The sequence below is a fragment of the Salvelinus alpinus genome, chromosome 23 (genome assembly GCF_045679555.1).
Source record: "Salvelinus alpinus chromosome 23, SLU_Salpinus.1, whole genome shotgun sequence".
In the NCBI taxonomy this organism is placed as follows: Eukaryota; Metazoa; Chordata; class Actinopteri; order Salmoniformes; family Salmonidae; genus Salvelinus; species Salvelinus alpinus.
In genome coordinates, this window is record NC_092108.1 from 32824820 (window position 1) to 32896908 (window position 72089).

Here is a 72089-nt window from a genome sequence, read left to right on the forward strand (position 1 = left end):
GATTTCCACTTCATCAAAGCATTTTGGTCTGCATGTTTCTGTATGGTGTACTATGCACTTTGTATCACTGTGTATATCCCTGAGAGCACAGTAGTAGAGAGCTGTGTCTGCCAGGGTTAGCTTTGTTATCACCAGTTCAGTTGATTTCTGGGACGTTGTGGATGTATATCTCTTATCAGGGATATTGTCAGTTGTACTTGATCTGGCACCTTTATACAGTAGAAACTGAGGAGCCTGGTGAGGATAATGCCGGTACCAGTAAAGCCAAGGATATGCACTGCTTGTGTCATATGAGCAGCTCAGAGTCACAAGTTCTCCCTCTGTTCTGATCACTTCATTATTTACAGGATTAATGTGATCCCCAGCAATCTCTAACAAAGTGGAAAAGCTACTTGCTGTAGAACCTGGGGTGGAAATGTATTAACAGTAATTATATCTTAACAAAATAAAAGGGAAAAAAACATATAATTATTCATCATAACATGATATTAAACATGATATTAAATATTGTTTACCTGAGGCTAGAATGAGAACCAGTATCAGAGAGTTCTCCATGTGGAACATAGAAATACCAGATCAGATCTCTGCCTTGGTTACTGGTTTCTGTTGCTGCAGTGCTTGCTGCTGAGAGTTTTCTGCAGAGAGAAAGGGGATGTACATTACCCAGACAGGAAAAAGCCGGTTTATAGGCTCTTATTATTGTGTTGTGAATAGCATTAAAATGAACTGTGTATATGCATGTGTCAGATCATGTTTTTGTACAGTGTTTCTGGGTTTCCTGTCACTGTGGGCCTCAGAGCACAATAGTACAGAGCAGAGTCTGTTACCTCAGCAGAGGAGATCTCCAGATCCACGTGGTCGGTATGAACCTGAGCTGACATACGAGGAGGGACAGGTTTCTGGACATATCCTGATTTAGTGATGAGAATCAGGAACTCTGGTTTAGACCTGGGATACTGACTATACCACTGTAGATTGTCTACAGAGCCAGTGTAGCTGCAGGATAGTGTGATGGTATCACCCTCCACACCAACCACCATAGGCCTAGTGGGATTAATGTAATCTTCAAAACTACCACCTGTCAGAAATGAAAAATGTGTTGCTGTTTTAATAGCTTTTTTGACAACTATCAAATATATTCTGGAGTTGGAATTAAAATGATGAAAATGAATCAAATAAAATAAAGTTTTATTGGTCACATATACATGGTTAGCAGATGTTAGCAGATGTTAATGAGAGTGTGCTTGTGAATACTTGTGAATACATCACTGACCCAAAAATACATCACAATTATGAAAGCAGCAATATAGCTGATAGATACAGTATAGAAAAGTTTCTAACACAAAACAGGCAGAGTTGAATATCTCTCTCTGTAGCAATCTTTCAGTCTTGATGATTGGAGGAAATGTTGTATCTCCAGCTACTGCCAAAGACAGGGGGTGGTGAACAACCACATTTCTTTATGTGTGTGCCATGCAATCCTTGTTCAATCGTAGGATTGGTGCATTCATTCATTTTTAACAATACTACTTCATTCATATTATACTACATTATGAATAAAAACAGTTTAGAATCAATACAGTGCAATTGTTGCTGTTTATTGTATTTCATTTAACTTTGTTATTTTGTTAGGTTAATTTCTTATACTTTTTGTTACTTATTATTTTTTTAAAGGTTTGGGAATGCTTTTAACTTATGTCTTATGATATCCTGTACACTTTTTATAAAGCTGCTTTTGAGTGTTCAGAGATAAAAGACTGTAGTTCTTCTGACTGTCATGGAAGTGACTAGAGTCTTCAGAGGTGTAAGGATAATTAGGACTATACAACTAGGGTATTTGATACAGTAGTACTCCATTCATGTAATCCTGTTGGGGCTAGGGGGCAGTATTTTCACATTCGGATTAAAAGCGTGCCCAGGGAAAACTGCCTGCTACTCAGGAACAGAAGCTAATATATGCGTATTATTAGTATATTTGCATAGAAAACACTCTGATGTTTCTAAAACTGTTTGAATGATGTCTGTGAGTATAACAGAACTCATATGGCGGGTGAAAACATGAGAAAAATCCAACCAGGAAGTGGGAAATCTGAGGTTTGTAGTTTTTCAAGTCATTGCCTTTCCAATATACAGTGTCTATGGGGTGATATTGCACTTCCTAAGGCTTCCACTAGATCTCAACAGTCTTTAGAACCTTGTTTCAGGCTACTACTATGAAGGGCGAGCGAACAAGAGCTGTTTGAGTAAGGTGTCTGGCAGAAGGCCATGAGCTCAGTCAGGCGAGCGCCCGTGAGAGTTAGCTGCGGTCCTTTTCCTTTCTAAAGACAAAGGAATTTTCCGGTTGGAATATTATTGAAGATTTATGATAAAAGCATCCTAAAGATTGATTCTATACATCGTTTGACATGTTTCTACAAACTGTAATGAATCTTTTTGACTTTTCGTCTGGCCTGCGCATCGTGAATTTGGATTTGCGAACTAAACGCGCAAACAAAAAGGATGTATTTGCACATAAATGATGGACTTTATCGAACAAAACAAATATTTATTGTGGAACTGGGATTCCTGAGAGTGCATTCTGATGAAGATCGTCAAAGGTAAGTGAATATTTATAACGCTATTTTTGACTTTTACTGACTCCACAACATGGCGGGTATCTGTATGGCTTGTTTTTGTGTCTGAGCGCTATACTCAGATTATTGCATGGTGTGCTTTTTCCGTAAAACTTTTTTGAAATCTGACACAGCGATTGCATTAAGGAGAAGTATTTAGCGGAACCCCTAGCCGTAAGAAGTTATCCTCTTGACGCTAGGGGTCAGATTATTATAATTTAAAAAAAATAATGTTCCCAAGGTAAACAGACTATTTCTCAGGTCCAGATCGTAGAATATCCATATAATTTACAGATTAGGATAGAAAACACTCCAAAGTTTCCAAAACTGTCAAAATATTGTCTGTGAGTATAACAAAACTGATTCTGCAGGCGAAAACCTGAGAAAATCTAACCCGGAAGTGATATATATATATATTTTTTCTCTGTGTTTCCTGGCCCGTCTTTCTTCCATTTAAAGGGGTATCAACCAGATTCCTTTTACAATGGCTTCCTCAGGCTGTGACCAGGCTTTATGCATAGTTTCAGGCTTTTATTTAGAAAAATGAGCAAGATTTTTCAAAAGTAGTCAGGTGTCCTCAGATTAGTTCCTGCGCGCGAGAGGCTAGCGCTCCATTTCCTTTTTCTCTCTTATTGATTAGGTTACGGTCCGGTTGAAATATTATCGATTATGTTTGATAAAAACAACCTGAGGATTGATTATAAAAAACATTTGACATGTTTCTACGACCATTACGGATACTTTTTGGAATTTTCGTCGAACGGAATGAGGCTTTGGTTTTCTGAACATAAAGCGCAACCCAAATGGCGTTTTATTGTTATAAAAGTAATATTTATCGAACAAAAATAACATTTGTTGTGTAACTGGGAGTCTCGTGAGTGCAAACATCTGAAGATGATCAAAGGTAAGCGATTAATTTTATTGCTTTTTTGACTTTCGTGACCAAGCTAACCAAGTTTAACCTCTAATTCCTCCCAAACCCGGATCCGGGAGCACCCCCCACAGTAAAAAAGCTGACTAGCATAGCCTAGCATAGCGTCACAAGTAAATACTAGCATCTAAATATCATTAAATCACAAGTCCAAGACACCAGATGAAAGATACACATCTTGTGAATCCAGCCATCATTTCTGATTTTTAAAATGTTTTACAGGGAAGACACAATATGTAAATCTATTAGCTAACCACGTTAGCAAAAGACACCACTTTTTTTACTCCACCAGTTTTTTACTCCATCAGTACCTATCACTAATTCGACTAAATAAAAATATATATAGCCACTAACCAAGAAACAACTTCATAAGATGACAGTCTGATAACATATTTATGGTATAGCATATGTTTTTTTTGAAAAATGTGCATTTTTCAGGTATAAATCACAGTTCAACATTGCAGCTGCAATCTGAAATAGTGCCGAAGCTGCCAGAATAATTACAGAGACCAACGTCAAATAACTAATTACTCATCTTAAAACATTTCTGAAAAATACACAGCGTACAGCAAATGCAAGCCCAACATCTTGTGAATCCAGCCAATATGTCAGATTATTTAAGTGTTTTACAGCGAAAACACAATATAGCATTATATGAGCTTACCACAATAGCCAGAATCACAACCGCATTTACCAGCAGTAAATGTTAGCGATCGTAACAACCCAGCAAAAGATATCTAATTTTACTAACCTTGATATACTTCATCAGATGACAGTCCTGTAACATCATATTACATAATGCATATAGCTTTTGTTCGAAAATGTGCATATTTAGCAGCACACATCGTGGTTATGCAATGTAATCAGTAAAAACATGGCATGCATTCTGGCGGCGCCATCTTGGAAAGGCACCTAATCTAATCAATAAATAATCGAAAACTTGACTAAAAAAATACAGGTTGGACAGCAATTGAAAGATGCATTAGTTATTAATGCAACCGCTGTGTTAGATTTTTAAAATTAACGTTACTAGACATACAGTGTGCGTTACAGCCAGACCAGTGCCGCAATAATGGCCGAAAAATACTTTTACATTTTTCCACAGAACAACGAATTAACATCATAAATAGTTCTTACTATTAGTTGAGCTTCCATCAGAATCTTGGGCAAGGTGTCCTTTGTCCAAAAGAATCGTTGCTTTGTTGTAAAACGTCCTCTTCAACTTCGGAATTAGCAGCTAACAATAGCTACGTGGCACACACATGTCCAAATCCTCAAAACGCAATACTACGAAAATTCCGAAAATAGCAATATACTCGCATAAACTGATATAAATCGGTTTAAAATAACTTCGTTATGATGTTTCTAACACCTATATCGAATTAAATCACAGACGGATATATCTTAGGCCGATAACGAGAGCTTTTGAGCATGCCATTCTGATGTCCTCTCTTGCGTCTTGACGAGCGTCGAAAAGAACGGACCTTCCACTCCATGGCCTTTTATAAAGTCTGAGAAATATGTAGAGACTCCATTCCACTTCTCATTGGTTACTGACATCCAGGGGAAGGCGGGTGCAGTTCATTTCGACCCATAGGACACATACAGAGCTTTAAACTGATCCGAGATCAGAGCCTAGTTTTCAGACCTTCGCAGTTCCTGTCATGATTTTCGCTGCAGAAAGACTTCTGGTTCACCCACAGACATAATTCAAACGGTTTTAGAAACTAGAGATTGTTTTCTATCCAATAGTAATAATAATATGCATATTGTACGAGCAAGAATTGAGTACGAGGCAGTTTAATTTGGGAACGCAAAATGTCGAAGTTGAAACAGCACCCCCTGTATTCTCAAGAGGTTAAGAACAAGTTCTTAATTACAATGACGGCCAAGAAACAGTGGGTTAATAACTCCGTTGTTTGTGGGTGAGTCCCAGAAAGAGGGCCAATTATCTACAAAATTAATATTTTGGGAGGGTCAGTAAACAGTTTTCAAGCAGTGATTGACTGGTGAGACTGCTGTGGAGCTCATCACTCCCCCTAACTGGAACAATTACTTGATGCTGACTCATCTTTCTGGCTAATTTACACGCTGGAGCTATGTTGCGCTTGGTGACCTCTAATTGTTTCATCCTAACATTGTTGGTGCCGACGTGGATAGCAATATACCTAAACTTTCTACACTTGCCAGTTTTAGCCTCAGCCAGCACCATCTTCAGATGAGCCTTTATGTCGGTAGCCCTGCCTCCTGGTAAACAGTGTATGATTCTTTTTCAATCTAATCTTGCGGGTAATGGAGTCGCCAATGACTGGGGTTTTACATTTTTCTGAGCTAATAGTGGGAGGCTTCAGCAGCTCAGACTCCGTAACGGATGTAGGAGAGACCTGAGAAGGCACGGCCTTTGACTCCGACTTGTTGCTTAACTTGTCAATATGGGGGCGCTGTTTTCACTTTGTAAAAATTCGTTCCCAAATTAAACTGCCTCATACTCAATTCTTGCTCGTACAATATGCATATTATTATTACTATTGGATAGAAAACACTCTCTAGTTTCTAAAACCCTTTGAATTATATCTGTGAGTAAAACAGAACTCAAGTTGGAGCATACTTCCTGACAGGAACTGAGAAATCTGAAATCAGGCACTCTGTTCCAGGGTCAGTTTATTAATTTGCGTGTATTCTATTGGTCGACATGCACTGCATACGCCTTCCCCTAGATGTCAGCAAGCAGTGAGAATTGGAATGGTGTTGCTAGGTAGATCTGAGGCCGTATAAATGGGCTTGGCACGAGGGGTGCACCCTTTTCAACGTTCGTCATGGCGCAAAGCAGACCTCAGGATGGCATTCTGAAAAGCTCACGTTATCGGCGTTAGATATATCCGGCTCTGATTTTATTCGATATAGGTGTTAGAAACATCATAACGTAGTTATTTTAACCTTTTCTCAATATAGGGGGTGCTGTTTCAACATTAGCATTTATCGTCTCCAAATTAAACTGCCTCATACTCAATTCTTGCTCGTACAATATGCATATTATAGTTATTATTGGATAGAAAACACTCTCTAGTTTCTATAGCCGTTTGAATTATGTCTCTGAGTGAAACAGAACTCATTCTACAGCACTTTTCCTGATATGGAGTGAGATTTCAGACATTTTGGCCTCTGGTCCCAGGTCAGTTTTAACGTCCCTGTAAATCCTATGAGGATACAAACACTGCCCATGCCTTCCTCTAGATGTCAGTAAGAGGTGACAATTTGAATGGAGTCGATTGCGCAATCAAGGCCAGTATAAAACAGAAAAGACCGGATGTACCGTTCTTTTCCTGCTGCGCCTCACGCAAGATGGACGTCGGACTCTCTCTCTTTCCAAGCGTTGGTTTAGCCACTTATATATCGCCGGTCATGTTTTTACTCGTTATAGGTGTTAAAAACATCATAAGGTAGTTAATTTAAACCGTTTTATAGCAATTTATATCCGTTTAGTGCGATTTTGAGGCATTGCTTTGTGATGCACATTGAAGCACCGGGCACGTTTCGGGGTCCCGGTCGAACGTTAGTGGGCATTTCGACGGACAAGAGGACAGCTTTCGACCAAAAGAAGATTAGACCCAAGAAAGGATACATTGCCCAAGATACTGATGGAAGAACAGCTCACAGTAAGAACTATTTATGATGATAAATCGTTGTTCTGTCGAAAAATGTTATACGCATATTCCGCCATTTTTTTTGGTATAGCTTCGCTTGGCGAACCCTGTATTGCACAGTAAGGATATTTTTAGAAATGTAATTCAGCGATTGCATTAAGAACTAATTTGTCTTTCGATTGCTGTCCACCCTATATTTTTTAGTCAAGTTTACGATTAGTTATTCATTACGCCAGATCACTGTCCAAAATGGAGCCCGACATTTTCAGGCTAGTTTTGCTAGTATTGTCATGTTATAACCACGTTTTTTTGTGGCTAAATATGCACATTTTCGAACAAACTCTATATGTATGTTGTAATATGATGTTACAGGGGTGTCATCGGAAGAATTCTGAGAAGGTTAGTGAAAAAATTTATACATTTTGGCGATGATTACGTTATCTCTCTCTTTGGCTTGTATCAATGCTCGGGTAACGTTTGCACATGTGGTATGCTAATATAACGATTTATTGTGTTTTCGCTGTAAAACACTTAGAACATCTGAAATATTGTCTGAATTCACAAGATCTGTGTCTTTCCAATGCTATGCTTTGTCTATTTTTAAGAAATGTTTTATGATGAGTAAATTGGTAATACACGTTGCTCTCTGTATTTATTCTAGTCGAGTTGTGATGGTGGGTGCAATTGTAAACTATGATTTCTACCTGAAATATGCACATTTTTCTAACAAAAACTATCCTATACAATAAATATGTTATCAGACTGTCATCTGATGAGGTTTTTTCTTGGTTAGTGGCTATCAATATCTTTATTTGGCCGAATTGGTGATAGCTACTGGTGGAGAGAAAAAATGGTGGACAAAGAAAATGGTGTCTTTTGCTAACGTGGTTAGCTAATAGATTTACATATTGTGTCTTCCCTGTAAAACATTTTAAAAATCAGAAATGATTGCTGGATTCACAAGAAGTGGATCTTTCATCTGGTATCTTGGACTTGTGATTGAATGATATTTAGATGCTACTATTTACTTGTGACGCTATGCTAGCTATGCTATTCAGCTTTTTTACTGGTGGGGGGTGGGGGGTGCTCCCGGATCCGGGTTTCTGACTCGGTAGAAGTTAAACCGAGTTATATCAGTTTATATGAGTATATTGCGATTTTCGGTATTTTATTTGTTCTGCGTTATGGTGAGTTGGGCATGTCTGGGCCACATAGCTAATGTTTGCTGCTAATTACACGGTTGAAGACGACATTCTACAGCCGAGCAACGATTATTATGGACAAAGGACAACTTGCCCAAGATTCTGATGGAAGCTCAACAAATAGTAAGAAGTCTTTATGCTGTTAATTCGTATTTATGTTGAAAAATGTTAAACAATAATTCCGCCATTAATTTCGGCATGGTCTCGCTGTAACGCACGCTGTATGTCGTAGTAACGTTAATTTAAAAAATCTAACACAGCGGTCGCATTAAGAACTAATGTATCTTTCATTTGCTGTCCAACCTGTATTTTTTTGTCAAGATTATGATTAGTAATTGATTAGATTAGGTGCCTCTCCCAAGATTTCTCCCGACATTTTGTTGGCAGCTTGGCTACTATTCTCATTGTATAACCACGATTTGTGCCGCTAAATATGCACATTTTCAAACAAACAATATATGTATTGTGTAATATGATGTTATAGGACTGTCATCTGAAGAAGTTTGAGAAGGTTAGTGAAAAAATAAATATATTTTGCTGGTTTATTCGTTATCGCTATTGTTGGATTGAATCAATGCTGCTGTGTGGTTGGCTATTGTGGTAAGCTAATATAATGCTAAATTGTGTTTTCGCTGTAAAAAACTTAAAGAATCTGAAATATTGGCTGGATTCACAAGATCTTTGTCTTTCATTTGCTGTACGCTGTGTATTTTTCATAAATGTTTTATGATGAGTATTTCGGTAATTCACGTTGCTCTCTGTAGTTAGTTAATCCGAGCACGGGTAGCATTCCAGAGAGACATCAGGGATTGCAACGTGCTCTGCTTCACGGAAACATGGCTAACTCAAGGGACGCTAACGGAGTCGGTGCAGCCAGCTGGTTTCTTCATGCATCGCGCCGACAGAAACAAACATCTTTCCGGTAAGAAGAGGGGCGGGGGGGTATGCCTTATGATTAACGAGAAGTGGTGTGATCATCATAACAACACACAAGAACTCAAGTCGTTCTGTTCACCTGATCTAGAACTCCTCACAATCAAATGTCGACCGCATTATCTACCAAGGGAATTCTCGTCAATCATAATCACAGCCGTATACATTCCCCCCCAAGCAGACACATCGATGGCCCTGAACGAACTTTATCTGACTCTTTGTAAACTGGAAACCACACACCCTGAGGCTGCATTCATCGTAGCTGGGGATTTTAACAAGGCTAATCTAAAAACAAAACTCCCTAAATTCTATCAGCATATCGATTGTGCTACCAGGGCTGGAAAAACACTAGACCATTGTTATACTAATTTCCGCGACGCTTATAAGGCCCTCCCCCGCCCCCCTTTCGGAAAAGCTGACCACGACTCCATTTTGTTGATTCCAGCCTACAAACAGAAACTCAAACAACAAGCTCCCGCGCTCAGGTCTGTTCAACCCTGGTCCGACCAATCTGAATCCACGCTTCAAGACTGCTTCGATCACGCGGATTGGAATATGTTCCGCATCGCGTCCAACAACAATATTGACGAATATGCTGATTCGGTGAGCGAGTTCATTAGGAAGTGCATTGACGATGTCGTACCCACAGCAACGATAAAAACATTCCCAAACCAGAAACCGTGGATTGACGGCAGCATTCGCGTGAAACTGAAAGCGCGAACCACTGCTTTTAACCAGGGCAAGGTGACCGGAAGCATGACCGAATACAAACAGTGTAGCTATTCTCTCCGCAAGGCAATCAAACAGGCTAAGTCTCAGTACAGAGACAAAATCGAGTCGCAATTCAACAGCTCAGACACAAGAGGTATGTGGCAGGGTCTACAGTCAATCACGGATTACAAAAAGAAAACCAGCCCCGTCGAGGACCAGGATGTCTTGCTCCCAGACAGGCTAAACAACTTTTTTGCCCGCTTTGAGGACAATACAGTGCCACTGACACGGCCCCCTACCAAAACCTGCGGGCTCTCCTTCACTGCAGCCGAGGTGAGTAAAACATTTAAACGTGTTAACCCTCGCAAGGCTGCAGGCCCAGACGGCATTCCCAGCCGCGTCCTCAGAGCATGCGCAGACCAGCTGGCTGGTGTGTTTACGGACATATTCAATCAATCCTTATCCCAGTCTGCTGTTCCCACATGCTTCAAGAGGGCCACCATTGTTCCTGTTCCCAAGAAAGCTAAGGTAACTGAGCTAAACGACTACCGCCCCGTAGCACTCACTTCCGTCATCATGAAGTGCTTTGAGAGACTAGTCAAGGACCATATCACCTCCACCCTACCGGACACCCTAGACCCACTCCAATTTGCTTACCGACCCAATAGGTCCACAGACGACGCAATCGCAACCACACTGCACACTGCCCTAACCCATCTGGACAAGAGGAATACCCATGTGAGAATGCTGTTCATCGATTACAGCTCAGCATTTAACACCATAGTACCCTCCAAACTCGTCATCAAGCTCGAGACCCTGGGTCTCGACCCCGCCCTGTGCAACTGGGTCCTGGACTTCCTGACGGGCCGCCCCCAGGTGGTGAGGGTAGGTAACAACATCTCCACCCCGCTGATCCTCAACACTGGGGCCCCACAAGGGTGCGTTCTGAGCCCTCTCCTGTACTCCCTGTTCACCCACAACTGCGTGGCCATGCACGCCTCCAACTCAATCATCAAGTTTGCGGATGACACTACAGTGGTAGGCTTGATTACCAACAACGACGAGACGGCCTACAGGGAGGAGGTGAGGGCCCTCGGAGTGTGGTGTCAGGAAAATAACCTCACACTCAACGTCAACAAAACAAAGGAGATGATTGTGGACTTCAGGAAACAGCAGAGGGAGCACCCCCCTATCCACATCGACGGGTCAGTAGTGGAGAAGGTGGAAAGTTTTAAGTTCCTCGGTGTACACATCACGGACAAACTGAATTGGTCCACCCACACAGACAGCGTTGTGAAGAAGGCGCAGCAGCGCCTCTTCAACCTCAGGAGGCTGAAGAAATTCGGCTTGTCACCAAAAGCACTCACAAACTTCTACAGATGCACAATCGAGAGCATCCTGTCGGGCTGTATCACCGCCTGGTACGGCAACTGCTCCGCCCACAACCGTAAGGCTCTCCAGAGGGTAGTGAGGTCTGCAGAACGCATCACCAGGGGCAAACTACCTGCCCTCCAGGACACCTACACCACCCGATGTCACAGGAAGGCCATAAAGATCATCAAGGACAACAACCACCCAAGCCACTGCCTGTTCACCCCGCTATCATCCAGAAGGCGAGGTCAGTACAGGTGCATCAAAGCAGGGACCGAGAGACTGAAAAACAGCTTCTATCTCAAGGCCATCAGACTGTTAACCTTTTGTCAATAGGGGGAGCTGTTAGCATTATTTTTTTTTTTACATTTCCAAATTAAACTGCCTCGTACTCAATTCTTGATCGTACAATATGCATATTATTGTTATTATTGGATAGAAAACAGTCTATAGTTTCTATAGGAGTTGAAATTTTGTCTCTGAGTGGTACAGAACAATTTCTACAGCACTTTTCATGACAGGGTTCAGATTTCAGAAATTTTTACCTCTGATCTGGGGTCTGTTTATAAGGCCACAGTGAATGCTATGAAGAAACCGACACTGCCTACGTCTTCCTCTGGGTGTCTGTACGTCATCACGTTTTCAATGAAATCGATGGGACGTTCACAGCCATTATAAATGACCAAAATGTACAGAGACCGCCCTTTCTCAACGTGCGCCTCAAGCGTGAAGGCCATCGGACCTGTCTCGTTCCAAGTCGTTTTCTAACCAGCAATATTTCTCCGGTCATGTTTTCAGTCGTTATAGTTGTTAAAAACATCATAATGTAGTGAATTTTAACCGTTTTATATCAATTTATATCCGTTTAGTGCGATTTTGAGGAATTTCTTTGTCGTGCACTCTGAAAGTTTGGACACGCTTTAGGGTGTCGGTCGTTGGTGATGGACATTTCGAAGGACAGAGGACATCTATCGACCAAAAGACGTTTATAACATAGAAAGGATACATTGCCCAAGAATATGATGGAAGATCAGCTCAAAGTAAGCAATATTTAATATGATAAACCGTGTTTCTGTCGAAATATTTTAAACGCATATATCGCCATTTTGTTTGGTATAGCTTCACTTGGCCAACCCTGTATTGAAAAGTAAGGATAATTTTAAAAATGTAAATCAGCGGTTGCATTAAGAACTAATTTGTCTTTCGATTCCTGTCAACCCTGTATTTTTTAGTCAAGTATATGATTAGCTTTTAATTAAACTAGATCACTCTGATAGATGACGTCAGACATATTGAGGCTTGATTTCCTAGTATTTTCATTGTGTAACCACGGTTTTGTATGGCTAAATATGCACCTTTTCGAACAAACTGTATATGTATATTGTAAAATGATGTTACAGGAGTGTCATCGGAAGAATTCTGAGAAGGTTAGTGAAAAAATTAATATCTTTTGGCGGTGATTACGTTATAGCGCTCTTTGGCTGGAATCGATGCTCTGGTAACGTTTGCACATGTAGTATGCTAACTTATCGATTTATTGTGTTTTCGCTGAAAAACGCTTAGAAAATCTGAAATATGGTCTGAAATCACAAGAACTGGGTCTTTCCATTGCTATGCTTTGTCTATTTTTATGAAATGTTTTATGATGAGTAAATTGGTCATACACGTTGCTCTATCTAGTAATTCTAGTGGATTTGTGATGGTCGGTGCAATTGTAAACTGTGATTTCTACCTGAAATATGCACTTTTTTCTAACAAAAACTATCCTATACCATGAATATGTTATCAGACTGTCATCTGATGGTTTTTTTTATAGGTTATTGGCTATCAATATCTTAGTTGAGCCGAATTGGTGATAGCACCTGAAGGAGTAAGAAACTGATGGAGTTAGAATAGTGGTGTATTTTGCTAACGTGTTTAGCTAATAGATTTACATATTTTGTCTTCCCTGTAAAACATTTTAAAAATCTGAAATGGTGGCTTTATTCACAAGATCTGTATCTTTCATCTGGTGTCTTGGACTTGTGATTTAATGATATTTAGATGCTACTATCTACTTCTGAAGCTATGCTATCTATGCTAATCAGTGTGTGGGGGGTGGGGGGTGCTCCCGGATCCGGGTTTCTGAGGCAGTAAAAGTTAAACAGCCACCACTAACATTTAGCGGCCGCTGCCAACATACTGACTCAACTCCAGCCACTTTAAAAATGGGAATTGATGGAAATTATGTAAAAATGTACCACTAGCCACTTTAAGCAATGCCACTTAATACAATGTTTACATACCCTACATTACCCATCTCATATGTATATACTGTACTCTATATCATCTACTGCATCTTGCCATCTTTATGCAATACATGTACCACTAGCCACTTTAAACTATGCCACTTTATGTTTACATACCCTACAGTACTCATCTCATACGTATATACCGTACTCTATACCATCTACTGCATCTGCCATGCCGTTCTGTACCACCACTCATTCATATATCCTTATGTACATATTCTTTATCCCTTTACACTTGTGTGTGTGTGTAAGGTAGTAGTGTGGAATTGTTAGGTTAGATTACTGTTGGTTATTACTGCATTGTCGGAACTAGAAGCACAAGCATTTCGCTACACTCGCATTAACATCTGCTAACCATGTGTATGTGACTAATAAAATTTGATTTGATTTGATTTGATTTATTCTAGTTGCTTTGGTGAGAGTTGTGATGGTGGCTGCAATGTAAAACTATGATTTATACCTGAAATATGCATATTCTTCAAACAAAACATATGTTATACAATAAATATGTTATCAGACTGTCATCTGATGAAGTTGTTTCTTGGTTAGTGACTATTTATATCTTTATTTGGTCGAATTTGTGATAGCTACCTATGCAGGAAAAAAATGGTGGGAAAAAAGTTGTGTCTTTTGCTATGGTGGTTAGCTAATAGAAATACATATTGTGTCTTCCCTGTAAAACATTTTAAAAATCAGAAATGATGGCTGGATTCACAAGATGTGTATCTTTCATTTGGTATCTTGGACTTGTGATTTCATGAACATTTTATTATATGATATCCCTGTGGCTTTAGGCTAGGCTATGCTAGTCAGCTTTTTTGATGGGGGGGGATCCCGGATCCGGGTTTGTGACTCGTGTGGAAAACCGGTTGAAAGCTTCTGTCGGCTCAATGAGTGACACCGGTTGATCACACTGTTGGGACTGTGTGGGGGGATTAACACTACTATATGCACTTACTTTTGGCACATATGCTGTTTCATTCTTTCGTACACTGAAACTGCCCTTGCCTAATGATTGCGTCTGAAGCAATCCACAAGATGATTGTTCTGCTGCATTTTATGAGTACAGCGACTGCAATTAGAGGGCATAAAGTCAGTTCTACAGGACCTCCACCAGACAAAAAGCTATGTAGTAACATTATGTCCAGATAAACCTTCTGGGGTGAAAAAAGTTGAATAAAAGATGTAGAGTGAGGACGAGCAGAGTCTGTCACTTCAGCAGAGGAGATCTCCAGATCCACACTGCCGGTATGAACCTGAGCTGACATGCGAGAAGGGACAGTTTTCTGGACATACCCTGATTTGGTGATGAAACTCTGGTTTAGACCTGGGATACTAACGATACCACTGTAGATTGTTTTCAGAGCCTGTGTAGCTGCAGGATAGTGTGATGGTATCACCCTTCACACCACCTACCATAGACCTAGTGGGATTAATGTAATCTTCAAAACTACCATCTGTCAGAAAAGGAAAAACATGTGACTATTTTTGATAGCTTTTTTTGACAACTATCAAATATACACTGGAAATCTCTTTAAATCGGCGTATTCCTCCAAAGTTCAGGTGTCCTGAGTCTGCACAACTCTGCTAGGACCTAGGATCAAGAGAGACTCAAGTGTTTTAGTACTATATCTCTTGACACAATGATGAAAATAATCATGGCCTCTAAACCTTCAAGCTGCATACTGGACCCTATTCCAACTAAACTACTGAACGAGCTGCTTCCTGTGCTTGTCCCTCCTATGTTGAACATAATAAACGGCTCTCTATCCACCAGATGTGTACCAAACTCCCTAAAAGTGGCAGTAATAAAGCCTCTCTTGAAAAAGCCAAACCTTGACCCAGAAAATATTAAAAACTTCGGCCGATATCGATTCTTCCATTCCTCTCAAAAATTTTAGAAAAAGCTGTTGCGCAGCAACTCATTGCCTTCCTGAAGACAAACAATGTATACGAAATGCTTCAGTCTGGTTTTAGACCCCATCATAGCACTGAGACTTGTGACGGTGGTAAATGACCCTTTAATGGCGTCAGACCGAGGCTCTGCATCTGTCTTCGTGCTCCTAGACCTTAGTGCTGCTTTTGATACCATCGATCACCACATTCTTTTGGAGAGATTGGAAACCCAAATTGGTCTACACGGACAAGTTCTGGCCTGGTTTAGATCTTATCTGTCGGAAAGATATCAGTTTGTCTCTGTGAATGGTTTGTCCTCTGACAAATCAACTGTACATTTCGGTGTTCCTCAAGGTTCCGTTTTAGGACCACTATTGTTTTCACTATATATTTTACCTCTTGGGGATGTCATTCGAAAACATAATGTTAACTTTCACTGCTATGCGGATGACACACAGCTGTACATTTCAATGAAACATGGTGAAGCCCCAAAATTGCCCTCGTTAGAAGCCTGTGTTTCAGACGTAAGGAATTGGATGGCTGCAAACGTTCTACTTTTAAACTCGGACAAAACAGAGATGCTTGTTCTAGGTCCCAAGAAACAAAGAGATCTTCTGTTGAATCTGACATTTAATCTTGATGGTTGTACACTCGTCTCAAATAAAACTGTGAAGGACCACGGCGTTACTCTTGACACTGATCTCTTTTTTGACAAACATATCAAGACTGTTTCAAGGACAGCTTTTTTCCATCTACGTAACATTGCAAAAATCAGAAACTTCCTGTCCAAAGATTATGCTGAAAAATTAATCCATGCTTTTGTTACTTCTAGGTTAGTCTACTGCAATGCTCTACTTTCCGGCTACCCGGATAAAGCACTAAATAAACTTCAGTTAGTGCTAAATATGGCTGCTAGAATCCTGACTAGAATCCAACATTTTTATCATATTGCTCCAGTGCTAGCCTCCCTACACTGGCTTCCTGTTAAGGCAAGGGCTGAATTCAAGGTTTTACTGCTAACCTACAAAGCATTACATGGGCTTGTTCCTACCTATCTTTCTGATTTGGTCCTGCCGTACATAGCTACACGTACGCTACGGTCACAAGACGTAGGCCTCCTAATTGTCCCTAGAATTTCTAAGCAAACAGCTGGAGGCAGGGCTTTCTCCTATAGAGCTCCATTTTTATGGAATGGTCTGCCTACCCATGTGAGAGACGCAGACTCGGTCTCAACCTTTAAGTCTTTACTGAAGACTCATCTCTTCAGTGGGTCACATGATTGAGTGTAGTCTGGCCCAGGAGTGTGAAGGTGAATGGAAAGGCTCTGGAGCAATGAACCGCCCTTGCTGTCTCTGCCTGGCCGGTTCCCCTCTCTCCACTGGGATTCTCTGCCTCTAACCCTATTACAGGGGCTGAGTCACTGGCTTACTGGTGCTCTTTCATGCCGTCCCTAGGAGGAGTGCGTCACTTGAGTGGGTTGAGTCACTGACGTGATCTTCCTGTCTGGGTTGGCGCTCCCCCTTGGGTTGTGTCGTGGCGGAGATCTTTGTGGGCTATACTCGGCCTTGTCTCAGGATGGTAAGTTGGTGGTTGAAGATATCCCTCTAGTGGTGTGGGGTCTGTGCTTTGGCAAAGTGGGTGAGGTTATATCCTTCCTGTTTGGCCCTGTCCGGGGGTATCATCGGATGGGGCCACAGTGTCTCCTGACCCCTCTTGTCTCAGCCTTCAGTATTTATGCTGCAGTAGTTTGTGTCGGGGGCCTAGGGTTAGTTTGTCATATCTGGAGTACTTCTCCTGTCTAATCCGGTGTCCTGTGTGAATTTAAGTATGCTCTCTCTAATTCTCTCTTTCTCTCTTTCTTTCTCTCTCTCGGAGGACCTGCGCCCTAAGACCATGCCTCAGGACTACCTGGCATGATGACTCCTTGCTGTTCCCAGTCCACCTGGCCGTGCTGCTGCTCCAGTTTCAACTGTTCTGCCTGCGGCTATGGAACCCTGACCTGTTCACCGGACGTGCTACCTGTCCCAGACCTGCTGTTTTCAACTCTCTAGAGACAGCAGGAGCGGTAGAGATACTCTAAAATAATCGGCTATGAGAAGCCAACTGACATTTACTCCTGAGGTGCTGACTTGCTGCCACCTCGACAACTACTGTGATTATTATTATTTGACCATGCTGGTCATCTATGAACATTTGAACATCTTGGCCATGTTCTGTTATAATCTCCACCCGGCACAGCCAGAAGAGGACTGGCCACCCCTCATATCCTGGTTCCGCTCTAGGTTTCTAGAAGCCACCGTGCTTCTACACCTGCATTGCCTGCTGTTTGGGGTTTTAGGCTGGGTTTCTGTACTGCACTTTGAGATATCAGCTGATGTAAGAAGGGCTATATAAATAAATGTTATTTTATTTTGATTTGGAGTTAAAATGGTCAAATTGAATACAGCACTCACAAACAAGGACTTACAGGCAGAGTTGAATATCTCTCTCTATAGCAGTCTTTCAGTCTTGCTGATTGGAGAAAATGTTGTAGCTCCACCGACTGCCAAAGACAGGGGCTGGTGAACAACCAACTTTTTTCTGTGTGTGCAATGCAATCCTTGTTTAATGTACATAATATACATTAAAATAATGCATTAATTTTGAATGAATCCAGACCATTCTATTTATACTGCATTATCAAGAAAACGGGAATTAATGGCAGCAGCTAATGGGGATCCATAATAAATACAAATACAAATGTAGAAATGAAGCTGGATTTAGGGATTGAGTTATGGCTCGGGTTAGGATTGGTCTGGGATGTGGATATTACGATAGTGTCAGGGTTTGGGTAAAATAGTGTTCTGGACATATTAATTAACAGTGTTTCTGGGTTTCCTGTCACTGTGGGCCTCAGAGCACAGTAGTACAGAGCAGAGTCTGTCAGCAGAGGAGATCGCCAGATCCATATGTTTGGTCTTTTTGTCATGATTTAGAGTGAACCCTGGTGTAATATCCACATACTCCATAACCAGTAACTGTGGTGCTGATTTCAGATAATGACGATACCATTGAATATAGTTTCCAGAGGAGTAGTTACAAGAGAGAGTAACTCTGTCCCTGTCCAAAGTCAGCACTGCATCAGTGTAGGGTGATATTACCTGTGGAGTACTGAGACCTGTAAAACATAATACTATATATGATGTAATACTCTACACACGCATGAACGATTGAATTCATTTCAAATGCAGATTAAAGAGAAAACATTTTCAAGGTAAAAAACATGTATCCCCATGTCTTGCATCATCTCTATATTGTTTGATTTGAAAATAAATACACCTTAACATAATAACACTCCGTTTCAATAAAAAATGTAATTACTTACCTATCAAGTGAAAGAAGAGTAATAGTGAACAGAACAACATTGTAGATGTCAGGATGTGTAGAATAAGCACCAGCTGCTGATGAAAAGCACAAAATCAACTGGCTATAATCGTTGTGATAGTATCAAGTTTTATCTTGAGGTTTCATAATCTAATCCTGAGTTGTATACTCTAGCTCCTCCTACTGACTACGTAGAATCAAACAAAAAGGTGTCATGTAGATTTGAAAGCAGTTTACAAATGATTTATGCAAGAAACTCCATTTGATGGCGCTGTGGTCAAACTAAAGATAGCAGATGTTTGTAAAACCACAAATAGACAGGTCTATATTCTGCTGATTGCTGAGTGAGTGACTCATGTGTCTCTGTGGACATTACAACACAGCATTACAGAGCAGAGTCTTTCCCTTCAGCAAAGGAGATCTCCAGATCTGCCCAAGTTTTCCCTTTATTCATTTTTACAGTGAGGCTAGGGTGCAGAAAGTTAAATAATTGTGTGGATAAATGCCATACTGTATGAGGTTAGATGCTAGGGTGAATTCCAACACAGTTTTTAAAGGAGAATGTATTATCTTGACTAAGCCCTACCCCTACCCGAAATATGCATAAGAAGAGTTTATTGTGAGCTGTCTGGTTTTTGTACGGTGTTTCTGGGTTTCCTGTCACTGTGGGCTGCAAGGCGCAGTAGTACAGAGCAGAGTCTGTCAATTGAGCAGAGGAGATCTCCAGATCCACTCGTTTGGCTTTTTTGTCATGATTTAGTAAGAACCCTGGTGTTTTTGTAAGCATATGTTCCATAACCAGTAACTGTGGTGCTGATTTGGGATATTGTCGATACCATTGAAGAGTGTTACCAGAAGAGGTGTAGTTACAAGAGAGAGTAACTCTGTCCCTTTCAGAAGCCACTTCTACATCAGTGTAGGGTGTTAATACCTGTTCAGAACTGAGACCTGTAAAACATAAAACATATATTACATTTAATATTTTAAAACCACATGACAGAATGAATTAATTCCAAATGCAGTGTAAAGATAAAAATGTTGTGCATTATCTCTACATTCTTTGATTTGAAAAATAAATACACCTAAACATATTCACACTAATTTTAAATGAAAAATGTAATTACTTACCTATCAAGTCAAAGAAGAGTAAAAGTGAACAGAACAACATTGTAGATGTCAGGATGTGTAGAATAAGCACCAGCTGCTGATGAAAAGCACAGCATCAATTGGCTATGATCTTCATGGTAGTATCATGTCTTATTTTGAGGATTCTATGATCTAATTCTCAGTTTCATACTCTAGCTCCTCCTACTGACAATGTAGAATCAAAGACGTTTCATATACATTTGATTTATTCACTAGAGAATCCACTTGATGGCACTGTGGTCTAACAGAAGAGAGCAGATGCTTGTAAATCCATAAAATTCAGCTCACTGCTGAGTCAATAAGTTATGCGTCAATGTGGACGTCACAGCACAGAAGTACAGTGCAGGGTGTTGTATGTTTTTTGTACAGTGTTTCTCAGTTTCTTGTCATTGTTGGCGGTTGAGCTAACGTAGGCTAATGCGATTAGCATGAAGTTGTAAGTAACAAGAACATTTCCCAGGACATATCTAATATTGGCAGAAAGCTTAATTCTTATTAATCTAACTGCACTGTCCAATTTACAGTAGCTATTACAGTGAAAGATTACCATGCTATTGTTTGAGGAGACTGCACAACTTTGTACATGAAAAGTTAATAATAAACAAATTAGGCACATTTGGGCAGACTTGATACAAAATTATGAACAGAAATGCAATAGTTTATTGGATCAGTCTAACAATTTTGCACGTACACTGCTGCCATCTAGTGACCAAAATCTAAATTGCACCTGGGCTGGGAAAATACATTATGGCCTTTCTCATGCATTTCAAAGATGATGATTCGAAGAAATACAAAAGAACGTTTGTTTTTTTCTTTGTATTATCTTTTACCAGATCTATGGTGTTATATTCTCCTACATTCCTTTCACATTTCCACAAACTTCAAAGTGTTTCCTTTAAAATGTTACCAAGAATATGCATATCCTTTCTTCAGGGCCAGAGCTACATGCAGTTAGATTTGGGTGTGTCATTTTAGGCAAAAATTGGGGGGAAAAGGGGCGGATCCTTAAGAGTATGACAGGAACACAGTAATTTACTAACCTGTCGGTATACAAAGTAAAATAATTGTGTAGCTTTTTAAAAATTACTTACAGTAGTAGTAAGCCACACCACTGCCCTAAAACATGCACAACAGGAGTTTATCATGAACTTTCAGGTTTTTGTACAATGTTTCCGGGTTTCCTGTCACTGTGGACTGCAAGGAGCAATAGTACAGAGCAGAGTCTTTTACATCAGCAGAAGAGATCTCCAGATCCACACAGGTTCTATCCTTCTTCAGTTTAATAGACAGTCGTGGGTATGGAAGAGTAGGTGTGAGTGCACCTGCATGCACAGTGAGGCGAAGACCTTTGGAGTATGACCTGGTGTCAAGAAGGGCAGCAAAGAAGCCACTTCTCTCCAGGAAAAACTTCAGGGACGGACTGATATTCTGCAAAAGGTACAGGGATTGGACTGCTGAGGACTGGGGTAAAGTCATTTTCTCTGATGCGTCCCCTTTCCGATTGTTTGGGGCATCCGGAAAAAAGCTTGTCCGGAGAAGACAAGGTGAGCGCTACCATCACCATGTGTCACGCCAACAGTAAAGCATCCTGAGACCATTCATGTGTGGGGTTGCTTCTCAGCCAAGGGAGTGGGCTCACTCACAATTTTGCCTAAGAACACAGCCATGAATAAAGAATGGTACAAAACACATCCTCCGAGAGCAACTTCTCCCAACCATCCAGGAACAGTTTGGTGACCAACAATGCCTTTTCCAGCATGATGGAGCACCTTGCCATAAGGCAAAAGTGATAACTAAGTGGCTCGGGGAACAAAACATCGATATGTTGGGTCCATGGCCAGGAAACTCCCCAGACCTTAATCCCATTGAGAAAGTGGTCAATCCTCAAGAGGCGGGTGGACAAACAAAAACCCACAAATTCTGACAAACTCCAAGCATTGATTATGCAAGAATGTGCTGCCATCATCCAGGATGTGGCTCAGAAGTTAATTGACAGCATGCCAGGGAGGATTGCAGAGGTCTTGAAAAAGAAGGATCAACACTGCAAATATTGACTCTTTGCATCAACTTCATGTAATTGTCAATAAAAGCCTTTGACACTTATGAAATGCTTGTAATTATAGGTCAGTATTCCATAGTAACATCTGACAAAAATAGCTTAACCTCTCTGGGATATGTGGGATGCTTACGCTTAGTCTGTCACTTCAGCAGAGGATATCTCCAGATCCACACGTTTGGCCTTTTTATCATGTTCTAGAGTAAACTCTGGTGTTTTGCAGACATTAACTCCATAACCAGTAACTGTGGTGGTGATTTGGGATATTGTCGATACCATTGAAGAGTGTCACCAGCAGTGTAGTTACAAGAGAGTGTAACTCTGTCCGTGTCCAAAGCCAGCACTGCATCAGTATAGGGTGTAATTACCTCTTCAGAATTGAAACATAATACCGTAAATCCACATGGAAGATTGATAATATTTCCTTGGATAGTGCATTACTAGTATTATTAAAGATACATAAAATAGACAATATTTATACAACATCTTTATACAACAAACGCTGTCTCTTACCTGTAATTGTTGTGAACACTAAATTAGAAAAAGTAACATAATGGTCTTTGTAAGAGAGACAAACTGACAGTAAAGGCAGCAAATCAGACTGATTTCTGTTCTTTCCAAGAGTGTTCTACTGTTGTTGCTGTTGCTATGGTTGTTGCTGCTCCTCCTGCTTAGATGGATTTTATTAATGTAGATAGAATCATGTCTTATCACAAGGATTCATAATCTAATTTTTTGTTTTAGCTCCTCCTACTGACTATATTAAAACAATGACATTTTATATGTACATTTGAAAGTACAAGGACATGTTTTAGTACAGAGTTTCTGGGTTCCCTGTCACTGTGGGCTCAACAGCACAATAGTACATTGCAGAGTCTCTCACTTCAGCAGAAGAGCTCCCCAGATCCACACAGTTCTTCTCATCATTCAGTTTGACTGACAGTCAAGGATCCAGACCTGGTGCCCGTGATGGAGACCCAACACCATGCAGGATAAGCAGGATATACTGAGGAGGTGATCCAAGGTCCTGGAGATACCATTGAAGAGAGACTGCAGATGAGTAGGTGCATAAAAGTGTAATATTGCTACCTGCTGGAGCATACACCTCCTCTCTGATTGGCTCAATGGTCTGACCATTACTGTCACCTGCAAGAAATGCAAAATATGTTATTCTTCTATTTTTACTCTGTTATAGATCTATTTTCAATTCATTAACACTTTTGATTCAAAAGAACACCATTCAAAAATGACTAATTAGAGTAGATTACTTACATGCAAGTACTTAAAGCAAAATAAATGTGGGGATTGACATTGTGGCTGAAACTGGAATTTAAAATGATAACACACAGCACAACAAGATTTGTGTGAACTAAAAAAATATCCTCCTCCTTCTAGTTCTGAATGGACCATCTCTTCTCAGACCTTTGAAGCCCCAACCCAAAATACAGAGAGTTGTCAGATGATCAGAAGTAACAACAGACTTCTTGTTGCTGCTTGATTCCACTGCCACATCCTCAAAATGCAGGGCTGCACTGAAATATGATTACCTTAGTCTCCCCCTTTAAATTGGATAAAACTGTGTTATTTATCTCCATTTATTTTCTTGATTTTAGGTCAACAGAGTTGGCAGAAGGACCTGACCTGTCTACTGTGATGTCATAGGGGAAACATTGCTTGAAGGGCATATCTGTAAGATAATTAATCTATTCATCTTAAGGCAATTCATTAATATACAGGCGTTTTTGTTTTCATCTTTATAGCTATAATTTACAGTATAAATCTGCAACATATTTGGATAACCGAATGAGTTTCTGTCACTTTTTCATTTGTTCATTTGTTTCAACAAATAATTCACTGTTCATTTCCAGCCTACATTATTTTTTTTGTCTATTTAAGGTAACCTAATAATTGACATGTTTCTCTTAGGGGATGTTGGTGTTTTCAGTTCACATTTTTGTACAGTGTGTCTGGGTTTCATTTCATTGTGGGCTCGAGGGCACAGTAGTATAGAGCAGAATCTGCCACTTCAGCAGAGGAGATCTCCAGATCTACACAGGTTCTCTCATTGTTCAGTTTAACAGACAGTCGAGGGTCTTCAGGTTTAGCTTTCACTACAGAGGGGTTTGAGGACACTCCAGTGAGGAAGAGGAAGATGGGAGATGATCCAGGGTACTGTTGATACCACTGGAGAGTACTAGCAGAGGAGTAATTACAGGACAGATTTATGACATCACCCTCCAACCTAACATCTTATCTGTTGTTGGAGTAATGTCATTCCCATAACTGCCACCTGTAAAACATTAATGAAAACAGGAATTGTTATCAGGAAATTATTATAAAATTAAAATAATTATTCAGTCAAGTGCATTAAAAATGGACAGAAGATCCTTCACAGGAATATGACTCCAGTCATCAGTAACTACTGTTAGATTCTGGGTGAAACTTGGAACATTGGTATATTCATAAGGATAGTGTCCAACCGTGAACGAGACTAGTTTTAACATCAGAAGTTAATGGTTATCTGTAGGAGTCAGATGGCTTTGGAATGTGTAGGGGAGACGGGTGGAGATCTTAGAACCTAACAATGTCACTGAGGGAGAGAGGGTAATGTATAACGTTTACATTATGCCAGGATATGTTATTGTTAGCCATCAGGGTTCCTCTGGGAGGAGAAGAGACACAGTCTGGTATCAATAACCATGACAGCCTTGAGTTGGGGAGGAGTGAGCACTTTGGGGTAGAGGTCAGGTTAGATGAAGTGAGGAAGAACAGATATCACTAAGGTTCTGTCTAGCAACAGTGATGCATTGGCTGTTCAGTTGTGGAGAAGGAGACTCAGCCTTGGAGAAAGGGTTAAATATCAGTTCATGTATGAAATGTTGTTTGTCTGAATGCAGCTGTATCGACCCTTTGGGAAGAATTAAACTTGGTTAAGCTTCTCTAGTGTCCGTGAGCTATTTACTCAGAAAATTAGAACCTAACACTAAATTCACAGTGATTGGATATGATGAATAGCATCAAATTCACCCACTAGTGCATATATTCAAATGTATCCTCGTAACATGCTGGTAAGTGTTATTTAGCACAGTGAAAAGAGTGAATACACGTATAGTTATGACAGAATGACTCCCCTGGTTTCTCACTGTCAGCTATAAAAGGCATTTCCTTTCCTCTGCCTCAGTTATATAACACCTCCCATTGACTTAAAAAACGGCACGCAACACAAAGTACTGTACACACACACGCACGTGCACACAGTGTATATCCTGTTGTAACAATGGGCTTCAGAGCACAGCAGTACACAGCAGAGTCAGACAGCTGCATCCTCTGAATCGTCAATGGGACTGATTGTGTATTAGGGGAAACATTGCTTGAAGGGCATATCTGTAAGATAATTAATATATTCAACATCAGACAAATAATTAATTCACAGTTATTTTTGTTTTCCTATTTAAATCTAGAATTTACAGTATAAATCTGCAACTTATTCAGAAAACTGAATGAGTTTCTGTCACTTTTTCATTTGTTTCAACATATTATTATTGTTTATTGAAACTAATTCACTAATTTCCAGCCTACATGTATATGTTTTGTCTACTGAAGGTAACCTAGTAATGAACATTTCTTAGGGGATGTCAGTGTATTCAGTTCACATTTTTGAACAGTGTGTCTGGGTTTCCTTTCACTGTGAGCCTCAGAGCACAATAGTACAGAGCAGAGTCTGTTACTTCAGCAGAGGAGATCTTCAGATCCACACATTCGGTCACTTTGTCATAATTAACTGACATTCGTGGATATGGTGGATCTGCAGTAACTATTGTCTCAGCAGATGCTCAATACACTGAGATGAGGAGGAGGAATTGGGGAGAAGATGTGCTATATTGGTGATACCATAAGACACTGCCTCCACCAGATACTGTGTAGTTGCAGGAAAGCTTGAAAATGCCACCATCAAATCAAATCAAATGTATTTATAAAGCCCTTCTTACATCAGCTGATGGTCATAATCGGAATAATCAATACACTGATTGATTTCTCCTCCCTTCAGACTGATTTTTGCATGCATTCATTCTCCTCTGAAGTTTTCCTCTGTGTCTCACTATGTGTCACTCTGCTTACAGACCAATGTCACATCCACTACATCGGTTAAATCGTTTTTTTCTCTCTACACTAGTGCCGCTGTTGATAGGCTGCTGTACTAATCACTCTTGAAAGGAGAGAGGACATTAACAGGTGTGACCAAAATCACTCTGGTAGCCTGAAAACATATTCTAGGAATCTGATATGCAATAAAAGAAAAATGTAAGCAATGTGCATGCTTTCCCAAAAGCACAGTAGTAGAGAGCTGTGTCCTTCAGGGTTAGATGTTTTATGTTCAGATGTTTTATGTTGTGGATTTATATTGACTATCAGAGGAATGTTTACTGGTACTTTATGTAGCACCTTAACCATTAAAAACTGAGGTGCCTGGTTAGTGTACTGCTGGTACCTGTAAAGAACACGCCGTGAGTCAGAAAGCAGGTGCGGGAACGTGAGTTTTAAGACTGTACAGATACAAAAGAACAAACATGGGAAGCGTATAGTGAGCGAAAAAACAATGACACCTAAGGACTGATGACAACAGAGGTCTAAATAAAGAGGAGGAAATCAGGGAAGTGATGGAGTACAGTTGTGCTTAATGATGAGGCGCAGATGTGCTGCGTAATGATGAGTTGCCAGGTCAGGTGGTAAATAGACCGGAGACGCTGAATGTTGGAGAAGGGGAGCAGGAGTAGACATGACAGTACCAATAAAGCAGAATATTATCACTGCTTGTATCATATGAGCAACTCAGTGTGACAGATTCTCCTTCTGTACAGATGACTCTGGGCTTTAGAGGAGTAATGTGATCCCCAGCAATCAGTTCTGTAACGATAATGCAGTGAATGCAGTATTACTACTGTAGACAGAAACAGAACAATAAAATCCAATGATAATACTGTACATAACATTCTGTCTCACTGTGACATATCAGCTAATGGTAGCAGCATCCTTTTCTATTCTAGTAATGCTTCTCATGTTAAAAGTGATGCTCTATATATCATATACATTTACCTGAGACCACAAGGAGAATTAGACATTTCTGCATGGCAATCTTACACTGAAGATCAAACCTCAGCTACTGTTCGCTGTGTTCTGATACAATAGCAAGAGCAAGAGTTCAAACAACCGTTAGATTGTATGAAGCTGGTGCTCTCTTGATTAATGTCTTTGTGTCAGCACAGGCCTAGAACATGCAGCACAGCACATAGAGGATGCTCAAATAGACAAGTCATTTCAGAATAGAAATCAACACCAACTTGATAATGTGGTCCACTTGTGGTTGATGCTGGCTTTTTCATTCCTGTGTTATACACAATACTCTGTATTGCTCTACTCTCCTAAAGATACATTCCAAAACAAAAAAATGTTTTCTAATAAATGAGATACAGTATTTTCACATTTCAAGCTAGATTGAGAGGCACCTTTGTTGCATAAAAATGACTTCATCATCATCATCATCATCACTATGATTATCATCATCTGCTACCACTAGTCTTGGTAGTATCAGGGAGGTAGTGAGAAGGCTACGGTGTCAATTTCAAAGTAGTGTTGTATACTGTACAGACAGGTACTGTATATTGTCATTGTGTAGCTCAGTATGTTTTTGTACGGGGGCTGTATACCCTGTTGTCACTGTAGGCTTCAGAGCACAGTAGTACACAGCAGAGTCAGACAGCTGTAACCTCTGGATCGTCAAGGGGACTGATTTTGATGCTGATTTAAATGTAGTTAAATTGAAATGGGCATCGAATCTCCCCAGGAATTCAATGGCATTATCTGATCTGAAAGTCGCCTGCCTCAGCATATACTTTTGGTAGTCATTAGCTCCCTGCTTGTACCAGAACAGGTACGGATTTCTATCTACAGTATCAAATTGACAGTCCAGTGTGACCTGTTCTCCCTCAGTAGCGATCACATCTCCTGGTGGCTGAATGACTGAGTCTTCTCCTCTGCATTCTGGAAAATAATGTAATACACATGTGTATTAGGAGGAAAATCATGTAGCAACTTGATTGAGGGGGGAAGAAATGGTGGTATTGTATTGTAAAATAAGAGATTGGAGCAAAGGCAGTAAACGAATTAGGAACATATGATCATACCATAACAACCTGCAGCAAGAATCAGTACATTCCTCAGCCAGGGTTCCATGTCTGCTACTGTGAGATCAGTGGAAGAAGAGTAATACCAATCTGAATTAACTAGGCATTATAATACTTTGAAGTCCTTGTCTCCTCCTCTTTCTGTGTATCATCAAACATTGAGAAGTTTGTGACATTGTCTGAGCAACACTCTACCCTGTGTTGTTGTACTGCGACTGAATCTCCTGTTGTCACAGTGGGCATCAGAGCACAGTAGTACACAGCAGAGTCAGACAGCTGCAACCTCTGGATCATCAAGGGACAGAGCTAGAAGTGAAATTCAGCCTGGAATGAAACCTCTTCCTGAACTCATCACTATTGCTCCCTTCTGAATAATGATCTCTTCTCAGTACATACTGAGGAGAATCCCTAGTTAACTGGATGTACCAGAAGAGATCAGGAGATGGACTACTAGAAGTTTAGTTACAGCTGAGTGTTACCAGTCCTCCTTCAAGGGCAGTAACATGTCCACTCTGCTGGTCAACAGACTCTTCACCTCTGCACTCTGAAAAAGTTCTAATAATTTTGTTTAATTATCAATAATTGTGTAATAACTTATTAGCTAATATTCTGACAAGGAGAATAGGAAGGAGAAGCACTATACTGTACCAAAATATCATGCAGCCAGGATAAGTAAAGTATTCCTAAGCCAATGTTCCATTATGATTCATGTATAGAGGAAGAATAGACTGTTATAGACTTTATGTTCCATCCACTGTAGCTGAGAAGTCTCATAATTGTGGGGCTCTGCAGTATGGGAGGAGCTTATTGTATATTCAATTGTTTAGTTGAAATGTTGGGGGAAATGATACCACATCGAAACGTGCAAAGGCATGCCGCGTGCATCATTTAACTTTGGGTCATACCATGGATCATTAAGGTATCTGATTTGGAATTTTAGGACCCTTTTGGTATAAAAAAAATAACAAGATGATTAGATAGCCCAAATGGTAGCCTACTAACAGAAGTTGGCACATCGACAGTGAGAGTCTCATCTTTCCATAGAGTGGTCACATACCATTTGGCAAATCCGTTCGGACGCTATCAGTTCCTCTTGTCATGTTATTCATTGCATACCTTAGAGAGCTACTTATAACTTGTCGGCAATGTACAGATCAACTAGCTCATGTCAGCTAAAGTTTTTTAAATTATGTTTTTTTTTAGATTTTGTTCATTTTTTTGCCACTCAAATATCACATGAATAAACATCAAAAGATGTTCCACAATGCTGGAATGGGGTCACCGGGTGAAAATGTTTGGGATCCCCTGCTACAAGGAAGCAAAAAAACACCACAAATGTTCTTCATTCTGCATTTATTCAGACTAGTATCTTTGATCATGTTATATCAGAACAGGAAGATGCAGACAATATAAAGTATTATTTCCTCAATAATATTTATATTAAATGTGTTTTCTTGCTTATTTTTCAATTCATGTGGATATTCAGGAAAAAATGTATGTATTAATGTACTCTAAATAATAACTGATTGATCAGAATACAATGCACTGTTCACCCTCTAGTGTCTTGACAGGTTTTTGTACAGTGTGTCTGGGTTTCCTGTCACTGTGGGCTGCAAGGCACAGTGGTACAGAGCAGAGTCTTCCAATTCAACAGAGGAGATCATCAAGTCAACACGGGTCTTCTCTTCATTCAGTCTACCAGTGTGTCGTGGAGTCGTAATGGATGTATTCTGTACATACATGCCGCTTTGTTGGATCAAAAGTAGACAAACTGGTCTGGATCCGGGGTATTGACGGTACCATTGGAGATTGAAAATGTTGCCCTTGTAGTTGCAGGAGAGAGTGATGTCTGTTCCTTGGAGGACATTGACTTCAGACTTCACTGGAGTTATTGTTTCCTGCTCCATACTATCACCTGCAACAACATAAGTATTGTCATTGTGTTAATGTTTATTCCTAATGAGAAACAATACATGGGTTAGGTGCCCATAAAGTATGACAGAGAAAGAATTGAAACTTCCAGTATAATGCCACTTAGTGTTTAATGCAATCATTCATTGAAAAAAGCAATGTCACTGTATTCAAAATGATATTTGGTTTAAGATGAGAACTCAGCACTCACCTACACATGCAGAGAGGAACAACAGTAATATGAGTGACATCCTGACACAGACTAGATAAACCAACTGAGAGATAAGACAGTGAGAGAGCTGAGTAGATCCTCTACAGAGACATCCTCATGGTTGCAGGTATACCCAGCCTATACCAGTGTTTGACTATGAGGCCCCTCTGATAACTGGATATGTAACTCTTCTTCTGTGGTTTGTGGTTAAGGGTTCTTAGTTCCTATTGGCCTCCTCCTTAGATTATTAGGTTTAATTTCTATTTGAAAATGTCTAGTTTTTGCTTTTGTTGTTGTTTGTTTGCTTTTTCGATAGATCCATAAAACTATACTATGCTGTACTATATATACCATCTGCACATTTGTGTCAGACTGTCAACTTTTTGTATGAGGAAGTGTTTCCTCTCACTGTGGGCTCCAGGGCACAGTAGTACAGAGCAGAGTCTGTTACCTCAGCAGAGGAGATCTCCAGATCCACACGGTCGGTATGAACCTGAGCTGACATACGAGGAGGGACAGGTTTCTGGACATATCCTGATTTAGTGATGAGAATCAGGAACTCTGGTTTAGACCTGGGAAACTAACGATACCACTGTAGATTGTCTACAGAGCCAGTGTAGCTGCAGAATGGTGTGATGGTATCACCCTCCACACCACCCACCATAGAACTAGTGGGTTTGTAATCTTCAGAACTGCTACTTGTCTAGAAGGGAAAAACATGGTGCTGTTTTGCTAGATTTTTTGAAAAATATCAAATATATGCTGGAATTAAAATTAAAATGATGAAATTTAATCAAATCAAATTGTATTGGTCACATACACATGGTTAGCAGATGATAATGTGAGTGTAGCGAAATGCTTGTGAATACATCACTGACCCAAAAATACATCACTCACCAACAAGGACTGAGAGGAGGAGAAATTATGAAAGCAGCAACATAGCTGATAGATACAGTATAGAAACATTTCTAACACAAAACAGGCAGAGTTGAATATCTCTCTCTGTAGCTATCTTTCACTCTTGATGATTGGATACAATGTTGTAGCTCCACCTACTGCCAAAAACAGGGGTTGGTGAACAACCACATTTCTTTATGTGTGTGCCATGCAATCCTTGTTCAATCGTAGGATTGATGCAGTCATTCATTTTTAACAATGCTACTTCATTCATGTTATACTACATTATGAAGAATACAAGTTTAAAATCAATACAGTGCAATTGTTCCTATTTTTTGTATTTTATTTCATTTAACATTGTTATTTTGTTACATTTATTTCTTATACCTTGTGTTACTTATTCTTTTTTTAAAGGAGCTTTGGGAATACTTTTAACATATGTCTTATGATATATTGTATACTTCTTTTTAAAAAGCTGCTTCTGAGTGTTCAGAGATAAAATACAGTAGTTCTTCTGACTGTCATGGAAGTGACAAGAGTCTTCAGAGGTGTAAGGATAATTAGGAGTATGAAATTAGGATATTTGATACAGTGGAACCTCATTCATGTTATACTTCACTATGAAGAAACTCGTTAAAATCCCAAAATACAGACAAACTATACAATAGCCAAAACATGTAGTTAAAATAATGACAGGAATACAGTAATTTACTAACCTGTCAGAACAGAAGGTAAAATAACTCAGTAGAGAACCATCATATTGTAGCTGAGATTATATGCTGGAGTGAAGTCCAACACAGTATTTTACAGGATAATTTATTTTCTTGAAACAACAATAGAATGCCCCCCTGCACAGAGCAGAGTCTGTCACTTCAGCAGAGGAGATCTCCAGATCCACACGGGTTCTCGCTTTATTCAAATGAACAGACAGTCAAGGGTCTTCAGGTTTAGCTCTTATTACAGAGGGCTTTGAGGTGACTAGTGTAGAGGAGGAATTGCGGTGCTGATCTGGGATATTGACGATACCATGGAAGATAGTCTACTGAGCCAGAATAGTTGCAAGACAGAGTAACACTGCTTCCCTCCATGCCATGTTCTGTCTCTGAAGTTGGTTTTATGTCATTTTCATAACTGCCTCCTGTAATAAAGTTAAGTTTAGATAAACATTTTCAGCTATTACATACTCTGTGTCATATTCAATACAAGTGAAAAGATAATCAGTCATTTGCATTTCTTCTAGGAAGTGCTATTTACAAATGACACTTGACAGTTACCTTGAATAAACTAAAAGTATGTAATGTCAGACTAATATTCACCAACAAATGCAGAGAGGAGAAACACTGGGTAGAGTAACATGGTGATGGGTGTAACAGTGTGTTATCAGGAGGCAGAACTGAAGATGTCCCACAGTTCCAGTCAGTTAGAGGAGAATCATCTCTCCACCTCTCATCTTAGTTCCTCCTATTCAGTAAATGGACCCACATTACATCAACATTATCATCTGTGATGAACAAATATGACTTAATTGATGGATCATCATGAACATGATCTCTGATCATTTGTATGCAGATGCTTCCCTATTTCATGGTGTTACTTGTAGGACTTTATTGAAGTAAGGTTTTTGTAGTGTTTCTGGGTTTCCTGTCACTGTAGGCCTCAGAGCACAGTAGCACAGAGCAGAGTCAGTCACTTCAGCAGAGGAGATCTCCAGATACACACATGTTCTCTCCTTGTTCAGTGTAACAGACAGTAGAATGTCTTGAGAATCGTCTCTCACTTCATATGGATTACTGTTAGCTGTGACCAGGTAAAGGAATTGGAGACCTGTTCCAGAATAATGTGTGTACCACAGCAGACTATCTGCTTTTACTGTATAATTACAGGAGATCTTAACTCTGCTACCCTCTAAATAATACTCCTCCGGACTGATTGGAGTAATATCATCCTCTAAAGTATCACCTACAAAAGATGAAGTCAGTAGAATAGAACAGAGTAGCACCATGGTCTATGTTACAGATCAGACATTAATGTGTTATTTAGAAACAGCAAAGCCAAAACACTGCTAAGTCTCTGAAATGATAAGTAGGCGTATACAATGTTACTCCTCCTCTTTACATAGGTTCTTAAACACCCCCACCAGGTTTCCTGTCAAAAAGAAAAACCTTGAGATGTCCAATCTCCTGTAGGTCATGTCATGTACATATAGAATGTGTCAGGTTAGGTTTTTGTACAGCGTTTGTAGGTTTCCTTTCACTGTGGGCGTCAGTGCACAGTAGTACATAGCAGAGTCTTTCTCTTTAGCAGAGGAGATCTCCAGATCCACACGGTTCTTCTCATCATTCAGTTTGACTGACAGTCGAGGATCCAGACCTGGTGCCAGTGATGGAGACCCAACAGCATGCAGGATAAGCAGGATATACTGAGGAGGTGATCCAGGGTCCTGGCGATACCATTGAAGAGAGACTGCAGATGAGTAGGTGCATGAAAGTGTAATATTGCTACCCGCTGGTGCAGACACCTCCTCTCTGATTGGCTCAATGGTCTGACCATTACTGTCACCTGCAAGAGATGCAAAATATATTATTCTTCTATTATTACTCTGTTATAGATAGATCTATTTTCAACACATCAACACTTCAAATTCAACATAACACCAATAATAGTAGATTACTTACATGCGACTACTAAAAGCAAAATAAATGTGGGGATTGACATTGTGGCTGAAACTGGAAGTTAAAATGATAACACACAGCACAGCAATATTTGTGTACACTAAAAACAACATCCTCCTCCATCTAGTTTTGGATATACAATCTCTTCTCAAACCTTTGAAGCCCCACCCCAAAATACAGAGAGTTGTCAGATGAGCAGAAGTAACAGCAGACTTCTTGTTGCTGCTTGATTCCACTGTCACATTCTCAAAATGCAGGGCTGCACTGAAATTGGATTACTTTAGTCTCCCTCTATTGGATATTCGATAAAACTGTGTTATTTATCTCAATTTATTTTCTTGATTTTAGGTCAACAGAGTTGGCAGAAGGACCTGACCTGTCTACTGTGATGTCATAGGGGAAACATTGCTTGAAGGGCATATCTGTAAGATAATTCATCTATTCATCTTAAGGCAATTCATTAATATACAGGCGTTTTTGTTTTCATCTTTATAGCTATAATTTACAGTATAAATCTGCAACATATTTGGATAACCGAATGAGTTTCTGTCACTTTTTCATTTGTTCATTTGTTTCAACAAATAATTCACTGTTCATTTCCAGCCTACATTATTTTTTTTGTCTATTTAAGGTAACCTAATAATTGACATGTTTCTCTTAGGGGATGTTGGTGTTTTCAGTTCACATTTTTGTACAGTGTGTCTGGGTTTCATTTCATTGTGGGCTCGAGGGCACAGTAGTATAGAGCAGAATCTGCCACTTCAGCAGAGGAGATCTCCAGATCTACACAGGTTCTCTCATTGTTCAGTTTAACAGACAGTCGAGGGTCTTCAGGTTTAGCTTTCACTACAGAGGGGTTTGAGGACACTCCAGTGAGGAAGAGGAAGATGGGAGATGATCCAGGGTACTGTTGATACCACTGGAGAGTACTAGCAGAGGAGTAATTACAGGACAGATTTATGACATCACCCTCCAACCTAACATCTTATCTGTTGTTGGAGTAATGTCATTCCCATAACTGCCACCTGTAAAACATTCATGAAAACAGGAATTGTTATCAGGAAATTATTATAAAATTAAAATAATTATTCAGTCAAGTGCATTAAAAATGGACAGAAGATCCTTCACAGGAATATGACTCCAGTCATCAGTAACTACTGTTAGATTCTGGGTGAAACTTGGAACATTGGTATATTCATAAGGATAGTGTCCAACCGTGAACGAGACTAGTTTTAACATCAGAAGTTAATGGTTATCTGTAGGAGTCAGATGGCTTTGGAATGTGTAGGGGAGACGGGTGGAGATCTTAGAACCTAACAATGTCACTGAGGGAGAGAGGGTAATGTATAACGTTTACATTATGTCAGGATATGTTATTGTTAGCCATCAGGGTTCCTCTGGGAGGAGAAGAGACACAGTCTGGTATCAATAACCATGACTGCCTTGAGTTGGGGAGGAGTGAGCACTTTGGGGTAGAGGTCAGGTTAGATGAAGTGAGGAAGAACAGATATCACTAAGGTTCTGTCTAGCAACAGTGATGCATTGGCTGTTCAGTTGTGGAGAAGGAGACTCGGCCTTGGAGAAAGGGTTAAATATCAGTTCATGTATGAAATGTTGTTTGTCTGAATGCAGCTGTATCGACCCTTTGGGAAGAATTAAACTTGGTTAAGCTCCTCTAGTGTCCGTGAGCTATTTACTCAGAAAATTAGAACCTAACACTAAATTCACAGTGATTGGATATGATGAATAGCATCAAATTCACCCACTAGTGCATATATTCAAATGTATCCTAGTAACATGCTGGTAAGTGTTATTTAGCACAGTGAAAAGAGTGAATACACGTATAGTTATGACAGAATGACTCCCCTGGTTTCTCACTGTCAGCTATAAAAGGCATTTCCTTTCCTCTGCCTCAGTTATATAACACCTCCCATTGACTTAAAAAACGGCACGCAACACAAAGTACTGTACACACGCACGCACGTGCACACAGTGTATATCCTGTTATAACAATGGGCTTCAGAGCACAGCAGTACACAGCAGAGTCAGACAGCTGCATCCTCTGAATCGTCAATGGGACTGATTGTGTATTGGCATTTAGACTTGCATTGAATCTCTCCTTGAACCCTGCAGTATTGTCTTCAGATCCAAAAGAATGACAGCTCAGCATATGTTTAGAGAAGTCATTTGCTTCTTGTTTGTGCCAAAATAGATATCAAATCAAATGTATTTACTTATATCAAATCAAATTTCTTTATATAGCCCTTCTTACGTCAGCTGATATATCAAAGTGCTGTACAGAAACCCAGCCTAAAACCCCAAACAGCAAGCAATGCAGGTGTAGAAGCATGGTGGCTAGAAAGGCCATAACCTAGGAAGAAACCTAGAGAGGAACCAGGCTATGAGGAGTGGCCAGTCCTCTTCTGGCTGTGCCGGGTGGAGAGTATAACAGAACATGGCCAAGATGTTCAAATGTTCATAAATGACCAGCATGGTCAAATAATAGTAATCACAGTGAACAGGTCAGGGTTCCAGAGCCGCAGGCAGAACAGTTGAAACTGGAGCAGCAGCACGGCCAGATGGACTGGGAACAACAAGGAGTCATCAGGCCAGGTAGTCCTGACGCATGGTCCTAGGGCTCAGGTCCTCCGAGAGAGAGAAAGAAAGAAAGAGCGAAAGAGAGAATTAGAGAAATCATACTTAAATTCACGCAGGACACCGGATAAGACAGGGGAAATACTCCAGATATAACAGACTGACCCTAGCACCCGACACATAAACTACTGCAGCATAAATACTGGAGGCTGAGACAGGAAGGGTCAGGAGACACTGTGTCCCCATTCGATGATACCCCCGGACAGAGCCAAACAGGCAGGATATAACCCCACCCACTTTGCCACACAGCCCCCACACCACAAGAGGGATACCTTCAATCACCAACTTACCATCCTGAGACAAGGCTAAGTATAGCCCACAAAGATCTCCGCCACGGCACAACCCAGGGGGGGCGCCAACCCAGACAAGAAGACCACGTCAATGATTCAACCCTCTCAAGTGACGCACCCCTCCTAGGGATGGCATGGAAGAGAACCAGTAAGCCAGTGACTCAGCCTCTGTAATAGGGTTAGAGGCAGAGAATCCCAGTGGAGAGAGGAGAACCGGCCAGGCAGAGACAGCAAGGGCGGTTCGTTGCTCCAATGCCTTTCCATTCACCTTCACACTCCTGGGCCAGACTACACTTTATCCTAGGACCTACTGAAGAGATGAGTCTTCAATAAAGACTTAATTAACCTTTCTCGCGCCGGGGTTCCGCTAGCGGAACACCCACAACATTCCGCTGCCTTCGCAGAGCGCGAAATTCAAAAAATATTTTTTTGAAATATTTAACTTCCACACATTAACTTCTTGCCACTAGGGGGGTGCTATTTCGACATAGCACAAATGTGTATCCAATGTAAACGGTCTCCTACTCAATTCTTGCTCGTACAATATGCATATTATTCTTACTATTGGATAGAAAACACTCTCTGGTTTCTAAAACCGTTGGAATTATGTCTGTAAGTGAAACAGAACTCGACTTAGAGCACTTTTCCTATGTCTGTGTGAGAATGGGAAATTTTATAATCTGCTTTGAGACCTGTCTTTAACTTTTTTATTTTTTTATTTATTAATTATTTATTTTATTTTTATTTTTATTTATTTTTTTATTTTTTTTTATTTTTTAGGGGTGGATCAGCTTAATATTGCGGAAAGAATGTTGCTTCCAATGTAATTGTCTGCATCATTTCCAATCCCCCATATTTTTTGGGGTAAATATATATATCCATACACGCATGCATACATATACACATATATACATACACATACCTATATAGACATACATACTTTTTTAAAGAATATACCTTTATTATTATTCCCCGCAACCCTACCACCGCTCCCCCAATTGGAGTAAACTAATAAACACTTCTGCTTTTACCTTCAATTTATACATCTTATACCTATTTTACAGACACAGTCTACTTTACAATAGTTCTCTCTTGTTTGTTCTTAGTCCTTCCTCTATTTCTGTTGTCCATCCAATTTTATTTCCACTTGTAACTGTGCTATTTCACAAAAGCTCCGCACCTATACACATTTCACAGATCCCGCATGCCCTACATTGTTTATCCTGTTATTAGTCCCACCCTTCAGTTCCACTCAACCCCTCCCATTTATCTTCCAACATCATCCATTTCGGATTTTTATTTGCCATATATTTTTCAACTGTGCTGTGATGCTTCACAAAAGATTTGAACCTTCCTATTCTCATAGCTTCTACAGATTGTAAATTAAAAATAAACATTTTTGCTAAAATAATTATTATATTATTGATTGATTGACTATGGCTTTTCAAATCCCCCAGTATTGCTATCTGTAGCGTTAGTTCTAGGCAAATGTTGCAATTCTTCAGCCATTCCTGGACCTGTGACCAAAAACGAGCTACATATGGACAATACCAAAATAAATGATCTAATGACTCTGCCTCCTCACAACAGAATCTGCAGAGCTGGGTAGATTGTATACCCCATATATATAACATTCTATTAGTTGCAAGAATTTTGTACAGTAATTTAAATTGAAAAATTAGAAGTTTTGAATCCGGCGTTGTTTTCCGTATCAATTCATAAACCATGTGCCATGGAATGGGTACATCGAAAATCTCTTCCCAACTATTTTGCAATTTATATGGCACAGCTGTCAGTTTTTTGGTCCTTAAATGAAATTGGTATATGTTTTTATTTATCACACTTTTCTTTAACCATTTATGTTCTTTAATACAGGGCCGACATACAAGTTCCTTACTTTTTTCCCCTTCTACTTGCCTCTTCCATTTTTGTGGTAATGCTGCAATTAATTGGTTGTAATTTTGGGTAGAGCAGACATTTCCATATGTCTGTGTTAGCTGCATGTGTGACATAACTCCACCAGTCCTATTTATGATATCATTCACAAAAATTATACCTTTTTTAAACATTTCTTCGATAAATACAGTTTTTTTATCAATTACTATATTTGAATTTAACCACAATATTTGTTGTACTATTTGTTACGTCCTTTCAGGTGGATTAAACTGAAATTGCAACCAACTTTCTAAGGCTTGTTTAAAAAATAAGGATATTTTAGGGGATTAATTCCTTTTCAAACAACCAAAAGTGAGCAGGTGTAATCTGAATAAAGGGAAAAAGGCCCTTCTTGAACATAGGATGAGACATTCGTACCAATTTACTAGAGAACCAGTTTGGATTTAAGTATAACCTTTGTATGACTGATGCCTTTAGTGAGAGGTCTAATGCTTTAATATTTAATAATTTCTGCCCTCCGAATTCATATTCGTTATATAAATAGGCCCTTTTAATTTTATCTGGCTTGCCGTTCCAAATAAAATGGAATATTTTTTGTTCATATAATTTAAAAAGCAGGTCACTAGGTGTAGGCAAAACCATAAGCAAATAGGTAAACTGTGATATGACTAAAGAGTTAATCAGGGTGATTTTTCCACAAATAGACAGGTATTTTCCTTTCCATGGTAGCAAGATCTTATCTATTTTTGCTAACTTTCTATAAAAATGTATTGGAGTGAGATCATTTCTTTCTTTTGGGATTTTTATACCGAGTATGTCCACATCTCCGTCAGACCATTTAATTGGTAAACTACATGGCAATATAAAATGTGTATTTTTTAGTGATCCAATACGTAATACGGTACATTTATCATAATTTGGTTTTAATCCAGAGAGGATAGCAAAGGTATCTAGATCCTCTATGAGGCCGTGGAGAGACTCTAGTTGTGGTTTTAAAAGAAAACATGAATCATCAGCGTACAATGACACCTTAGTTTTTAAGCCACGGATTTCTAATCCATTAATATTAATGTTTGATCTAATTTTAACAGCTAACATTTCGATGGCAATAATAAATAAATATGCCGATAGTGGACAACCTTGTTTTACTCCTCTAGATAGTTTAAAATTTTCTGAGATGTAGCCATTATTTACTATTTTACACCTAGGGTTACTATACATCATTTTAACCCATTTTATAAGAGATTCCCCAAAATTGAAATATTCTAGGCATTTATATATAAACTCCAGTCGTACTTTATCAAAAGCCTTTTCAAAATCAGCTATGAAAACCAGACCTGGTGTCCCCGATATTTCATAGTGTTCTATTGTTTCCAGTACTTGCCTTATATTATCTCCAATGTATCGTCCATGTAAAAAACCTGTCTGATTAGGATGAATAATATCTGACAAAACTTTTTTTATTCTATGCGCCAAGCATTTTGCTAGGATTTTTGCATCACAACACTGAAGTGTAAGAGGTCTCCAATTTTTTAATTGGACTGGATCTTTATATATACCACTTGGGTCCTGTTTCAGTAATAACGATATCAGACCTTCTTGTTGCGTGTCTGATAATCTACCATTTATATAGGAGTGGTTAAAACAAGCTAATAATGGTCCTTTGAGTATATCAAAAAAAGTTTTGTATACTTCCACTGGTATGCCATCCAGCCCTGGAGTTTTCCCATCCTTAAAGGCCCCAATTGCATCAAGCAGTTCCTCCTCTGTAATTTGGCCTTCACATGAGTCTTTCTGTACAGATGTTAATTTTACATTATTAATAGGAAAAAAATCCATACAATTAGTTTCAGTTAGTGGAGATGGAGGAGCCTGAAACGAAAACATATTCTTAAAGTACTTTACTTCCTCTTTCAAAATATCATTTGGTGAATCATGCGTGACTCCATCATTTGTAACAAGTTTTAATACATTTTTTTTTGGTAGCATTTCTATATTGAAGATTGAAAAAGAATTTGGTGCATTTTTCCCCATATTCCATCCAGTTCGCTTTATTTTTATAATATATTACACTGGATCTTTCTTGAATAAGGTCCTCCATTTCTTTTTGTTTTTCCTCTAACTTATTCTGTGCCTCTATGGTACCGTTTTTATTGCTATCTAACTGTACTGTTAGTCCTTCAATTTCCTTTGTTAATATGGACTCTTTTGATCTAAATTCCCTTTGTTTTATAGATGAGTACTGAATTGCATGGCCTCTAAAGGCACACTTAAAAGTGTCCCATACAATAAGGGGATCTGCTGTACCTATGTTATGTCTGAAAAAGTCAGTTATAAAATCTTCTGTCCTAGTTCTAAACAATTTATCATCTAGTAGACTTTGATTAAATTTCCAATATCCTCGCCCACGTGGAAATTCTGTAAGAGAAATATATATGCCAATTATGTGATGATCCGACCGCATTCTGTCCCCTATCAACACTTTTTTAACTTTTGGCGCCAGAGAGAATGGTATAAGAAAGTAGTCAAGACGACTAGCTTGATTCAGCCTCCGCCATGTATATCTCACTAAATCAGGGTATTTAAGTCTCCATATATCCACTAATTCCAATATATCCATGACATTCATGATTTCCTTAAGTGCCTGAGGGTGATAGTTTGTAGTGTGATTTCCTTTCCGGTCTATAGAGGTATTTAAGACCGTATTAAAATCTCCCACTATAATAATAGAGTCTAGTGTTGCTTGTAGAGTTGATAAATTCTTATATATATTTTCAAAGAAGCTTGGATCATCATTATTCGGACCGTATAGGTTAACAAGCCATATTTGTTTATTGTCCAATAACATATTTAAAATAATCCATCTACCTTGAGGATCTGTTTGGACAATTTGCACATTTGGATCAAAATTATTGTTAATTAAAACCATCACCCCTTTTGAATTTCTTTGCCCATGGGAGAAATATATTTTGCCCCCCCAGTTCTTTTTCCACAAAACTTCATCTAAAACTGTTGAATGGGTTTCCTGTAAACAATAGATATTATAATCCTTCTCTTTTAGCCAGGTAAATACTGATCGTCTTTTCTTATTATCTGCTAAGCCATTACAATTGTAACTGGCTATACTTATTTCACCACTTACCATAATGAGACACACCTTTCATTCTTTTAATCAGAATATATTTTTGTAAATGTACTATTAAAAAGTAACATAATGATTGAGTGTCTATATAGTTGTACCATGATATTTGCATTTCTACTAAGTAAACCTCCAATTGGTCCCTACTATTCCACCCGCTAAAAGGCCTCATCTCGAGATGGCTTGTCATCCCAATGTCCGGCAGACCACCCTCGACCCCCTGTATCCCATAGCCCTGAACCGACTGGGATCCATTCTTTGAAAAGAGCATACAGTGCCATTTACCGAATTGAAGTAGATCAATTGCCATATGCATTTCCATTGCCCTCACCTCGATTTGTATTATATATATCTGTGGATCATCCTCTATTGTCCCTAACATCTTTTACTTCTTCCTTCGCAACAGTTGTGGGATACACACATACACCCACACACACTCAGCCCTTACCCCCACACAACCATAAGCTCACTTTCTCAACAATTGCACCATCCCAGAGCCCAACTCAAGATGGGTCATGATTTACAAATGCACTTGCAGTTGCAGCTGCATGAGAAGGCCTGCAAGACCGCACAAAAAATGAGCAAAAATTGAGAGATTTATTTACCATTGTCACATCCTAGATAATGGAGGTCAAATGTACACCTTATTCCTGAAACACCCACAATACGGCCACCCGTCATGACCATGTCCCCACGCATCTCCATGCAGTCCGACTTTGATTTTGTGCCGCCAGGGCCACAATAATATACCCCCTCTCTGAATGTCCGAGTGTGACCCCCTCCCCATGGGTTACTGCAGCTAGTGTTGCCAGCACTGCCACTGCCTGGGTGGGGGCACCCCACCGGAATCCCCACCGGCTAGGTACAAGGTCGTCAAGGTTCTCATTAGCAGCTTTGAGAATTTCCTTGTATATTATGCTCTCCCTTTAGGGGGCTTTGGCTTTGCAGGACCAACCCTGCCAAGCAGGCTCAGAATCTTGAGGGGGCAGTGCTGCTCTTGGTCTCTGACCTCATTTTAGCTGCATACAGACCGCTTACAGCGAGCACATAAAACAGTTAGGGACTTCTCCTTAGTATCTGGGTCATTCAGGTGGGTGTCTAGGGTATAGTGCCATGGACCGTACCATTAAAATAGGATAATAAATAATTAGAAAAAAATGTAAAAAAATGTAGTTCTCCATGATAGGACAATAAATAAATAAGACGTATAATTCATTATAAAAGTATATCCATCATCTGAACAACATTGAAAGCCCTCTCATACCTGGCTCACAGCAATACATTGGCTCTGGGATATGCAACCATTTCATTACTCACTCACTCAACTTTCCAAACATAGCAAATAAAATAAAATAAAAAATAAACACAAACCATACCATCCACACATACTGTGCCTTCTGTTTACTTAGTTTTTATCTTCACTATGTTGAATTAGTGCTTGTGTGTTCAATTAGTTATATGTGAAGATTTATAGAAAAGCTATATTTTTTATTGTATTGTTACAATCAGTAACCGGGCTTGAATTGTGTTTATTTCCCTCGTCTATGAGAACTTTGTAATTTTTAAAATAACCATGGAGTAGTCTTTGTGTCTCTGAACAACTGGTTATCAATATATAGTTTATCAACGACGAGAGCTACTCGTTTCGCTTTTAATCTATTTTCTTTGAAAATTGGATACAGAACTTTGCGCCGTTCTGCAATTTCCTTCGGAAACTGATCATTAATGCCAATTTTGGTCCCAGCAAGTCTTTTACCCAGGCTTTTAACCATTATTTTATCTTTAAATGATGCAAATTTGGCAACGATTGGGCGTTCGTACCTCTGCCCTCTCTGTCCGAAGCGGTGAACGCGTTCAAGTTGGATTTTGTCGATAACTTCGCGTGGAATCTGAAGCGCTGTAAGGAGGAAGTCTCTAACTATAGATTCAGGAACTTCTCCTTCTTTTTCTTGGATACCTGTAAGTACCAAATTCTCTCTCATGGATCTAGTTTGTATGTCCAGTAAGGCTTCCTTCAGAACGGTGTTCTCCTTTTTAATTCCATTCATTTCGGTTTCAATCTTATTGACTGTCCCTTTTAGCTTGTGTGTTTCCTTCTCCAATGTCGCAGCTTTTTCATCACTCATCTCTAGGCTTGCCTTCAACTCTTTTATATCCTTACTAACTAGTTCAAGTATACCCAGTTTGTCATTTATTGATTTTAACAGATCGGTTTCGACCTTTACCATTCCCGGTGGTGAGAATATTAAATCATCAGTGTCTGTAGAAGAGTCACGTTTTCGTTTTGTAATCGGTTCCCCTGTCTTACACTCCGTCATGTTTGGTTGTTGCCTGTTTTCGTAATATTTGTCGATAAATGTCTCTAGTTTTAGGATTTGTTTTGTGTTATTGTCCAGATTGAAGGTTATCACTCACCAGATTATGTAGTGCTAATATTTTAGTCTAATTTAGCAGATATTTCGAATATTATGTTTTATCTTGAGGTGCTCTACATAAATCCCTTCAGTCCGCCATTACCCTTACGTTACCTGTCTTTAACTTTGCCTGTCTTCTATTGGTTGAGATGCACTGCATACACCTTCCCCTGGCTGTTAGCGAATAGGGAGAGTTGAAATGACGTCTCTACGTAGTTCCCAACGTTTTTAAATTGATTGGAACCGAGGTGTCCGACCTTTTGGGACTTCGCGCTGACGCAAAGAGGGTCTTGGCATGTCTTTTTAGAACGTCTGGTTTTAGCTCCTAGAAGTATCCGGCTCTGTTTTTATTCGCTATAGGCTTTAAAGACATCATAATCTTGTTATTTTGAACCGAATTATACCAGTTTAGGTCAGTATATTGCGATTTTCAGGTATTTATTTCCATGGCGCTGTAGAAACGTGGGTGTCTCTCTCTCGAATGCCATTCTGTACTGCTAATTGCAACGTCGAGGGAAACATTCTCCAACCCAGCAACGATTATTTTGGCCAACGGACACCTTTCACAAGATTCTGATGGGAGTTCAGCTAATAGTAGGTACTATTTATGCTGATAAAACGTTGTTCTGTTGAAAAATAAAAATGTATTAGACGCCATTATTTTCCATGTAGCGTTGCGCTATCGCACCCTGTATTGTACCCAGTATTGCGCAGTAAGGTTAATTTTAAAAATGTAATTCAGCGATTGCATTAAGAACTAATTTCTCTTTCAATTGCTGTCCAACCTGTATTTTTTTAGTCAAGTTTATGAATAGTTTTCGATAAGATTAGGTGCCTTTCCAAAATGGCGCCGGACAGATTGCTTGATTTTTTGCCCACTAAACACGTTGTGTAACCACGAATTGTGCGGCTAAATATGCACATTTTCGAAACAAACTATATGCATTGTGTAATATGATGTTACAGGACTGTCATCTGAAGAATTCTGAGAAGGTTAGTGAAAAAATTAATAGCGTTTGGTGGTTTATAACGTTATTGCTATTTTTGGCTTGAATCAATGCTACTGTGTGACTGACTTGTAGTAAGCTAAGATAACGCTATATTGTGTTTTCGCTGTAAAACACTTAGAAAATCTGACATATTGGCTATATTCACATGATCTGTGTCTTTCATCTGCTGTACGCTGTGTATTTTTAAGAAATGTTTTATGATGAGTAATTAGCTAATACACGATGGTCTCTGTAGTTATTCTAGTCATTTTAGTGATAGTTGTAATGGGGGCTGCAATGGTAAACTATGATTTATACCTACAATATGCACATTTTTCTAACAAAACATATGCTATACAATAAATTTGTTATCAGACTGTCATCTGATGAAGTTTTTTCTTGGTTAGTGGCTATTTATATCTTTATTTGGTCGAATTTGTGATAGCTACTGATGCAGTAAAAAAAATGGTGGAGTAAAAAAAGTGGTGTCTTTTGCTAACGTGGTTAGCTAATAGATTTACATATTGTGTCTTCCTTGTAAAACATTTAAAAAATCAGAGATGATGGCTTGAATCACAAGATCTGTATCTTTCATTTGGTGTCTTGGACTTGTGATTTCATGAACATTTTATTTTATGATATCCCTGTAACTTTAGGCTAGGCTATGCTAGTCAGCTTTTGTGATGGGGGGGATCCCGGATCCGGGTTTGTGACTCGTGAAAGGTCCAATACAGCAAATGAAAGATAAACATCTTGTGAATCCAGCCAACATGTCCGATTTTTAAAATGTTTTACAGCGAAAACACAATATATATTTATGTTAGCTCACCACAATAGCCAAACACACAACGCTATTTATCCACCGCATAGGTAGCTTTCAAAAAAACGACAAAATATAGATATATAATTAGTCACTAACCAAGAAACAACTTCATCAGATGACAGTCTTATAACATGTTACACAATACATTTATGTTTTGTTCGAAAAATCTGCATATTTGAGGTATAAATCATAGTTTTACATTGCAGCTACAATCACAAATAGCATCGAAGCAGCCAGAATAATTACAGAGAGCAACGTGAAATACATAAATAGTCATCATAAAACATTTATGAAAAATACATGGTGTACAGCAAATGAAAGATACACATCTTGTGAACCCAGCCAATATTTCCGATTTTTTAAGTGTTTTACAGCGAAAACACAATATAGAAATATATTAGCTTACCACAATAGCCAAACACACAACCGCATTTATTCTCCGCAAAGATAGCTTTAGAAAAAACCAGCAATTAATATAAAATAAATCACTAACCTTTGGACAACTTCATCAGATGACAGTCTTATAACATCATGTTACACAAAACATTTATGTTTTGTTCGAAAATGTGAATATTTAGAGCTGAAAACTGTGGTTATACATTGTGAAAATTTAGCAACTTTTTCCCAGAATGTCCGGATATATTTCTGACTCTCACCTATTCTGACCAAATAACTCATCATAAACTTTACATAAAAATACTTGTTGTATGGCAAATGAAAGTACGACATACAGCTTGATTTATTGCGAGACAGCGCCCGCTAAAAGGGGGGAGAATAGGACTAAACATTTTCCACAGAAATACGAAATAACATCATAAATTGTTCTTACTTTTGTTGAGCTTCCATCAGAATCTTGTACAAGGAGTCCTTGGTCTAGAATAAATCGTTGTTTGGTTTTAGAATGTCCTCTTCTCCTGTCGAATTAGCAACCATAGCTAGCCATGTGGCGCAAACGTGCCCAACTTCACCTGACGCGTAGAAAAGAAAATTCCAAAACTCGCAATAAACGTTCAATAAACTGATACAACTCGGTTGTATCTGAGGATAGCACCATTGTAAACAAAGAGAGATACGCATATTTCAACCCTGCAGGCGCGACACAAAACACAGAAATAAAAATATAATTAATGCCTTACCTTTGACGAGTTTCTGTTGTTGGCACTCCAATATGTCCCATAAACATCACAAATGGTGCTTTTGTTCGATTAATTCCGTCGATATATATCCAAAATGTCCATTTATTTGGCGCGTTTGATCCAGAAAACACAGGTTCCAACTTGCTCAAACGTGAGGACAAAATATCTCAAAGGTTACCTGTAAACTTTGCCAAAAATTTTCAAACTACTTTGTAATACAACTTTAGGTAATTTTTAACGTTAATAATCGATACAATTAAAGACGGGATGATCTGTGTTCAATACAGGATTAAAACCAACTATAGCAAGCTTTCTGGTTACGCACTTCTATCTAAAAGGAAACTTAATGTGACTCTCGTTCAAGATGGCCGTACTTCTTCATTACACAAAGGAATAACCTCAACCAATTTCTCTAGACTGTTGACATCCAGTGGAAGCGGTAGGAACTGCAAGCATGTCCCTTAGAAATCTGGTTTCCCTATGAAACCTCATTGAAAAGAGAGTGACCTCAAAAAAGAAAAAAGATTCTGAATGGTTTGTCCTCTGGGTTTCTCCTGCAAATAAGTTATGTTATACTCACAGACATGATTCAAACAGTTTTAGAAACTTCAGAGTGTTTTCTATCCAAATCTATTCAAATCTTATCTTCTGGGGATGAGTAGCTGGCAGTTTAATTTGGGCATGCTTTTCATCCAAACGTGAAAATGCTGCCCCCTACCCTAGAGAAGTTAATGAAGTGTGGTGGTGGTGAGGAAGGTTTGGTTTAATAAATCACTGTAAAGATGGAATCAATGGTATTTATATGAGAGAATGTTTATAATGTTTAGTCATATGTAAATATTATAATATTCTTGACATATTCATTTAATTTCCAAATATAAAATCTGGTCACTGGTAGTTGAACATGCAAATAACTTTCATACTAAAAGAAGGGAATATAATGGAAGGAAGATAAGATCTATTCAGACAGTTTCCAGGGGTTCTGGGAATCTCAGATTCAGGTTCTGTGTTTCTATTGTCAGGATCAGTTTTGAATTGTTTGTATGAGGTTTCCTGTCACTGTGGGCTTCAGAGCACAGTAGTACAGAGAAGAGTCTGTCACTTCAGCAGATGAGATCTCCAGATCCACACGGTTGTCCTATTTTTCAAGTATGAGGGTCCATTTTGCACTATCAGTGTTGGTTATGATCCCAGAGAAGTCCACTATGAGGAACTGTGGAGAGGATCCAGGTTGCTGGAGGTACCATAAAAGACTGTTGGTTAATGAGCTGTTGTATCTACAGAAGACTTTAATGCTACTACCCTCCGTAACATCCACTATATCACTGTCTGGAGTAATTATGTCTTCAACACTTGTACCTGTAAAAAAGAAAAACATGTATTACTGAGTCAATGTAGACAGTGTTCAGTATATCCACACTTGGTGTTTCAAAGTGTATTACCACTTGATATTTATAATACCATAATGTAATGATTATTAAACAGTGTACATTCTGTTAGTACACATTCAGTTAATGGAGAGTTTATTCTTACCTACAAGTGCACAAAAACAAGACTGATTAGAGCAGCATCATAGTCACTGGGTGTTAGACAGAGACTTCTCTGTAAAATGATCTTCTCTTGGATCATTCACTCTCTGGATTAATCAGTTCCACTCATTACAGGTTAAGTGTAACACTATGCTCCTCCTCTTGACACAATAGAATGGGTGCATTTTGACTCCACTTGATGGCACTATTGTCAAATAAAACCTGGAACTACAGAGTAGAAATACACTCTAAGGCGATGTTAGGTTTTTGTACAGTGTTTCTGGGTTTCCTGTCACTGTGGGCCTCAGAGCACAGTAGAACAGAGCAGAGTCTGTCACTTCAGCAGAGGAGATCTCCAGATCAACACGGGTCTTCTCTTTGTTCAGTTTACCAGAGAAGCGAGAGTCAAGAGAATCAGGTCGCTGTTCAATCCCACTGTAGTGCGGGATGAGCAGAAGGTATTGGGGAGCTGATCCTGGAGACTGTTTATACCATAGTAGATTGTTTGCTGAGGAGTAGTTGCAGGAGAGAAGAACATTACTACCCACTTCTGCATACACTTCATGTTGGTTTGGCTCGATATTCTGCTCATAGGTGTCACCTGCAAATTTGAAGAAATTAAGATTGAGTAATTTTTTTATTGAAATAAACATGTATTGTTGAAATTTTCTAAGCAGAAAACATGACACTACTTTGAAAGCCATAACCTACCTATTACTGAGAACATAATAAATGACCAGATGAACAACATGGCTGGGGTTGGAAGTCAAACTGACTAATAGTACAACAGAAGGTGAATACTTCAAACTAACTTCATCTGCAAGGTTTTCAGTTGATCATTTCTGCTTAGTTTACCTACAAGCTCCACCCCAAAGTACAGTTGCTATAAAGATGCTCAATGTCTCCTCTCCTCTCTTCACCTCTCCTGACCTCTCCTTCCCTCCCCTCTCCTCTCATTTGTCCTCTCTTCTGTGATACTACATATCTCATTCCCTCCACTGGGTGGTGTTGGAGTAGTACAGAGCAGAGTCTGTCACTTCAGCAGAGGAGATCTCCAGATCCACACAGGTTCTCTCTTCATCCAAATAACAGTTGAAAGTATTGTGGATCACCTCTCACCTTATATGGATTATTGTTAGTTGTTACTATATAAAGGAATTGGAGACCTGCTCCAGAGTACTGTCTGGGGAAAAAGCAGCGGGTATGCGCAATAGGTTTCTAATTGGAGTCTATTCTCCACAATGTGTGGATGAAGCTCTTAATTTTGTTTTGAGGAAAACACAAGATGAACTCCTACAAAAAAGACCCGCTAAAGCTAAAGAACACTCTGTAATGTTCACAACTACATCAAGAAACACTGGCATGTTTTATCATCGGACGCAGCTTTGCCTGCTGAATTTAAGAATCCACCACTTATTGTATATAGGAGAGGTCGCAATTGACGCAATTGGTCTATGCCAACTGCCAGCCACAAAAGAAAATCAGCCAGGCTCTTTTATGCCCTCTTCCAAATGGTAGCTATAAATGCAGAGGTTACGCACAGTGCAACAATATGATGTGTTTGAATATTTCTGCAACCCACATTCAGGAAAACGGTTCCAAATAAATGACATTATTACGTGCTACACCACCCATGTTATCTAGATTATTAAATGTCCATGTGGGCTGTGCTATGTAGATAAAACCTCTCGTTCTCTCAAACAGAGAATCAGTGAACATAATAGTTCAATTAGGAGAAATTATAGAGATTATCCAGTCGCAGTGCATTTTAATGACCTAAAACATGACATTTCTACCACTAAACATGCTAGCAAAAGTAGCTACTTAGACATAAGTAATGGACATTATCGAACAAAACAACGATTTATTGTGGAACTAGGATTCATGGGAGTGCATTCTGATGAAGATGATCGAAGGTAAGGGAATATTTATGATGTAATTTCGTATTTCTGTTGACTCCAACATGGCGGAGAAATGTTGTTATTTTTGAGCGCCATCTCAGATTATTCCATGGTGTGCTTTTTATGTAATGTTTTTTTTAAAATCTGACACAGCGGTTGCATTAAGAACAAGTGTATCTTTAATTCTATGTAAAACATGTATCTTTCATCAAAGTTTATGATGAGTATTTCTGTTATTTGACGTGGCTCTCTGTAATTACTCCGGATATTTTGGAGGCATTTCTGAACATGGCGCAAATGTAAACTGAGATGTGTGGATATAAATATGCACATTATCGAACAAAACATAAATGTATTGTGTAACATGATGTCATATGAGTGTCATCTGATGATGATGTTCAAAGCTTAGTGATTCATTTTATCTCTATTTCTGGTTTTTGTTACTACTATCTATTGCTGGGAAAATGGGTGTATTTTTCTGTGGCTATGTACTGAGCTAACATAATTGTTTGGTGTGCTTTCCCCGTAAATCCTTTTTGAAATCAGACATGTTGGCTGGATTCACAACATGTGTAGCTTTAATTTGGTGTCTTTCATGTGTGATTTCATGAAAGATTGATTTTTGATAGATACAGTATCAAAAAGACTATGGCACAAAAGAGACAGAGTTGAATATCTCAATATCTTTCAGTAATTGCTGATTGGAGAAATGTTGTAGCTGCACCTACTGCCAAAGACAGGGGCTGGTGAACAACAACTTTTTTTCTGTGTGTGCCATGCAATCCTTGTTTAATGTTAGTATTGATTTAGTCATGAATTTTTAACAATAACACTCCATTCATGTCATACTGCATTTTGAACAAAAACGTTTTAAATGAATACAGTGCAAAAACTTTGTTATTTCATACATTTTTGTTCTTAATAAAGAAGTATGAAAAAAGTGTTCTAATGAATGTCAAATATTTAAAGTACAACAATTACAAGACGTCTCAAATGAAATAAAAATTATAAAAATAAGTGTGCAACATAAGTAAAAAAAAAACAGAAAACAAGACAAATCAATTGTTGTTTTTTGTATTTAATTTAGTTTAACTTTGTTATTTTGTTACATTTATTTATTATGCTTTTAGTTAATATTAGGAATATTGTTAACTTATGTCTTGTGTTATCTTGTACACAAATTTTTATAAAGCTGCTTATGAGTGTTCAGAGATAAATGACTAGTTCTTCTGACTGGCATGGTAGTGACTAGAGTCTTCAGAGGTGTAAGGATAATTAGGAGTATGAAACTAGGGTATTTTATGCAGTGGTATTTCATTCATATTATACTTCATTATGAAGAAAATTATTAAACATGTATAATTAATCTGGACATGAATTTAGGGTTAGGGTTATGGGTAGAATAGAGGGGGTTAGTGTTTTGCACATATTCATTCATCTTCCTGTTGATAACTTTCTCCCCTTAATCAGATGTTTTAGGTTTTCTTACAGTGTTTCTGGGTTTCCTGTCACTGTGGGCGTCAGGGCACAGTAGTACACAGCAGAGTCTGTCAATTCAACAGAGGAGATCTCCAGATCAACACGGGTCTTCACTTTGTTCAGTTTACCAGAGAAGCGAGAGTCAAGAGAATCAGCTCTATGTTCAGTCCCAGTGGAGTGCGGGATGAGCAGAAGGTACTGGGGAGCTGATCCTGGAGACTGTTTATACCATAGTAGACTGTAGGCTGAGGAATAGTTGCAGGAAAGAAGAACATTACTACCCACTTCTGCATACACTTCATGTTGGTTTGGCTCTATAGTTTGCTCATAACTGCCTCCTGCAAATGGGAAGAGACGAACATTGAGTAATTATTTTATTAAAATTAAATTGTATTGTTGTAATTTTCTTGATAGAAAACATGACACTACTTTGAAAGCCATAACTTACCTATTACTGAGAACATAATAATTGACCAGATGAACAACATGGCTGGGGCTGGAAGTCAAACTGACTAATATCACAACAAAACCTGAATACTCCAAACGAACTTCATCTGCAAGGTTTTCTGTTGATCAATCCTGCTTAGTTTACCTACAAGCTCCACCCCAAAGTGCAGTTGCTCTAAAGATGCTCAATCTCTCCTCTCATTTGTCCTGTCTTCAGTGATCCTGCATCTCTCGTTCCCTCCACTGGTGGGAATGGGGGGTGGGTGGGGGGTGGAATAGATTCCCTCCATTATTGTATGAATCACATATGAAGGTTTTTGTGCAGTGTTTCTGGGTTTCCTGTCACAGTGGCTGTCAGGGCACAGTAGTACTGAGCAGAGTCTGTCACTTCAGCAGAGGAGATCTCCAGATCCACACGTTTGGCTTTTTTGTCATGATTTAGAGTGAACTCTGGTGTTTTTGCAGGCATGTGTTCCATAACCAGTAACTGTGGTGCTGATTGTGGATATTGTCGATACCATTGAAGACTGGCACCAGAAGAGGTGTAGTTACAAGAGAGAGTAACTCTTTCCCTTTCTGAAGCCACTTCTACATCAGTGTAGGGTGTTAATACCTGTTCAGAACTGAGACCTGTAAAACATTATATTATATATTATCTAAAACGTTTTTTAATATCAAATGATAGATTAAATGAAATTCAAATGCAGTTTAAGTGAAAACATTTTCAAAGTAAAAGACATTCGTACTTATATCATGTATTGTCTTTGTAGTCTTTGATTTGAAAAATAAATACCTCTCAACATAATCACACTCAGTTTCAATGAAAATGTCATTACTTACCTATCAAGTTAAAGAAGAGTAAAAGTGAACAGAACAACATTGTAGACAGGATGTGTAGAATAAGCACCAGCTGCTGATGAAAAGCACAGCATCAACTGTCTATGATCTTCATGGTAGTATCATGTTTTATCTTGAGGATTCATAATCTAATCCTGAGTTTTATACTCTAGCTCCTCCTACTGACAATGTAGAAACAAAGATGTTTCATATACATTTGATTTATTCACTAGAGAATCCACTTGATGGCACTGTGGTCTAACAGAAGACAGCAGATGCTTGTAAATCCATACATTTCCACTCACTGCTGAGTCAATAAGTTATTTGTCACTGTGGACGTCACAACACAGTAGCACAGAGCAGAGTATTTCATTTCGGCAGAGGAGATCTTTAGATCAATACAGATGTTTTTTGTTTGTTTAGTTTAACAGTGAGGTGGGAGTATGGAGGATTAGCTCTCACTACAGTCCTCGAGGCATGGAGGATGAAGAGGAGGAATTGGGGAGCTGATCCTGGATACTGTTTATACCACAGTACACTGTATGCTGAGGAGTAGTTGCAGGAAAACTGAACATTACTACCCTCCTCTCCATACACTTCATGTTAGTTTGGCTGGATGGTCTGGAGAAAACTGTCACCTACAAATGTGAGGAGGTGATGGATAAATCACAAGGTAGATGTATTTGAAGTGAGGAAAGATCTTGGTATTTACTCTAAAATCCAATAATACAGATAAACTATACATTAGCCTAAAAAATGTAGTTAAATGAATTACAAGAATACAGTAATTTACTAATATGTCGGTACACAAAGGAAAATAATTGTTTTGCTGGAGTTTTTAAAATTTTACCTACAGTAGTAAGCCACACCCCTGCCCTAAAATATGAATAAGAGGAGTTGATCATGAGCTGTCTGGTTTTTGTACAGTGTTTCTCAATTTCCTGTCACTGTGGGCTCCAGGGCACAGCAGTACAGAGCAGAGTCTGTTACAACAGCAGAGGAGATCTCCAGATCCACACGGGATCTCTCATTCAGTTCAACAGACAGTCATGGGTATGGAGGAGTAGCGTTCACTACAGAGGGGTTTGAGGACACTCCAGTGGGGAGGAGGATGATGGGAGATGATCCAGGGTACTGTTGATGTTGATACCACTGGAGAGTACTAGCAGAGGAGTAGTTACAGGACAGCTTCATGACTCCCTTCAACCCAAACACCTTATCTCATGTTGGAGTAATGTCATTCCCATGACTGCCACCTGAAAACAGGAATTATTATCAGGAAATGATCATACTATTCAAATCTTTATTCAGTGAAGTGTATTAAAAATGTATAAAAGATCCTTCACAGTAATATTACTCAAGTCGCCAGTAATTACATTGGATATGAAGAATAGTATCAAACTCACCCACTAGCGCATATATTAAACTGTATCCTAGTAACATGCTGGTAAGTGTTATTTGACAGTGAAAAGACTGAACACAAGTTGTAATGAATACACAGGGAGAAAAAGGTGTAGATTCACGCGCAGAGTACAGCAGGTGTTTATTTCACATTCGCAGAAGGCAGGAATCGTGGTCACAGGCAGGCAAACCAAATCAAGGACTGAAGGCTATAACTGGTTCTCACAAACGAGCTAGGAAAAGGCTTAGTAGAGTCCAAACAAACAATACCTCACAAAGGAACAAACAGAATGAACAGAACTAAATAAGGAGCTGATGAGACCAGGTGAGTAACTAACATAGGTGAAATCAATGAACAAAAATGAAAGACAGGGCAATGTTCAAGAACACAATGAAACAGGGCTACGTTCAAGAACACAACTAAACAGAACACAAGGTTGACTAAGAAAATAAATACAGAACCTTACACAGGTATAATTATGACAAAATGACTCCCCTGGTTTCTCAATGTCCGCTACAGTATAAAATGCATTTCTCTTCCTCCACCTCAATTATGTAACACCTCCCCTTATAAAACATCCCACAACACAAAGTACTTTACACAAGCACAGCGTTTTGTAAGAGGCAGTATATCCTGTTTTCACAGTGGGCATCAGGTTGACTTTCCTACTACACCACCAAGCTGTGTGAATTGTGAATAGGGCCAACAATAAATAATACTGTTGTTGCACTTGGTCATATTCACAAGTGATTATCCAGCTAATATAAAAAAACTGTCTACGGTAAGAGAAATTGAAGACAACTGACTGAAGAGTGAAGAACACATATTTCTTACAGTTCATTGAATATGAAGACAGATAAACTCTAGACCACCTGGTGATTGAACACAGCACAGGTGTGACCACAGTTCTCTGATCTCAACCTCTGCCATCATGACATCAAATGTGGTTGATGTTTAAATATGATTTCCACTTCATCAAAGCATTTTGGTCTGCATGTTTCTGTATGGTGTACTATGCACTTTGTATCACTGTGTATATCCCTAAGAGCACAGTAGTAGAGAGCTGTGTCTGCCAGGGTTAGCTTTGTTATCACCAGTTCAGTTGATTTCTGGGACGTTGTGGATGTATATCTCTTATCAGGGATATTGTCAGTTGTACTTGATCTGGCACCTTTATACAGTAGAAACTGAGGAGCCTTGTGAGGATAATGCCGGTACCAGTAAAGCAAAGGATATTCAAGGCTTGTATCATATGAGCAGCTCAGACTCACAAGTTCTCCCTCTGTTCTGATCACTTCATTATTTACAGGATTAATGTGATCCCCAGCAATCTGTTCTGTAAAGAAAGAATAGTAAAATTGTAACAAAGTGTAAAAGCTACGTGCTGTAGAAACTGGGGTGGAAATGTATTAACAGTAATTATATATTAACAAAATAAAAGGGACAAAAAACATATAATTATTCATCATAACATGATACTAAACATTATATTAAATATTGTTTACCTGAGGCTAGAATGAGAACCAGTATCAGAGAGTTCTCCATGTGGAACATAGAAATACCAGATCAGATCTCTGCCTTGGTTACTGGTTTCTGTTGCTGCAGTGCTTGCTGCTGAGAGTTTTCTTCAGAGAGAAAGGGGATGTACATTACCCAGACAGGAAATAGTTGGTTTATAGCCTCTTATTATTGTGTTGTGAATAGCATTAAAATGAACTGTGTATATGCATGTGTCAGATAATTTTTTTGTACAATGTTTCTGGGAATCCTGTCACTGTGAGCCTCAGAGCACAATAGTACAGAGCAGAGTCTGTTACCTCAGCAGAGGAGATCTCCAGATCCACGCGGTCGGTATGAACCTGAGCTGACATACGAGGAGGGACAGGTTTCTGGACATATCCTGATTTAGTGATGAGTATCAGGAACTCTGGTTTAGACCTGGGATACTGACTATACCACTGTAGATTGTTTACAGAGCCAGTGTAGCTGCAGGATAGTGTGATGGTATCACCCTCCACACCAACCACCATAGGCCTAGTGGGATTAATGTAATCTTGAAAACTGACACCTGTCAGAAAAGTAAAAACAAGTTGCTGTTTTGCTAGATTTTTTGACAACTATCAAATATATTCTGGAGTTGGAATTAAAATGATGAAAATGAATCAAATAAAATCAAGTTTTATTGGTCACATACACATGGTTAGCAGATGTTAATGAGAGTGTGCTTGTGAATACTTGTGAATACATCACTGACCCAAAAATACATCACTCACCAAGAAGGACTGAGAGGAGGAGAAATTATGAAAGCAGCAATATAGCTGATAGATACAGTATACAAACGTTTCTAACACAAAACAGGCAGAGTTGAATATCTCTCTCTGTAGCTATCTTTCAGTCTTGATGATTGGAGGAAATGTTGTATCTCCACCTACTGCCAAAGACAGGGTGTGGTGAACAACCACATTTCTTTATGTGTGTGCCATGCAATCCTTGTTCAATCGTAGGATTGGTGCATTCATTCATTTTTAACAATACTACCTCATTCATATTATACTACATTATGAATAAAAACAGTTTAGAATCAATACAGTGCAATTGTTGCTGTTTATTGTATTTTATTTCATTTAACTTTGTTATTTTGTTAGGTTAATTTCTTATACTTTTTGTTACTTATTCTTTTTTTAAAGGTTTGGGAATGCTTTTAACTTATGTCTTATGATATCCTGTACACTTTTTATAAAGCTGCTTTTGAGTGTTCAGAGATAAAAGACTGTAGTTCTTCTGACTGTCATGGAAGTGACTAGAGTCTTCAGAGGTGTAAGGATAATTAGGACTATACAACTAGGGTATTTGATACAGTGGTACTCCATTCATGTAATCCTGTTTGGGCTAGGGGGCAGTATTTTCACGTTCGGATGAAAAGCGTGCCCAGAGAAAAATGCCTGCTACTCAGGCCCAGAGGCTAATATATGCATATTATTAGTATATATGGATGGAAAACACTCTGATGTTTCTAAAACTGTTTGAATGATGTCTGTGAGTATAACAGAACTCATATGGCAGGCGAAAACCTGAGAAAAATCCTGATGTTTCTAAAACTGTTTGAACGAAAACCTGAGAAAAATCCAACCAGGAAGTCGGAAATCTGAGGTTTGTAGTTTTTCAAGTCATTGCCTTTCCAATATACAGTGTCTATGGGGTGATATTGCACTTCCTAAGGCTTCCACTAGATGTCAACAGTCTTTAGAACCTTGTTTCAGGCTACTACTATGAAGGGGGAGAGAACAAGAGCTGTTTGAGTAAAGTGTCTGGCAGAAGGCCATGAGCTCAGTCAGGTGAGCGCCCGTGAGAGTTAGCTGCTGTCCTTTTCCTTTCTAAAGACAAAGGAATTCTCCGGTTGGAATATTATTGAAGATTTATGATAAAAGCATCCTAAAGATTGATTCTATACATCGTTTGACATGTTTCTACGAACTGTAATGAATCTTTTTGACTTTTCGTCTGGCCTGCGCATCGTGAATTTGGATTTGCAAACTAAACGCGCAAACAAAAAGGATGTATTTGGACATAAATGATGGACTTTATCGAACAAAACAAATATTTATTGTGGAACTGGGATTCCTGGGAGTGCATCCTGATGAAGATCGTCAAAGGTAAGTGAATATTTATAACGCTATTTTTGACTTTTACTGACTCCACAACATGGCGGGTATCTGTATGGCTTGTTTTTGTGTCTGAGCGCTGTAGTCAGATTATTGCATGGTGTGCTTTTTCCGTAAAGCTTTTTTGAAATCTGACACAGCGATTGCATTAAGGAGAAGTATTTAGCGGAACCCCTAGCCGTAAGAAGTTATCCTGTTGACGCTAGGGGTCAGATTATTATAATTTTTTAAAATAACGTTCCCAAGGTAAACGGACTATTTCTCAGGTCCAGATTGTAGAATATGCATATAATTTACAGATTAGGATAGTAAACACTCCAAAGTTTCCAAAACTGTCAAAATATTGTCTGTGAGTATAACAAAACTGATTCTGCAGGCGAAAACCTGAGAAAATCTAACCCGGAAGTGATATATATATTTTTTTAAATCTGTGTTTCCTGGCCCGTCTTTCTTCCATTTAAAGGGGTATCAACCAGATTCCTTTTACAATGGCTTCCTCAGGCTGTGACCAGGCTTTAAACATAGTTTCAGGCTTTTATTTAGAAAAATGAGCGAGATTTTTCAAAAGTAGTCAGGTGTCCCCAGATTAGTTCCTGCGCACGAGAGGGTAGCGCTCCATTTTCTCTTTCTCTCTTATTGAGTAGGTTACGGTCCGGTTGAAATATTATCGATTATGTTTGTTAAAAACAACCTGAGGATTGATTATAAAAAACATTTGACATGTTTCTACGACCATTACGGATACTTTTTGGAATTTTCGTCAAACGGAACGAGGCTTTGGTTTTCTGAACATAAAGCGCAACCCAAATGGCGTTTTTTCTGTTATAAAAGTAATATTTATCGAACAAAAATAACATTTGTTGTGTAACTGGGAGTCTCGTGAGTGCAAACATCCGAAGATTATCAAAGGTAAGCGATTCATTTTATTGCTTTTCTGACTTTCGTGACCAAGCTAACCAAGTTAATATAAGGCTAACAGTTCTAGCATTGATTGATACACTCACAAAAGCTTGGATTGCTTTCGCTGCAAAGCATATTTTCAAAATCTGACACGATGGGTGGATTAACAACAAGCTAAGCTGTGTTTTTGTATATTTCACTTGTGATTGCATGATTATAAATATTTGTAGTAATATTTTTGAATCTGATACGTTTGGGAATTTTCTTCTGCCTTTCAGGACCGGAACGAGGATGTAGTTTTCTGAACATAACGCGCAACCCAAATGGCGTTTTTTTGTTTTAAAAGTAATATTTATAGAACAAAAAGAACATTTATTGTGTAACTGGGAGTCTCGTGAGTGCAAACATCCGAAGATTATCAAAGGTAAGCAATTAATTTTATTGCTTTTCTGACTTTCGTGACCATGCTAATTTGGGGCTAGCTGTTCTAGCATTGATTGATACACTCACAAAAGCTTGAATTTCTTTCTCTGTAAAGCCTATTTTCAAAATCTGACACTATAGGTGGATTAACAACAAGCTAAGCTGTGTTTTGGTGTATTTCACTTGTGATTGCATGATTATAAATATTTTTTGTAATATTTTGCGCCCTGCAATTCAGCGGTTGTTTAGGAAAATGATTCCGTAAAAGGGATCCGTAGCGCAAAGAAGTTATTAAGGCAAGGGCTGATTTCAAGGTTTTACTGCTAACCTACAAAGCATTACATGGGCTTGCTCCTACCTATCTTTCTGATTTGGTCCTGCCGTACATACCTACACGTATGCTACGGTCACAAGACGTAGGCCTCCTAATTGTCCCTAGACTTTCTAAGCAAACAGCTGGAGGCAGGGCTTTCTCCTATAGAGCTAAATTTTTATGGAATGGTCTGCCTACCCATGTGAGAGACGCAGACTCGGTCTCAACCTTTAAGTCTTTACTGAAGACTCATCTCTTCAGTGGGTCATATGATTGAGTGTAGTCTGGCCCAGGAGTGTGAAGGTGAATGGAAAGGCTCTGGAGCAATGAACTGCCCTTGCTGTCTCTGCTAGGGTTAGGGGGGCTAGGGTTAGTTTGTCATATCTTGGTGTACTTCTCCTGTCTTATCCGGTGTCCTGTGTGAATTTAAGTATGCTCTCTCTAATTCTCTCTTTCTCTCTTTCTTTCTCTCTCTCGGAGGACCTGAGCCCAAGGACCATGCCTCAGGACTACCTGGCATGATGACTCCTTGCTGTCCCCAGTCCACCTGGCCGTGCTGCTGTTCCAGTTTCAACTGTTCTGCCTGCGGCTATGGAACCCTGACCTGTTCACCGGACGTGCTACCTGTCCCATACCTGCTATTTTCAACTCTCTAGAGACAGCAGGAGCGGTAGAGATACTCTTAACCTTTTGTCAATCTAGGGGGTGCTGTTTCCACTTTGGAAAATATCGTCTCCAAATTAAACTGCCTCATACTCAATTCTTGCTCGTACAATATGCATATTATTATTACTATTGGATAGAAAACACTCTCTAGTTTCTAAAACCGTTTGAATTATTTCTCTGAGTGAAACATAAGTCATTCTGCAGCTCACTTCCTATCAAGAAGTGAGATTTCTGAAATTGAGGTCTCTGTTCCAGGGTCGGTTTATAAATTCCCTTATAAGGTATGGGGCTACATGCACTGCATACGCCTTCCCCTAGATGTCAGTAAGCGGGGAGACTTTGAATGGAGCGGATAGCACCATCTGGGGGAGTATAAAACCTCTTGGAACGGAAGTATCAACCTTTTCGACGAGGCGCCTGACGCAGCAGGGACACCGGCATGGCTTCTTCAAAAGCTTTCGGTTTAGCAGTTCTATATCTCTGGCTCTGATTTAATTTGTTTTTTGTCTTAACAACTTCATAAGGTAGTTAATTTAAACCGACTTATAGCAGTTTATAGCAGTTTATTGCGATTTTCCTGGATTTCTTTGTGACGCGCTTTCACGAGTTGGACACCTCTCCAGTGGGTGGCTAACGTTAGCGGCTATTTCGACAGGACAAGAGGACATCTTTCAACCCAAAGACGATTGCTCTGGAGAAAGGACACCTTGCCCAAGATTCTGATGGAAGCTCAGCTAATAGTAAGCAGTCTTTATGCTGTTAATTCGTACTTATGTTGACAAATGTCAAATAATTCCGCCATGAATTATGGTGCAGTCTCGCTTTAGCGCACGCTGTATTACGCAGTAACGTTAATTTTAAAAATCTAACACAGCGATTGCATTAAGAACTAATTTATCTTTCATTTGCTGTCCAACTTGTATGTTTTAGTCAAGTTTATGAATAAAACATTTTAAAAATCAGAAATGATGGCTGGATTCACAAGATGTGTATCTTTCATCTGGTGTCTTGGACTTGTGATTTAATGATATTTAGATGCTAGTATTTACTTGTGACGCTATGCTAGGCTATGCTAGTCAGCTTTTTTACTGTGGGGGTGTTCCCGGATCTGGGTTTGGGAGGAATTAGAGGTTAATAATCAGCTATGAGAAGCCAACTGACATTTACTCATGAGGTGCTGACTTGCTGCACCCTCGAAAACTACTGTGATTATTATTATTTGACCATGCTGGTCATCTATGAACATTTGAACATCTTGGCCATGTTCTGTTATAATCTCCACCCGGCACAGGCAGAAGAGGACTGTCCACCCCTCATAGCCTGGTTCCTCTCTAGGTTTCTAGAAGCCACCGTGCTTCTACACCTGCATTGCTTGCTGTTTGGGGTTTTAGGCTGGGTTTCTGTACAGCACTTTGAGATATCAGCTGATGTAAGAAGGGCTATATAAATAAATTTGATTTTATTTTGATTTTGAGTTAAAATGGTCAAATTGAATACAGCACTCACAAACAAGGACTTACAGGCAGAGTTGAATATCTCTCTCTCTATAGCAGTCTTTCAGTCTTGCTGATTGGAGAAAATGTTGTAGCTCCACCGACTGCCAAAGACAGGGGGTGGTGAACAACCAACTTTTTTCTGTGTTTGCAATGCAATCCTTGTTTAATGTACATAATATACATTAAAATAATGCATTAATTTTGAATGAATCCAGACCATTCTATTTATACTGCATTATCAAGAAAACGTGAATTAATGGCAGCAGCTAATGGGGATCCATAATAAATACAAATACAAATGTAGAAATGAAGCTGGATTTAGGGATTGAGTTATGGCTCGGGTTAGGATTGGTCTGGGATGTGAATATTACGATAGTGTCAGGGTTTGGCTAAAATAGTGTTCTGGACATATTAATTAACAGTGTTTCTGGGTTTCCTGTCACTGTGGTCCTCAGAGCACAGTAGTACAGAGCAGAGTCTGTCAGCGGAGGAGATCTCCAGATCCATACGTTTGGCCTTTTTGTCATGATTTAGAGTGAACCCTGGTGTAATATCCACATACTCCATAACCAGTAACTGTGGTGCTGATTTCAGATAATGACGATACCATTGAATATAGTTTCCAGAGGATTAGTTACAAGAGAGAGTAACTCTGTCCCCGTCCAAAGCCAGCACTGCATCAGTGTAGGGTGTTATTACCTGTGGAGAACTGAGACCTGTAAAACATAATTCTATATATGATGTAATACTCTACACACACATGAACGATTGAATTAATTTCAAATGCAGATTAAAGAGAAAACATTTTCAAGGTAAAAAACATGTATCCCCATGTCTTGCATCATCTCTATATTGTTTGATTTGAAAATAAATACACCTTAACATAATAACACTCCGTTTCAATAAAAAATGTAATTACTTACCTATCAAGTGAAAGAAGAGTAATAGTGAACAGAACAACATTGTAGATGTCAGGATGTGTAGAATAAGCACCAGCTGCTGATGAAAAGCACAAAATCAACTGGCTATAATCGTTGTGATAGTATCATGTTTTATCTTGAGGTTTCATAATCTAATCCTGAGTTGTATACTCTAGCTCCTCCTACTGACAATGTAGAATCAAACAAAAGGTGTCATGTAGATTTGAAAGCAGTTTACAAATGATTTATGCAAGAAACTCCATTTGATGGCGCTGTGGTCAAACTAAAGATAGCAGATGTTTGTAAAACCACAAACAGACAGGTGTATATTCTGCTGATTGCTGAGTGAGTGACTAATGTGTCTCTGTGGACATTACAACACAGCATTACAGAGCAGAGTCTTTCCCTTCAGCAAAGGAGATCTCCAGATCTGCCCAAGTTTTCCCTTTATTCATTTTTACAGTGAGGTTAGGGTGCAGAAAGTTTAATAATTGTGTGGATAAATGCCATACTGTATGAGGTTAGATGCTAGGGTGAATTCCAACACCGTTTTCTAAAGGATAATGTATTATCTTGACTAAGCCCTACCCCTACCCTAAATATGCATAAGAAGAGTTTATCGTGAGCTGTCTGGTTTTTGTACAGTGTTTCTGGGTTTCCTGTCACTGTGGGCTGCAAGGCGCAGTAGTACAGAGCAGAGTCTGTCAATTGAACAGAGGAGATCTCCAGATCCACTCGTTTGGCTATTTTGTCATGATTTAGTAAGAACCCTGGTGTATTTGCAAGCATATGTTCCATAACCAGTAACTGTGGTGCTGATTGTGGATATTGTTGATACCATTGAGGAGTGACACCAGAAGAGTAATTACAAGAGAGAGTAACTCTTTCCCTTTCTGAAGCCACTTCTACATCAGTGTAGGGTGTTAATACCTGTTCAGAACTGAGACCTGTAAAACATAAAACACATATTACATTTAATGCTTTAAACCCACATGACAGAATGAATTAATTCCAAATGCAGTGTAAAGATAAAAATGTTGTGCATTATCTCTATATTCTTTGATTTGAAAAATATATACACCTAAACATATTCACACTAATTTTAAATGAAAAATGTAATTACTTACCTATCAAGTCAAAGAAGAGTAAAAGTGAACACAACAACATTGTAGATGGCAGGATGTGTAGAATAAGCACCAGCTGCTGATGAAAAGCACAGCATCAACTGGCTATGATCTTCATGGTAGTATAATGTCTTATTTTGAGGATTCTATGATCTAATTCTCAGTTTCATACTCTAGCTCCTCCTACTGACAATGTAGAATCAAAGATGTTTCATATACATTTGATTTATTCACTAGAGAATCCACTTGATGGCACTGTGGTTTACCAGAAGAGAGCAGATGCTTGTAAATCCAAAAAATTCAGCTCACTGCTGAGTCAAGAAGTTTTGCGGCACTGTGGATGTCACAGCACAGCAGTACAGTGCAGAGTGTCATATAGTTTTGTGTACAGTGTTTCTCTGTTTGATGTCAATGTGGGCTCTACAGCACAATCGTACAGAGTAAAGTCTCTCACTTCAGCAGAGGAGATCTCAAGATCTTTGTTCAGTTTAACTGTGAGGTGAGAGTATGGAGGTTTAGCTCACTAGAGTCCTAGAGGCATGGAGGATGAAGAGGAGGACATGGGGAGCTGGTCCTGGATACTGTTTATACCACAATACACTGTATGCTGAGGAGTAGTTGCAGGAAAGCAAAACTACCCTCCTCTTCGTAAACTTTATGTTGGTTTGTCTAGATGGTCTGCTGAAAACTGCCACCGACAAATATGAATAGGTGACTGACCAATTACAAGATTGATGTATTTGAAATGAGGAAATATCTTCGTATTTACTGTAAAAACCAATAGCGCAGATAAACTATAAATTAGCCCAAACAACGCAGTTAAAATAATGACAGGAATACAGTAATTTACTAACATGTCAGAACAGAAAGTAAAATAACTGTGTAGAGAACCATTATATTGTAGATGAGGTTATATGCTGGAGTGAAGTCCAACAGTTTTTTAAAGTATAGTTTATCTTCATGAACCTACAGTAGGACGCCCCACCCCTGCACTAAAAGAAGCACAAAAGGTGTTTACAGAGCAGAGTCTGTTAAAACAGCGGAGGAGATCATCCAGATCCACACGGGATCTCTCATTCAGTTCAACAGACAGTCGAGGGTATGGAGGAGTAGCGTTCACTACAGAGGGGTTTGAGGATACTCCAGTGAGGAGGAGGAAGGTGTGAGATGATCCAGGGTACTGTTGATACCACTGGAAAGTACGAGCAGAGGAGTAGTTACAGGACAGCTTCATGACTTCACCCTCCAAGCCAAACACCTTATCTGATGTTGGAGTAATGTCATTCCCATGACAGCCGCCTGGAAAACATGTATGAAACAAAAATTTGTCAAGTGTATTAAAAATTGATAAAATGTCATTCAAAGTAATTTTACTCCAGGCTCCAGTAATTACATGGGATATGTAATTGGATATGAAGAATAGTATCAAACTCACCCACAGGTGCATATATTAAAATGTATCCTGGAAACATGCTGGTAAGTGTTATTTGACACAGTGAAAAGAGTGAACACAAGTATAATTCTGACAAAATGACTCCCCTGGTTTCTCAATGTCCGCTACTGTATAAAATGCATTTCTCTTCCTCCGCCTCAATTATGTAACACCTCCCCTTAAAGAACATCACACAACACAAAATACTTTACACACATACACACGCACAGCGTTTTTGTAAAGGGGCAGTGTATCCTGTTGTCACAGTGGGCATCATAGCACAGTAGTACACAGCAGAGTCTTCAAGGGGACTGATTTTGCTGTGACATTCAGATGAGCATCAAATCTCTCCTTGAACTCAGTAGCAGTTTCCCCAGGTGAAAACGTATCCCTTCTCAGCATAAACATGGAGTTGACATTTGCTAGGTGTTTGTACCAGAAGAGATATGGTGATTGATCACAAATAGACAAGTGAGTGTTTGTAACGAATGTTCTCCTCCTCGTCTGAGGAGGAGCAGGGATCGGACCAAAACGCAGCTGGTGTGGAATACATGATGAATTTATTTAAACAAGACGAACACGAAGCACACTTGATAAATTACAAAATAACAAAACGACGTAGACCGACCTGAACATGAGAACTTACAAAACACGAAGAACGCACGAACAGGAACAGACTAAACAAACGAAACAGTCCCGTGTGGTACATACACTGACACGGAAGACAATCACCCACAAACAAACGGTGTGAACAGCCTACCTTAATATGGTTCTCAATCAGAGGAAACGTCAAACACCTGCCCCTGATTGAGAACCATATAAGGCTAATTAACAATGAACCTAAACAAGAAACAAATAACATAGACTGCCCACCCAGCTCACGTCCTGACCAACTAAACAACGCTAAACAAAGGAAAATAAGGTCAGGAACGTGACAGTGTTGTTGGTTGTCCTTCTACGACCATTACATCTTCTGTTGGCTGTGTTACATTCTCTTCTGCTCTGCACCCTGAAAAGAAAGAGGAATATATCTTCACAAGATATAATAATAATGTATATAAATTAAATGAACAAATGCACAGAAAGAGACAGATGAACAGAGTGATGTTATACCAAAGCAGCATGCAGCCAGAACATGCAGGATCAGACAATTTCTCATGACTAGTCAGTCAGTTTGAAGTGGAAAAGGTAAGGAGCAGAACAATGTTGATCTATCTATCACAGAGCTTTGACACCCTCTGTCCTACTGTTGATGCTTCATGTTGTTCTGTATTACATGCAGTAGTAGACCATGGGGAGGTGTCTGTCTGTATGGCATCCTCTGATTCAGGGGTGTGTGAGCTTTGTTAGGTTGCCCCCTTCAGGTTGACTTTCATACTACACCACCAAGCTGTGTGAATTTTGAATAGGGCCAACAATAATAATATTGTTGCACTTTGTCATATTCCCAAGTGATTATCTGACCAATATTTAAAAAAAGCCTAATGTAAGTGAAATTGAAGACTACTGACTGAAGAGTGAAGAACACATATTTCTTACAGTTCATTGCATATGAAAACAGAGAAACACTAGACCACCTGGTGATTGAACACAGCACAGGTGTGACCACAGTTCTCTGATCTCAACTTCTGCCATCATGACATCAAATGTGGTTGCTGTTTAATTATGATTTCCACTTCATCAAAGCATTTTGGTCTGCAGGTTTTTGTACAGTGTAATATACACTTTGTATCACTGTGTCAAGAGCACAGTAGTAGAGAGCTGTGTCTTCCAGGTTTAGGCTTGTTATCACCAGTTCAGTTAATGTCCGGGACGTTGTGGATTTATATCTCTTATCAGGGATACGTTCACTCCTGCTCTGTGATCTGGCACCTTTATACAGTAGAAACTGAGGAGCCTGGTGAGGATAATGTTTGTACCAGTAAAGCGAAGGATATTGAAGGCTTGTATCATATGAGCAGCTCAGAGTCACAAGTTCTCCCTCTGTTCTGATCACTTCATTATTTACAGGATTAATGTGATCCCCAGCAATCTGTCCTGTAAAGAAAGAATAGTAAAATTGTAACAAAGTGTAAAAGCTACGTGCTGTAGAAACTGGGGTGGAAATGTATTAACAGTAATTATATATTAACAAAATAAAAGGGACAAAAAACATATAATTATTCATCATAACATGATATAAAACATGATATTAAATATTGTTTACCTGAGGCTAGAATGAGAACCAGTATCAGAGAGTTCTCCATGTGGAACATAGAAATACCAGATCAGATCTCTGCCTTGGTTACTGGTTTCTGTTGCTGCAGTGCTTGCTGCTGAGAGTTTTCTTCAGAGAGAAAGGGGATGTACATTACCCAGACAGGAAATAGATGGTTTATAGCCTCTTATTATTGTGTTGTGAATAGCATTAAAATGAACTGTGTATATGCATGTGTCAGATAATTTTTTTGTACAATGTTTCTGGGAATCCTGTCACTGTGGGCCTCAGAGCACAATAGTACAGAGCAGAGTCTGTTACCTCAGCAGAGGAGATCTCCAGATCCACGCGGTCGGTATGAACCTGAGCTGACATACGAGGAGCGACAGGTTTTTGGACATATCCTGATTTAGTGATGAGAATCAGGAACTCTGGTTTAGACCTGGGATACTGACTATACCACTGTAGATTGTTTACAGAGCCAGTGTAGCTGCAGGATAGTGTGATGGTATCACCCGCCACACCAACCACCATAGGCCTAGTGGGATTAGTGTAATCTTCAAAAAATGTGTTGCTGTTTTAATAGCTTTTTTGACAAATATCAAATATATTCTGGAGTTGGAATTAAAATGATGAAAATGAATCAAATAAAATAAAGTTTTATTGGTCACATACACATGGTTAGCAGATGTTAACTTTTACTTGGTACTCATCACGGATCCGGGAGCACCCTCATCAGTAAAAAAGCTGACTAGCATAGCCTAGCATAGCGCCACAAGTAAATACTAGCATCTAAATATCATGAAATCACAAGTCCAAGACACCAGATGAAAGATACACATCTTGTGAATCCAGCCATCATTTCTGATTTTTTAAATGTTTTACAGGGAATACACAATATGTATTTCTATTAGCTAACCACGATAGCAAAAGACTCAACTTTTTTTTCCCACCATTTTTTTACTGCATAGGTAGCTATCACAAATTCGACCAAATAAATATATAAATAGTCACTAACCAAGAAACAACTTCATCAGATGACAGTCTGATAACATATTTATTGTATAGCATATGTTTTGTTCGAAAAATGTGCATATTTCAGGTATAAATCATAGTTTTACATTGCAGCCACCATCACAAAATCTCACCAAAGCAGCTAGAATAACTACAGAGACCAACGTGAATTACCTAAATACTCATCATAAAACATTTATGAAAAATACACAGCGTACAGCAAATGAAAGACAAACATCTTGTGAATCTAGCCAATATTTCAGATTTTTTAATTGTTTTACAGCGAAAACACAATATAGCATTATAATAGCTTACTACAATAGCCAACCACACAGCAGCATTGATTCATGCACGTTAGCGATAGCGAATAAACCAGCAAAAGATATTACATTTTTCACTAACCTTCTCAAAACTTCATCAGATGACAGTCCTATAACATCATATTACACAATACATATATGGTTTGTTCGAAAATGTGCATATTTAGCGGCACAAATCGTGGTTATACAATGAGAATAGTAGCCAAACTGCAGACAAAATGTCGGGAGAAATCTTGGGAGAGGCACCTAATCTAATCAATAACTAATCATAAACTTGACTAAAAAATACAGGTTGGACAGCAAATGAAAGATACATTAGTTCTTAATGCAACCGCTGTGTTAGATTTTTAAAATTAACGTTACTACGACATACAGCGTGCGTTAAAGCGAGACCGCACCGAAATTAATGGCGGAATAATAGTTTAACATTTTTCAACAGAACAACGAATTAACATCATAAATAGTTCTTACTATTTGATGAGCTTCCATCAGAATCTTGTGCAAGTTGTCCTTTGTCCAGAATAATCGTTGCTCGGTTGTAGATTGTCGTCTTCAACTTTGGAATTAGCAGTAAACATTAGCCATGTGGCGAAGACGTGTCCAACTCACCATAACGCAGCACAAATAAAATACCGAAAATCGCAATATACTGATATAAACTGATATAACTCGGTTTAAAATAACTACATTATGATGTTTTTAACACCTATATCGAATAAAATCAGAGCCGGATATATCTAACGCCTATAACGAGAGCTTTTCAGAATGCAATCCTGACGTCTGTCTTGCGCCATGACGAACGTTGAAAAGACTTCACACCCGGTTCCAAGAGCTTTTGTACGGCCTCAGATCTACCTAGACACCACATTCCAATTCTCACTGCTTACTGACATCTAGGGGAAGGCGTATGCAGTGCATGTCGACCCATAGATTACATGCAAATTAATAAACTGACCCTGGAACAGAGTGCCCGATTTCAGATTTCTCACTTAATGACAGGAGGTTTCCTGCAAAATGAGTTCTGTTTTACTCACAGATATAATTCAAACGGTTTTAGAAACTAAAGAGTGTTTTCTATCCAATAGTAATAATAATATGCATATTGTACGAGCAAGAATTGAGTACGAGGCAGTTTAATTTGGGAACGTTTTTTTACAAAGTCGAAATGGCGCCCCCTATTGAGAAAAGGTTAATGAGAGTGTGCTTGTGAATACTTGTGAATACATCACTGACCCAAAAATACATCACTCACCAAGAAGGACTGAGAGGAGGAGAAATTATGAAAGCAGCAATATAGCTGATAGATACAGTATACAAAAGTTTCTAACACAAAACAGGCAGAGTTGAATATCTCTCTCTGTAGCAATCTTTCAGTCTTGATGATTGGAGGAAATGTTGTATCTCCACCTACTGCCAAAGACAGGGGGTGGTGAACAACCACATTTCTTTATGTGTGTGCCATGCAATCCTTGTTCAATTGTAGGATTGGTGCATTCATTCAATTTTAACAATACAACTTCATTCATATTTTACTACATTATGAATAAAAAAAGTTTAGAATCAATACAGTGCAATTGTTGCTGTTTATTGTATTTTATTTCATTTAACTTTGTTATTTTGTTAGGGTAATTTCTTATACTTTTAGTTTCTTATTCTTTTTTTAAAGGTTTGGGAATGCTTTTAACTTATGTCTTATGATATCCTGTCCACTTTTTATAAAGCTACTTTTGAGTGTTCAGAGATAAAAGACTGTAGTTCTTCTGACTGTCATGGAAGTGATTAGAGTCTTCAGAGGTATAAGGATAATTAGGACTATACAACTAGGGTATTTGATACAGTGGTACTCCATTCATGTAATCCTGTTGGGGCTAGGGGGCAGTATTTTCACGTTCGGATGAAAAGCGTGCCCAGAGAAAAATGCCTGCTACTCAGGCCCAGAAGCTAATATATGCATATTATTAGTATATATGGATGGAAAACACTCTGATGTTTCTAAAACTGTTTGAATGATGTCTGTGAGTATAACAGAACTCATATGGCAGGTGAAAACCTGAGAAAAATCCAACCAGGAAGTGGGAAATCTGAGGTTTGTAGTTTTTCAAGTCATTGCCTTTCCATTATACAGTGTCTATGGGGTGATATTGCACTTCCTAAGGCTTCCACTAGATGTCAACAGTCTTTAGAACCTTGTTTCAGGCTACTACTATGAAGGGCGAGCGAACAAGAGCTGTTTGAGTAAGGTGTCTGGCAGAAGGAAATGAGCTCAGTCAGGCGAGCGCCCGTGAGAGTTAGCTGCGTTCCTTTTCCTTTCTAAAGACAAAGGAATTCTCCGGTTGGAATATTATTGAAGATTTATGATAAAAGCATCCTAAAGATTGATTCTATACATCGTTTGACATGTTTCTACGAACTGTAATGAATCTTTTTGACTTTTCATCTGGCCGGCGCATCGTAAATTTGGATTTGCGAACTAAACGCGCGAACAACAAGGAGGTATTTGGACATAAATTATGGACTTTATCGAACAAAACAAACATTTATTGTGGAACTGGGATTCCTGGGAGTGCATACTGATGAAGATCGTCAAAGGTAAGTGAATATTTATAACGCTATTTTTGACTTTTACTGACTCCACAACATGGCGGGTATCTGTATG

The 72089-nt window shown here is 39.0% G+C and overlaps 2 protein-coding genes and 1 pseudogene across 2 annotated transcripts; all 3 read right to left on the reverse strand.

Annotated features, from left to right (window-relative positions):
* Positions 1-24130: 24130 nt before the first annotated feature.
* On the reverse strand, positions 24131-30592 carry LOC139551260 (uncharacterized). The gene is made up of 4 exons (XM_071362739.1): positions 30461-30592; positions 29903-30253; positions 25810-25937; positions 24131-24340 (listed from the first exon to the last, which is right to left on the reverse strand). The coding sequence occupies exons 1-4, from the start codon at positions 30498-30500 to the stop codon at positions 24131-24133; spliced, it is 729 nt and encodes a 242-aa protein (XP_071218840.1). The 5' UTR covers positions 30501-30592.
* Positions 30593-30733: 141 nt separating this feature from the next.
* Positions 30734-32767, reverse strand: LOC139551261 (T cell receptor alpha variable 8-4-like; annotated as a pseudogene).
* A 23782-nt stretch (positions 32768-56549) lies between these two features.
* LOC139551262 (uncharacterized) lies at positions 56550-65917 on the reverse strand. The gene is made up of 5 exons (XM_071362740.1): positions 65489-65917; positions 64474-64549; positions 64013-64293; positions 56784-56924; positions 56550-56591 (listed from the first exon to the last, which is right to left on the reverse strand). Exons 1-5 carry the CDS (start codon positions 65915-65917, stop codon positions 56550-56552), a joined length of 969 nt encoding a protein of 322 aa, XP_071218841.1.
* Between the last annotated feature and the right edge of the window lie 6172 nt (positions 65918-72089).

Excerpts from the sequence above, each read along its gene's own strand:
- LOC139551260 (XM_071362739.1), bottom strand. The coding sequence starts at position 30,500 with ATGTCACTCATATTACTGTTGTTCCTCTCTGCATGTGTAG. Across the intron at positions 30,254-30,460 it reads GTTCCTCTCTGCATGTGTAG|GTGATAGTATGGAGCAGGAA; the intron begins GTGAGTGCTGAG and ends ATGTTGTTGCAG. Across the intron at positions 24,341-25,809 it reads CAGACACACTGTTCAAAAAT|TGGTATCAACAGTACCCTGG; the intron begins GTGAACTGAATA and ends AGTACTCTCCAG.
- LOC139551262 (XM_071362740.1), bottom strand. The coding sequence starts at position 65,917 with ATGCACCTGTGGGTGAGTTTGATACTATTCTTCATATCCAATTACATA. Across the intron at positions 64,294-64,473 it reads ACTCTTCTTTGACTTGATAG|GTCTCAGTTCTGAACAGGTA; the intron begins GTAAGTAATTAC and ends TATGTTTTACAG. Across the intron at positions 56,592-56,783 it reads TGGAGATCTCCTCTGCTGAG|AAAACTCTCAGCAGCAAGCA; the intron begins GTAACAGACTCT and ends TTCTCTCTGAAG.